Genomic DNA, 72089 nt, shown 5'->3' on the forward strand with positions numbered 1-72089 from the left:
TAATGTTAGCTTGAAACAAACCAATTCCCTCACTTGTGAAAGTGGGAATTTGACCCACCCGTAGCTGTTATGTAGCTATTAAGAGGCAGAGTTTTCTGACTCCAGGTTCATTAAATACTTAAATTTCTGGATAGTATATTGAAGGCATCCTCGTCTCCTGTGTCTCAGTCATCGACCACTAAAAACTGCCTATGTGAATTGATTAATTCTAAAGTGGAAAATACATTGTCATTTCTGACATTTTTGTAGCTTCCCTTAGAGCCCAGCACAGACTGTGTAGGGTACATGCTACTAGCACTATTCAACTCTGTAAATCAAGATGTATCTGAATCACTATTTTCCCCAAATTCATTCTGCTGAATGTTCCAAAGGATATTAACTGATGTGGGTAAAGGGTTTTATGGAACATACTTGGGAGAGGTAATATGCAGTTTCCCAAAATTCTAAACACTGAACATACTTCACTGTGTATCTTTTAGGACTAAAACACACTCGGGGCAACTTCCTGAAGACCTGGGATTGTTCTGAACTTGTCCGAGTACATTTCTTCTACACCAGCCATGGCACACCTTTAGGAAAGCTCCTTCTTCATTAAAGTTCTGTAGAACTTTTTTCAGCCTTTGACAAAACTTTGGATGGGGGTGGGGACGTATTTCATTTCATTTAATCCTCTTTGCTACAGATTTGGTAGATACACTTGGGTATTGAAACTTGCTTCCTCTCAAGCATTTTAAAATACCAAATGTCAACAGTGTCCTGAGACTAGAATGATGAAAATTAAGTCTCTTAAAAACCTAGTACAGGAAAAGAACTCAGTGCACTCCCTTTACAAAAACAGGAACATGGAAACTGGGATGTATGGCTCTTAACCCAGAAAGAAGACTTGCAACCACATCCAGCTGCCTCAACTTCTCCAGTCCCATCTTCAGGAGAGTGTACTGAAACCAAAGCTATAAACAGAATAACTGAACATAATACAGTGTTTTTAAAACATGTGCTGGCCGGTTTTATTAAAGAAAAATTTTGCACAATTAACTCTTCACCAGTCTGTTCTGGCATGCTTCTAATGATATTAGAATCACTTAGAAAATAGAACACAATAATTTCACAATTCAGTAAATGGAAACTGGTAACCCTCAAATTAACAGTTGAGTTATCATCAAAAGTTATTCCACTAGCTCTGCTGTCATTTCTCGAGGTGAATCGAAGATACCAAGAGCCATAGACCCTTCCCACATGGGATGCATCATATAAATCAGACTTGATTTTATCACCAGCACTTTATAAAACCAGACCTAGGGAAAGAATTAGGTCTGGGAACACATGCATGGTCTTAATATGGCAAACGTTGAACTGATTGTTACAAAATCAGAACAGCAAGAATATTTGCAGTATTTTATCAATTAATTAAAAATTCACAAGTTTAAAACATAATATGATGTGTTATTTGTAGATATTTCTGTAAAAGAAGTTCTAAAAGATTAAACTTATTTGAAAAAATTGCATGTTATAAAATGATTTATTTTGCATCATAAATTTTAATTATAAAACATTTCCACAGATGTTTTTTTCCTATGTATTTTTCACAAAAAACATGTGAAGTGAGTGGCTATGGACTGCACTTCACAGATAAGAATTCTGAAGCTCCAAATTGAAAAGGTACATCTAAGATATCAGGACTGGATCTCAGGCCCAGGGTTCCTGACTCCACACCCCAGAGCTCTTTGCCTTGTCTCACAATTTGCTCTTTAATGGTTAATTGACCCACCTTTCCTACCTCCATTTCTTATCTCTCAGATTTCATTCCAGTTCAGGAAATAATAGAATTTTTAAAAACCAAAGAAGTAGTAGTAGGGAATTTCCAGAACAATTCTGCAACCAAGGAGATATACCTAGAGAGAATAGAATCCTGGTAGTTAAGATGCAAGAGGCAGTGACATCCTGAAGCCAGTTCATACAGGCTTGAAAGAGTCCATTGTTAAATTTACAGCAATTTTGCTCTTTGTTAAATAGCCGTTATCAAAAATTAAATTACATAAACTTGTAATTGAACATTTTGTTAAAAACAAAAGTAATAAATATTGGACTTGTCACTTCCTAGTTATTTTACTCATTTACTATTATCTATGCTTTTGATGTTATTTACATCTGTGGTGACTGTGTGGTGGAAATACTATGTCTGTTATCTGCCTTTCACAGTTCTGTGTTGGTAGTTTGAAACCAACCATAATGGAAGTATTTATACCCTGAAAATCACAAATGCTACAATTATTGTTTTGTTCATTATCTGGACTTAAAAAATGGAGAAAATATTAATAATGCAGATTAAACTGAAAATTTTCTTGTGTCTGTAGCTGTTAGATTGTGAATGGCTCATAAAATGGAGAAAATATTGGTCTAGTATATGACACCACTATCTGATTCAGCAAAGAAATTGCTCAGGTCAGTGAAAATTGAATGAAGTCTGACAAACGTCCTTGTTGTTTTACTTTAGACTCACTCTGTAATGCAAAAGAAAATATCAACTGACATTTACATCAGAACTCCAGTTATTTGTCAGTGACATGAGAGACTTCTTTTTGGAGTAGGATCATAATCGAGCATTTATACATAGTCTAACTTTGTGGCACTATTGTTGGGCATAGAATGGAAGGAGAAGCTGACAATAGATTTTATAAGAAACAAAGTCACACCAAAGTCCTTGGTATGGAATTTACAATGATGGTTATTACATATTTTATCATTATTTATAAATTGGGTGCTAATGTTCTTGAAGCAGTACCTTTTATATTAAATTGTTTTTCTCTTGGAGAACTAGTCGTTAAACACTTAGCATACCACAGGATGGAGGGCATGCTTTTTTGGAAGATGAGCACTCTGCAGATGAGAGGAATACCAGAGAAATCTGTGCCTGTCACCTTTGTAATTCTCTTTGAACAAGAGCTCTAATTATGTATAATGATGCCAGTTTTATGTAATAGACCTCTGTGACCTTTTCCTGTATTGTACAGGGAGGGACTCTTTTCTACCTGTGAGGTGTCAGCTTCAAATGCCAGAATGTATTTTCATTGTAAAAAGTTACCAACTTACATAGACAAATGGAGGACAAAAAAAAAACACCCAAAACCTCTCATTAGCTGTAGGTTAGCTTGGTCAGGGTTCCCAATATTCTTTCTTAACATTATCCTTTATTTCACTTTCCTAGTACCCAGTACCATACAATGATGTTATCTTCTGGAACTAAGACCCTCAGCTCTGGTGCATCTTTGGTCCTATAGGGCGTCACTCCATTGATGTGACTTCTCCAGAATTAGTCATAATTTACCTGTCTTTCATTCTATCCCCCTGGGGTTCCATGTTATATTATGCTACTGTAATGATAGTCACCAAGGAGTCACTGCCATCCTCTGTCCAAGTAATATATGTTCACCTTTACACATGTTTGTTTTCTGGTCATGATTTAACCCCTATTGTTACCTCAAGGGTTGGGATTCTAAGCATGTGGCATAATGGCAGTGGTGGAGAGTATTCAATAAATAATGGTGGATTGATTGATAGGATGTCCTTCTAGACTCCTTCAATTATATCACTTCCAACTTCTGTGCTGAGGGCCAAATTAGCCATATTTCTCTCCCCCAATTACTGAATTTTGAATTAAAATTAACTTATATGAAATCCAGAATTGCAGATTGGTCATCTACTAGTTTTCTGGTAAAGCGTTCTAGAGGGGAGGGGGGTGGGGGGATGGGTTAGCCCAAGTGATGGGTATTAAAGAGGGCACATATTGCATGGAGCACTGGGTGTTATATGCAAACAATGAATCATGGAACACTACATCAAAAACTAATGATGTAATGTATGGTGATTAACATAATAAAATTAAAGAAAAAAGCTATCTTGGGCTTTAGAGCTGGCTTGCTTCGTCATTCATACATGCCTCGTTGGTTTTTATTTGGGGTTTAACTCGTACTGTAGTTAATTATATTTAAGTTCCATTTGTAAAGGCCTTGTTGAGGCAGCAGAAATGTCAAAAGAGAAGAAGAAATCATGAGATGCCATGGTCTTTTGATTTCCAGTTGAAGAGTGGAGGTTAGTTATAGGTCAAAGTGAATGAAGGGATGTTTTGATGTCGTAAGAAGCTTGCTAAGGTAAAATAGGGGAATCTTACTGAAGATACCTTTTTCCTTGTAAACCTTCTGTGGCTACTGTATGATTTAAATAGGAATGTTGGGGTGTTATATATATTTAATATGTGAAATAGTTAACTGAATATGAGCATTACGGAGAGAGGTGGGTGAAGGAAAGTACTTTGTAATTAGGCAGGCTGGCCTCCAATCCTAGCTATGCCTACTCAGAAAACTTAATCTCTCTCAACTTCCATTTTATTATTTGTAAAGTTGGAGATTATTTATGATGTACCTACTTCGTTGGGCTGTTTTAAATATTAAATATGATAATAAACATAAAATGCTTAACAAAATTTCCACTCACAGATGTTGATGGAAACATTTTGCAAAGAATATTTCCATGATGCAAAACCTTATTGAGAAGGCAAGTTGGGGAAGTGTTTCCCTTCAGAAAATCTTTTATTTCATGGACTACATGATGACTTTCCCTGTTATTATTCTAAAATGGTGCTACTTCCTAAAAATATTTTAATAAACTACAAATAGACTTAGCTACTTTAAAAGTGATATGTTGAGTTTTTGAGGGATTGCTCAAATATGTGTAGTCTGTGCAATCTGTGAAGGTTAAATTACATTGGGAATTCTCCTTTTTGTTTCAGATCATGAAGGTCTAAGGATAGTGTGTCATATCACAGGGGGAGGTTATGGACAACAGTAGCATGGTCTGCTATCCTGGTGCGTTTAATTCCAAATCCAGCGTAATAGTTTCCATTTTATATATGTGTTCTCTGTGAATTTAAACTTGTTATTCATAGCAGGTTCTAGGTGTATTCTGTGGCGATTCCTGAAAGATTTGTCTATCCCTTTCATTTGAAGTAATTTTTCTGTGTTATCAACAGTTCACACAAACATCAAGCTTTTCCAGAATTTATATTTTAATCTCTGTTACATTAACAGATTGTAAGTGAAGAGTGACTGCAAAGACTAAGACTATCAGGCCTTACTTACCTGGTCAGGTACGCCCTCCCCGACTCCTGCCCCACTGGGACATTATTTCTATAGTTTGCTCCTTGGAGTCTGAAGAGGTCTGTTGTAACAGAGGGTCACTATGAGGTCCAAGTATTTATGAAAAGGTTGCTTTTGGAGATTTGTGAGGCACATCAGCCTATTAAAATCTCTGAGGAGTCCTGCAGTAGAGCAAGTTGTTTGATCCACTGTTTTTCTCTTTTGTTGCATAATACCTATACCTGGTATCTTTGTGTTTGATGAAGCATGTTTTACGAAACTTTGCTCTGGATTACAATCCCTCAGCCGGGGCAAGAAAAAAACCTGAAATTGCGTTTAACAAAGTTCTTAGAGTTGATTTAGAATGAGAAGAATTGGGTTTGAGCTTTTATGCTGCAGTTTTACAGCTAGAAAGCATTGGGCAAGTTATTTCATTTCTCTAAGTCTCAGATTCCTTTTCTGTAATAGCATAAAATACCCAATACGTATCTCCATGTTTTCATAAATATTATATAAACTAGTATCAATGAAATGATATATAATAAGCCAGTGGTTGATATTTATTGATCCAATACTTCCCTCATAGAGTTATTGGGGCTTACTTAACATACACATGTTAATGAGCTTAGGTCTCCAGTGTCTTAGCCCATGATAAATTAGAATTAGAAAAAACAGCTAAAAGGTAGTAAGGCAGTTAGAGAACAGAGACAATAAGAACAGCAACCCCAGAATTGAAAAGCAGACTCATTATATTGATATGTGGCAAGTAGTCATTGGTTATAGTTCATCAAGAAATGGTTAAATGATGATAGGAGGCTCCCATTTAAAAATGGACAGGGTATAATATTTTAGGGAAATACCACAAATGTTCCTTTAGATCAAGATCTCTTTCTTACACATATTTGAACATCTGCATTTTGTACTAAGGTCAGGACATACTGAGATCTCTAAATTTCTGCTTAATATTTTCAGTGTTAGTTAACTGGTGCTTTCTTTATTTAGAGTAATTTTTCTTTAAAAATTCTAGATTAACAGTGTTGTACTCTTTGAAAAAATAATACTGTCAAACAACTTAAAATCTGATTTTTTAAATAAGATTTTATTTATTTGAGAGAGAGAGAGAGAGCAGGAGAGATCATAAGCAGGGGGAGAGGTAGATGGAGAGGGAGAGGCAGACTTCCCCACTGACTAGGGAACCCAATGCGGGTCTCGATCCCAGGACCCTGGGATCATGACCTGAGCTGAAGGCAGACGCTTAACCGACTGAGCCACCCAGGCACCCCTAATGTCTAATTTTTATATAGGTTACAAATAGAATATAATATGTAACATACATATTCATTAACAATGAAAGTATAGGAATTATATTTATTCATAATGAATATATTTGTGATAGCCTATTGAGAGAAAAGAGCAGGTTCTCAAATAATATAAAGACATATTTATTTAAAAATATATACACAAATAAAAAATTGGCCAAAAACTTAGTGTTGATTTTGTCTGGATAGTGAAATTGTGGTTAGTTCTTATCTGATTGCATTTGCTTATCTTTATGTTCCAGTTTTTCTGCCATCCATGTATAATCCAGTGTGGAATACTTCATACTAACATAACTAAAAATAAAATCTTTACCCTGATATTTTTGACTGTCTTAGTCCATCTGGGCTCCTGTAAAAAAGATACTACAGATTGGATAGCTTATTAGCAACAGAAATGTATTTCTCACTTTTCTGAAGACTGAGAAGTCCAGGATCAAGGGGTTGGCAGATTCAGTGTCTGTGAGGGCCCACCCTCTGTTTTATAGATGGCACCTTCTCACTGTGTCCTCACGTGGTGGAATAGGGATGAGTTAGGGATCTGTGTGGGGTCTCTTTTAAAGAACACTAATCCCAGAGGTCCCTGGGTGGCTCAGTCAGTTTTTTGGTTGCTCAAATTCCTTTCAGGCCCTCTGCCTACTTGCCTCCCTGAGTGTCATAGTCTCTGAGGAGAGAGTGGACTGTTTCTCATCCAATCAGTCAAGTTCTTACCCGAACCGGATTTTTTGAAAGATAAAACATATACATCAATGAACATCTGAAACCCATTAATCTTAACACCCCATGGGACTCTTTAAAAAGTTTCTGCCTCATATTTCAAATAGTTAAGCAAAATGAATAAAATGAAAAGAGAGTAAGAAGGACCTTGTAAAAACTGTGAACAGTTTTGTAGATTGTCTTTCAGCTGGGGTCTCTAAGCAAACATGGCTCTAAGCTTTTTAATGATTATTCAGTATTGATGCCATGCCATTAGTGACATAGAAGGGATATAAACTGTTCTCAGCATACCATCTCTTACAGATAAATCTTAGAAGGTACCAAGAAGGACTCATCAAATATTACCTGGGAGACATGGCCTTGAAAGCATAACCTGTGAACATAATCCGTCTGAGACAGCACTTAACTCCAGGTAAGAGATAAATGACATAGCCAATAATGCACAGAGAAATTTTATTATTGAGAAATTTTATTATTCTCCTTTATTCAGACTTTCTTTTGTCAGAGAGAACAAGATCACAGGCTAAAAGTTACTTTCCCATAGCTCCTCCATAGCACTCTACTATTGGTCATTGTGTTTTATTCAATGATGAGGAGGGTGAGGGTGAGGAAGAATCTTGAGTTAACATCACTGTCAGATTATTAATTCCTTTAAAGTCCTTGTGATTTGTTGCCCTTAAAAAATTAATGAAGTATTCATGTTACACTGGTATGGAGCAGTAAGCCTGGTAGGCTAGTTGCTGGTCACATGTGGAAGGATAGACTGTTCACTGAGAGCCATGTATTTCAAAAGTTAGGTAGTTTCCAAATGCAAGCAAATTATATGGTTGAATAATTTTAAAATAGATATTGATGCCTTTTTTTTGATTATCAAAGGGGATAGTCTTAGGCTTCTAGGCAGAGGTTTCTATTTCTCTCATTCTCTTTTACTTGTGTTTTGCTGATTAGCCAGATAAATTGTGGATTTGCAACAGTAACCCTGGCCAGGGATGGTCAAAGGGACTCAGTTCGTACCGATACTCCTCTTGTTCCCTTAGCTCACTTGCTTTGCTTTTCTGGTGCTTTTGTTGTTAGCTCCTTTTTTTTGGTCTGTTTTTATTAATTTTTGTTCTCTGACCTCCCCCCTTTCCTTTTATTTTCTCAAGTGTTTCTCCTATGTCTTCTTACTTTTCCCATTGCTTTTTCCCCATCACGGTTCTCATCTTCCCCCCCCCCCACCTCAGCCTCAAATTCCGCGTTCGCTCACCATCTCCTCCCGGCAGTGCCTGGTAGTTTCCTCCTCTCTCATTGTTTCTTTTTGGTTCATTTTCTCCCTGCCTTCTGACCCTCAAGGAGCCACTTCTGCAGAGTCTTATCTAGGGCAGGGGCTGTGACAGCAAGAGTCTCTTATGGCCTGCTTTGCTGAGATCTGGCGTCTTGACAGAATCAGAAATCAGGGTTTAATGAGAGGTGGATTTCGATTGCAGGGTAAGGGCACTGCGTGCAGCCTACTGTGATGGGCACCAGGGAATGGACACAGCACATCTGTAGGTCCTGGGCTGATTGGTGTGTTTCGGTGCTGAACACTTTCATGCTGATTATAACAGGGCAAAGTTAGAGTCCCTGGCCACTCCATCATTCAGCTTATGTCATACATTCTTCCCAAATGAATTTGCACAATTTGCTGCCTTAATCTCCCCTCTCTTAAAACTCCTTCAGAATTCCAGTTACTGCTTTGTGCAAATCCTTAGCACTTCTTTCTTGCTGCTGGATGAAAGTCCATTCCAACTTTTCTTCTTTTCCTGACTCATACTCTTACCATATATTTATTGATGTTTTCTCCCAAAGTGTCCTCATTTTTTGAGAGACTCCCTCTAGCTTTTCTAGAATGATTTACCTCAATTGAACAGCCCCATCCATAATCCCCAAATTTTCTGTGCCCTTGGTAAAGCTCAGCTTTATTTTATGCTTTCCCTATGTATTAATTTTAATCTCATCTTCCCGTCTCTCTAATAGTATCAGCTCTGTTTGTAAGCTTTACACCCATCTTGCCTATGTCTAGTAAACATTAATTTTTAATGAGGATATAATTTCACACTTTAAAATTTTTATGATTAAAGCAATCTTAGTGATTCTACTGATGTGTATAAATAAAAGTACTACAAGAGGCAGTGTTCATAGAAGAATTTCATAATATTATGTTAAATTTTTAAGGAGTAAGTAGTCTTATCCATGCTCTTTTCCCACAAAAAGTACAAGGACAAAACACATTCTTTGGTAGTTACGGTCTCTATCCCAAGTCTGGAAGTTCAACTTTCCTTTTAAGTCCTTCACGTGAGTGTCTTTAAAAGTGGTCTGTTGGTAGAATATACAATAGTTTCTGTGGTTTGGACCATTCAGCTCTTTCTAGGAGATGTCAGGGGCTCTTTTATATTTTTAAATGCCTTTTGTTTTTGTGCCTATGGTATAATTTCCCAGATTGGTTTTTGGACACTATGTTTAAAGTCAAAATCAACTGGATACTTCAAGTACCCTATTGAATAGTTGCTAGGAGAAACTGATGTTTTGGATCCTTAATAGACATTTAAGCAGACATGTTTCCTATAATACCCATGTCCTTTTCAGAGAGCGTGTTCTAACAGCCACTGCTGAGTGGACAGCCACCCATGTGACACCCACTTCAAACCAGCCACAGCTTGACATCAGTAGTCTGTGTGGCCAATCAGGTTTTTTTCTCCTAGAAATTTGGTGTTGGGACTCTCCCTAGTCAGCATTTAAATTTATAAAGGATGTTAAGCCAGAACAGGGAGTAGCAATCTTTGACTGACATGTAAATGGGTAGATAAATCTGGACAACACAGAGGGAAGATAATAGAGACATGAAGACAGAAGCAGAAAAAAGACTTGGTGGCATGGGAGACAGAGACCAAAAGCAGGCAGTGACAGACATAGAGTGACAGACACACATATACAGAAATAGAGGCAGATACATCTGTCGTTTAGGGGGAGAGACAAGAAAAGAGAGAGGAAAGCAGAGAGAGAGACACATTTACATGGAATAGGTATCCCAGATCCTAACTGTTCTCCAGTTCCTGATTCCACCCTTACCATGAGGACAAAGGTAGAGCTTCTAGTGCTGAAGTGTGTTGAGTTGATTCTATTCCTTGTATCAGAAGATTCCAGCATAAGATAGAGCCTACCTCTAGTCTATGCATGTCTAATTCAGAATACCTCTCATCGTGACAGTTCTGTGTTCCTCCCATGAATTAAGGGTTCATGAGTCTGTCTCTGTATTTAGTAAGTTGCCCAAGCTCATTAGTACTCATTATCATAGTAAATCCACAATGAGGACTTTTTTACTGAATGATATTGAAATATTGCTGCCAATTTTTGTAATTTGGAGTGCTTTGTTTAATTCATTGGTTAATCAAAATAATACATCAGTGTTTAAAAAGAATTGCCTAAAAATAATTAACATTAACCGTGACAAAGATTCAAATGATGGTCTATCATGTTCTAAATGACCCATGTAAAACATGTCTTTTCCATGAAAATAACCTTACCAATTCGTTTTAAGTTAAAAAATATAAACTGAATAAACTAATTATGTGTCATATTGTCACACTAATGTTTTATTTTATTTTTTAAGATTATTTATTTATTTATTTGTTCATTTATTTATTTATTTGAGAGAGCGACAATGAGAGACGAGGGAGAGAGAGCACATGAGAGGGGGGAGGGTCAGAGGGAGAAGCAGACTCCCTGCCGAGCAGGGAGCCCGATGCGGGACTTGATCCCGGGACTCCAGGATCATGACCTGAGCCAAAGGCAGTTGCTTAACTGACTGAGCCACCCAGGCGCCCCTGTCACACCAATGTTTTAAATTACAACTTCAGTGGTTTTGTAGTTTTGCTATCTCTTAACTTAAAAAGTTATTTAGATATTTTAGCTCGGTTAGAGTATAAACATAAGAACCTTATACCTATTTTTATGTAAGTACGTATATAGATAATATTAAGTAAATAATTTAAATAATACTGAATTGTCTAATATTTTTGCCTTCAAAGAAATTCCATGCATGGTTTAAATTTGAGAAACTTTGAATTAGGTAGTAGTTCCTAAAATGCGAGTTTGTTCTAAATTCACTTTACTTTTCCAGTTCTTTGGGTAATGTTCCTAAAGCAATGTTACCAGGTGTACTTAATATTTACTTACCTGCGGTAGGCTTCCTTCAGGGTTAAATACATTTATTTTGGACAGTTCAGGGGGAATTACTCCCTCTCTCTCCTCTACCCCAATTTTCCCATCTCTACATTTTCTTCAGTAGATTCAGTCTTTTCTCTGAAAACCAAGAGGTAGCTGGTCAGTTCTCTTGGTTTGAACACTGTATCAGTGAGGCCAAGCCTGCAGTGTGAAGATAGGAAATTAAGTAATTTCTATTTATGGTTAGTCTGCCTGTGATGGCTAGTCAGTGCTCCTGAAGACATTGCACTATGGTTCATCAGGGTACCCATTGCAAATAACCCGTCTCAGCTACAGGTAAAGCAACTCACTATTAGACCAAAGCATCATTTCTGTATTTGCAGTTCAGCATACCATTGTGACTTCACAGAAAAGGGATGCAAGCAGCATAAGTAATAGGAGAAATCATCACACAGAATTTAGAAACAGTGACAAGCAGTACTCTCCCTTTACATCCTTCTCAAGCCTCCAGACATCTCGGGAACAATACCTACTCTCTCTGAGACAAATATTTTGAGGTGGCCTAAAATTAGGCCCACTTCCCTATGGGTCCTAGGAAAGGTCACCCTCACAGCCTGTCCCTGTGTCGGTGTAGTTTCTCCAGAGACACAGAACAGAACCGACCAGTAATATACATATATTATAAAATATTATATTTTATATTATTTTAATATATATTATAAATGGATACAAAAATATATTTATATTTTATATAATTATAATATATAATATTATATATGATATATAAAATATCATATCATATATACATATGGCAACATGATTCTGGACTGGCAAGTCAGAAATCTGAAAGGTAGGCGGGCAGACTGGAAACTGTCAGGAGGAACTGATACTGAGGCCAAGTTTCTTCTTCAGGGACATCTCAGTTTTGCTCTTAAGGCCTTTCCACTGATTGAGTGAGGTCCACCCACATAATCAAGGATAATCTCCTTTACTTAAAGTCAACTGATTGTAGTTGTTCTTCTGATCTAAAAAGTACCTTCACAGGAACACCTACATTAGTGTTTGTTTGGATACCTGAGTACCGAAGCCTAGCCAAGTTGACAGAAGAAACTAACCATCAGAGTCCCTAAATCTTATCCGTCTTAACGCCTGCTGACTGGCAGGACACTGGTTTCCTCTTCTAAGATGCCCACAGAATCTCTAAGAGGGGAAGATCTGATTCACATTCATTTGAACTGCTATACCCAGCTGTTCTCATCTCTTGGTGGCTCATGGCCTCCATGCCACAGCTGTTTTCAAGTATCTTATGCTTTTATGAAATTCCTTACCCTCTGCTCAGACTGCCCTTCCAGTGGTGCTAAGGCCTTGATCTTTAGGACCTCCTTTCCTTACAACCCCCTGTATTCTCTTACCTTTGCCAGTACTTTGGCTGGTTGGATCCTTTTGCAGTGGGGGTAACTCTAACCTCTATTCTCATAGAATTTGAACCCTTTATAGACTTACCTTTATTGAATTTCTGAAGATTACCATAAAATTTTATAATGGGAGTAATAGGCGAATTACGGGTGAATCTCTTGGACTCCCTCCATATCCCTTCTTGTTCCTATTCAGTAGCAGCAGTACAGTCCCCCTTGGCAATTGGGATAGATTACCCCAACAATATTACAAGTTCCATCTCTGTATGTCAATTCAGTGGCATGAGAGCCCTAAAGTAATAGGAAGAGTTAACTTTCAATATAATAGAATTGTGACTCCATTTCTAGTTGGAAGCATCACTCTCTTAGGAGCTTGTAATTCCAATTTTATGGAACCCAACAGTACGGGAGTAAGAAAAAAAAAATCTTAACACAGAATATTTCAGGTTTCGTATTGAAGGGCTACTTCCACTTCCACCCTTTGGTTCCTAGACATGAGCATGGGGCAGAATGGGGGGACAGTATCATATATTGGTCACTGGTTTACAGGACCATAATCCCACCATCCTCAGTTGATGCCATAGCTGAGCCTTCATTATGCCATCTGCTTCTAGGTGATGGCACATGTGGTAAGGCCAGTGAATTCCATAAACATAAGCCGATTGCTTCTTTTGTTTCTTTATAAAGTAAGTTGCTTGGTTGAGGGTGATGTTTTGCGGAATGTCGGTGAAAAGGGCACAGATGAGCGTATATATAGATTCCTATGGTCACAGTAGCAAAGTGCTACCAACTGGGTGGCTTAACACAACAGAAATTTATTCTTGCACAGTTCTGGAGGCTAGAAGTCTGAAGTCCAAATATCAGTAGGGCCACAGTCTCTCCAGGATCTAGGAAAGAATCAGTTTCATGCTGTTCTATGAAAAGAAGGTATATGCAAAATGATCTCCAAAGGCTGAAGGAACTCTTAAGACTGACAAAAATGACTAAGCAGTATAGCTTGATGAGAAATGGTTTATTAAGGGGACTTATGGACAGAAGCTGTCTTGGGTAGTAGCAAGACCAGTAGATCTCCACAGCCCCACCTCCAAAAGACCTGCTTTTATAGTCCTAGAGGCTGGGTAATACGTACTGGGGACCACCCCTGGGAGGCCATCCTAGGCAGACCACCTGGGAGGAAATGTTTGAGAATCAGTCATATCTCCAGCATAGAGCAAAGGAGTTAGGCCCCAAGGGTGTACTTAAAGGTGTGTTTAAAAAATTTGGAAGTGGAGGGGTGTCTCAGTCAGTTAAGTCCTAATATTTCATGACTATTCCAAGAAATCTATCCACATACCTCTTCCCAAGAACTTCTTGTCACCAGTCCTCTAAGCTTGTTTTTCAAGTCTCTGATGGACTAGGCATCTCATTAGTTTCTCCCAAGAGTCATTAGGGATCCATATCATGGAACATCTCTCCCTCCACAAAAAGTGGAAAACCAAAAAAAAAAAAAAAAAAAAAATACTACCTTAAAATTGCCCCCTGGGAATATTTTCCTTTAGGACTCTCTTTCAGACTGCCACAGATGGGGCAGATGTCCACTTCTGGATGAGGTCAACAGCCATCAAGCAGCAGATAATTTTTCTTCTTTGGCTAGTAGTCATAGATAGCTAACTGCCCATGAGACCACAGGTATGGTTTAAGGGACTCTTGACTCAGCAGTAGGAACAGGTGCTTTGAAGTCTGATTCTGTTCAGCGGGGTTATTTGAGTTTTTTGGATCTCTCCAGGCTTTTTTAGGTATATTCCACTCCCATTTAATTATTCAATGCTGCTGCACACATCTACTTTGAGTATTTGGTTGACCAAATAATACCCAATTTATGACAAGCAGCTCAGGTCATATAGTCCCCTGGTTGTTGCACTCAGGTGTTATTTGGTTGTACCACAGTCAAGTAGCAAACCAGAAATAACTTTACAAATGGAAAATAGTAGTTTGTAGAAGAGAGTTTGGTTTTGCCCCCGAATATTATGGTCTGTGCTATGTTTTTCCTGTTGTGACACACTGGAGCCTCCAAAGGGTATTTCTATTTTTAACAGAGTTCAAGTACCATTTTAGATATTCTAGCTTACCAAGTGTAAGAGTTGGGGAAACTTCCATCACAACTTGGACCTATTGCTAACTCCTTTTTTGCTCTGGGCAACAATTAAAACTGGTATCCTTGTGGATTAGTCAGGAGATGGGTTACAGCATTGCTCCCAAATGTAGTATATGTTTCCTCTAAAATACAAATACTTATGCCAAATTTGTTGCCTCTCTCTTCACAGTAGGAAATTCAAGGTGCAGTTAACTGTTGCTAACTCTAGAAGGGATACCTACACATGTTCTACACCAAAGAATTACTCGAATTTTTGCAATGTGGTAGTATCCCAAAGCTTTTTGAAGTTTGTCTCCTACTCAGTAGCACACATGGTTTTACTTCAATATCTAGGTGCTTGTGACCTGTTCAAGAGGTCCAACTTGCATAATATCTTCAAATGTAACAGAATGATGTTTTCTGGGATTTTAACATGGTAAAGACTCTTCTGGACTATATTATGACAGAGACTAGGAGAATTGACATAGTCCTAAGGTAAGACACTGAAGGTATAATTCTATTTCTACTATCTAGATAAAGATGAACTGTTCCTCATTGTCTTTACAAATTCGGATGGGGGAGAAAACCCCACAACAAATGAAAGCATTTCCTGGATCAATAACTACACTCTAGGAGCCAGCAATTGTGTTGATTTGCTCTGGTAAGCGAACCACATCTGGATCAGCAGCTGTGGCTGGTAGCACCAATAATTCAGGGTCATTTGAAAGCATCCATTTGGTTTTTGTACCAGACAAACTGGAGCATTAAAAAGAAGATTGGGAAGGAATTTCAATCTTTGGTAATAGCACAAATTTCTACAGTTTTTCCAGGGTATTGCTTTCTGTTTCCTTTTTGACAGGGGAGATTCCAGCGGCCTTACTTGGTTCTTCCCATCATAATAACATTTACTCCATGGGTCAGAGAACCAATGTATGGATTGTTCCAGTTCTTAAGTATAATTATTCCACCTGTGCAATCAGGAACAGAGGAAATAACCACTGGAATCCCACTGACCACTGAAGGTGGATATGGGCCAAGATTCCATTTATTTCTTGAGTTTGTGCCCACACTGATTAGTGCTAAATTATGGCCTGTAAGTAATAACTCCTACATGGTATGGTTATTCTTTCTCCCAGTTCACTGTGACCCTTTTAAATGGCTATGGATCTTTTGGGGGAAGGTGTGGAGGAAGATTTACAGTGTATTTTTGTGACCACATTTCAGTGATTCCTTAAAAGAAGATAGCCTTCATCTCAAAAGATTCTGGGTAAAAGGCCATGAATTCCCACTATAGTACTTTGATTTGGTTCTTATTGGTCTGATAATGTAGACTAACTGATATTATAGAAGGTTGACAATCTATTTCATTCCTAAGATTCTCACAAAAAAATTATCTATAACCATATATTCATGTGGATCAAAATATTTGTATCGCCATTCTGCTTTTGTGGTTTATTGTGATACTTGTGCCAACCTCATCCCTGCAATTGAGCACTGCCACCTGGCCTCAGCCACTCCAAGGCCACTGAGATTAGGGAGCCCAATTCTTCTGTAGCGTCTCTGGCCTACGGAAGGCAGCCACAACAGAACTTTTTGGGAATACTGGTGCTCACTACCAAAGTAGTCTTAAAACTTTGGAGAAGGAAGTGTCCTTTTGTCTCTCCTGAAGGTATAGTAAGGTGTGGCTGAATAGGTTACAACTAATTGGTCCATTCCAGCATCCCTACCTTCTTAAGCTTTTGATTTCTTTCCTTTTTATTGCAGAGAAATCCCAGCATCTCAATCTCATTTATGCAAGTCACCACTGAGTCCAGGTTTCAAGCATACTATTAGAGCTAATCCCAGGTGTTTCAGCCAACATAATATACATTTAGAATCTTAGATAAACTTTCCTGTATTGATAAATTCTTTTTGAACCAACCTCATTCTTTTATCTCCTTAATTTAAACCCTTAAGAATCCATTTCTAAACATGTTTCTTCCCACTCCCATTTCCTGACTATAAAAGTTGTCAGGGTCCTATCTCCCTTTTGGTGTAGAATCTAGCTTATCCTTGAAAATACTTTGCACTTCTCCCTCTGGCCATGGAAGTGATGAATGATGGTGGGAGTTAACCTTGAGGAGAATAGGACTGTCCTTGCTAGGCAAGTGCTCCCGATGAAGGCTTTTGCAAATAGTTCTCTCAGATAAGCTGGAGGGACTGCTTTAGCTAGCAGTGAAGATTCAGGGGTCTTTGAAAGTTCAAGTTAAGGACCTCATCTGAAGTTTTAGGATTCTACTTTTTCAACCAGTGACTTACTGAAACAAGTCTCATAGATTATAGTTAGAACCCTAGTTACAAAGGAGTGGGACCCTGACTTAAAAAGGGCTGCTAACCTTAACTTTAATGTGAACTCTCAAAGTGCACTGAATATATGTATTTAATCAGTAGTGCAACTCTGCAACCTATATTCTCAGGTTATGGTTATGATCATTAATTATGTCTGTTCTACATATACATGAGATACATATAAAGCTTATTAGAAACCTCCTGGTTTTCCAGCCTGCCTTGAGTTAAAAGTTCACGGCACAAAGCTTTTATTTTATTTTATTTTTGTAAGTTCTCCAGTAGAGTGAGAAGCAACCTATAATCTTTATCACCATAATAGGGAAATAATACAGACACTTAATCTCCCAAAAGTTTGTCCTCTACTATTACCCATGTTCTCCCCCGACCTGAGTAGGGAAGTCATCTTTATGTTATGAAATAGTATATATGGAATCAGTACTTGAATTTCAACCTCAGGGTCTGTTTCTTGAGTCCACTCCTGAACCCAACTACTGTTATCAGCCAGGGGCCCAGCAAGAGACAGAAGGCACATTGATGGAATTCAGATAATTTAATGAAAGTACTTGTTGGAGATGTGTGGGATTCAGTAACATAACGAACAAGAGAAGTTGAGGCACCTCCAAGTAGCAATATTGGAAGGTGCTACCATCTCTAAACCTGAGGGGAGGAACAGCTCACCAAAGCCCTGTGACAGCCAAAATTGTGGAGGAAAGGCCACTTGGCAGAAACTGTGGTCAGAGGGAGTCACAGCCACTGTTAGAATCCTAGCATTGAAGCAAAGCATGAATGAACCAAGAACAACATTCATCTCTTTCTCTTTTCCCTTTTTCTGATTTCCTACTGGATTTCCCATAGCCCAGGCAATGCAGTTTGCAGGAGCCAGCCTTTCTGGCATACAACGAATACAATGGAGAGTGGATCCAGGTCAGGGGAGAATGGAGAATGGCAAATGAAGACTAATTACTGTGGTTGGGGGGGGCACAGCAGGTGGTGGTGATGGCACTGGTAGGAGTAGTCTATGCAGTAGGGGTAAATTCAAGGAGAGCCTCCTACTGTATTCAGAAATACTTTTCCCTTTTAGTATTGCTTCTGGTAGAGAATATGTATTTTTTAGGCTCATTGTGTCACTTTAACAATCCCTTTCCACATCACATGATACCCCAGTATGTCAAAAATTCTTTCCTATGGGCCTCCATGGTCCCCAGGCAAATCAAGAACTATGGCTAGAAACTTTAAATGTCCTGAAGAATTTTCAGACAGCTAAGGTGATTGTATATGGTTGTAGCATATGAGAGCCTCCAGAGAGATCATTGCCTAGTACATCTGAGTTTCAGCCAAGATAACCTGTTAAGAGTAGTGAAGTAAAAGAAAATTAAGGTGAGCATTACTTGGAAGCAAAATTAATTTATAATGTGATGTGGCAGCAGAAAAGCTGAATGCTTTCTGAAGAACTATATGAAGAATAATCACAGTCCTGAGTATTACTTCCCACACAATTCAGTTACAATGCTTCAGACATCACATCTGACTTTGAATGTCTGAGTTACAATGAGTTGCAAACGTTTGGAGGAAGAAACGGTAGTAGAAGGAAAAAATGTGCAATTAAATCAAAGTAAAAAGCCTTACTAGCCAAAAATATCTACCACCTTGCCACCCCCCTACCCCTGCCCCCCACCACCGTCCAGCTAAGAACCAAAATGAAATAGGTCAATTGGCTTGTCTCCATGACTGGAAAAGAAATTTTTAGTACCCAAATAATCATTAAGAGTATAATGTGTTTAAGACACATATTAAATGATGCAGTAGAAGCTATAGGGAAAATGCACCTTGGGCTTGAAAAAAATGACTCTTGTATCAGTAACATAATCTTTTTCTGAGAAAGAAAATCAGTAATACATAGATGTGTGGAGGGGATGTTGATTGTCTTTTCAAGAATAACTTGTTTATTCATAGCTGTGCATCCCTTTCAATGAGGCGTCCCTTAACTCTGAAGGTGAAAATTCAAACTGGGGATAGATCTGAAAATGAGGAAACAGGAATCTTTACTCTCCTTCCATTCCCATAAGTAGAACAAATTTAGCTGTATTTTGCTACAGGCAAGTTTGCTGAACTTGAATAACCTTTACATTGATTGCTATAGACATTCAGGTAAGATTGCGAAGCTTTTTCTGTGGTGTTGCAGTTTTACATGGTGTAGGTTTTTGGTAATTGTGTCAATCTACATTGCTTGCCTCAGACTATCTCTATTTGAGTTGCTCCTTTAAATAAGACAGTGGCTTTTACTTGGGTTACTCCGTTTTTCATTGCTCTGCTGTGGGGGAGGGCATACCAACTTTGAAGCCAGTTGACCCGGGGCTTCTTCTGCTTACTAGCTGTGTGACCTTGGCCACAAGTTTAGCTCCTATGAGCCTTAGTTTTCTTTTTTGTAATATGGGATTATGAACGCTTATAGTAATGTTCTGAAGATTAGGGGAGATAATATATATAAGACATCAGACATGGTTGGCATATAGTGGGGATTCAATCCATGAAAGCTTCTGCAATTCTTCATCATTTTCTTATTTCTCAATTAAGGAATCAATATGCCTTTCTTGAGAAGTAGAATGGTCGTACTTCCAGGAGAGAGAATGTTGGCAGGGCAGGAACTTGTCTCTGTTGCCAGAGTTAGACACCATTTGACTAAAGTAGCTTCTCCATTTCTACTTCTCAGAATAGACTGATTCAGCACCCCCTGGAGACCTTAACTTCTTCCCTAATAAATGAAAAGTTTGAATCTGAAGTCAGGTAACATTTGCCTTAAAGCATTGTCTTAAATAGATTTTTCTTTCCTGCTTAAAAGGAAGTCAGGAAAGATTTATTATAAACGCTCTCAAGAGACCTCTTCCAAATTACTTCCCCTTAAAGAGGTAGTCACAAAAATAAGCACTGAATGCTGCCTTAGAGATTGGTAAAGTGACAGCAAAGCCACTTTCCACATGTTTATTGGTGAATTTGAGCTGAGTCTGAGTATGCTAAAAATTAGCCTCAAATTTCACATTTGATTAAATTAATATCAACATGTGAAGATAAAGATAATAATTCATTTTTTTAAAAAGGTACCAGTTACTAAAAAAGAGAAGTGATAAGCTGGTAAGGAAGCCAGATTATACTAGGTGGCTTTATAGTTCTATCTTTAAGGCCAGTACCTCTTTAAGAGATGATTTCACCAATATTTAGTTAACTTATATTTATATTACATTTGATTCAAATAGCAATTCTGAATTTAATTAAAATAACAAAAATATGCTTTTGTTTTACTCTGACACTTTATAAATCTTTGCAAATATTCTTTTAATTTGGGGAAGTGGGGATAAAAGTAAAAACATGAATTTCTTTTCAGATGCCTCTTTCTACCTGAAGGTTTTGAGTGATTGTTGAATTTTCAAAGGAAGACAAAAGCTTGCATTTTGCAAGCTCGCTTCATCTACACCCTAAACTCTATCAACAGCTTAACATTCACTGAGAAGGTGTGTTAATCTATCTAGCGATTTTTCCTAAATTGACCTCTTTGAAACATAATAATAGCCTCATAAATGAGCAAATAAATGTCAGGAAATGTTAGTTCCCCTTACAGGGTATGATCAAGTGTTTCTTTTCTAGTTTAATAATCCCTTATACGCAGTACAAAATGGCAAATTGGAAAGTATACTGAACATGACATAGAAACTTCTAGGTTCTATTCCTGGTGATTCAATTATTTAACATTGAAGCCTGTAAAAGTCACTGAAATTTTCTGAATTTCAGTTTCCTTATCTGTGAAATGGACATACCAACTCTTGCCTGTGATAGCTATCTATGATCAGTATGTTCTCAGCATTCATTTCTTGTGGACTTCTTGTCCAGCAGAAGCTAGAAAGCTGAAAATCCATATTTCTCAGGCTCCTTGCTGCTAAGGTTTGAAAACAAGCTAGATCCTATCATTCAGAAGTATTTATTCAAGATCTATAAGATGGGAATGATAGGGGCACCTGGGTGGCTCAGTTGGTTGAGTGCCCAGCTCTTGGTTTCAGCTCAGGTCATGATTTCAGGATCATGAGGTCGAGCTCTGCGTTGGGCTCTGTGCTCAGCAGGGTGTCTGCTTGAGATTCTCTCTCTCCCTCTGCCCTTATCCCCACTTTCCCTCTCTCTCTCTAAAATAAATAAATACTATCTTAAAAAAAAAAAAAAGATGGAAGTGATACGGAAGCCATCTTCCTGCAGCTTCGGCTTTTTCTTTCAGAAAACAGGTTACAGATATGTGGGGTTTTTCTCCAGCAGTGTTCCAGTGTCCAGCTCTACTAGTAGCTAAGGTGACAATAGCAGATACCTTCTCATTTCCAGATCACAGCTATAGCAGAATGTCCTTACTTAGTTCCAGTGGTGGCCTCTTGATTCTTACCTTCATATTTTGGCAGAGTCAGCAGCCCTGCTGGTATTCCAGTTGTGTAGAATTCAATGTCATTCCTGGATGCCCAGCCTAGAGACTGCTCCTTCCAAATTTCTAGTTATTTTGTAAACAAAATTTCTTGTTTTAAGTTCATTTCTCTTAACACACCTAAAGTGGTTCTATTTATTTTCTTGAACCCTGACACTTGGCCTAAAGTCTTGTGAGGATCGTAGGGAATTTATCACATATTTTAAGATGCATTGTTAAAATGTTATAGGAGTATAGGAATTATTGTGATTAACACACACAAGATTTTCCATGTTATTTGTCTGGTGGAATTTAACCAAAACACACTCTGTAATATATCTCCTGAGGCTGTAAGAAATTAGATTGAAGTGGGTAACTCTTCACAGAGGGAAAGGAATTACTGTGTAAGTCACATTCAGCTTTCTGCTTATGGTGTGGCTGTGTGGCAGAGTAGAGTGGCCTGGGTGTGCAGGAAGGTGGCCTTTTGCTTTTGGAGTAACTTGGGGTCTGGCTGTGTGGGAGCATTTGGTCCTGAGTGATTTCCTTCCTTCCACACTCTATCCCTGATCTTAGCTCTCTTTGACTAGAATTTTCTGCAATGCTTGTGAATTAGAAGTTTCTAAAAGTCAAAGTACTGGGCTATTTCTTGCTTTCCCCTTTTTCTTATAAGTGATGTCCCTCAGGAAACTTAAGGTTAGAGGTTTTGCAATTGTAAAGGATTGAGCCAATTCCTAACATCGTTAGTTATTCCAAGATGCAATCCCGGTATATTTCCTGTAAGAGATCAAATTACTCAGTTAGAAAATATGATGATTCTTAAAACATAACAGGAAAGTTATATGTGCTAAATCAGCACTCTGGGTCTCAATATTTCTGAGTTATGATTAGCTTGTCTCAGTGTTACCATTCAGTTCATATAGCTGCCTTTAATATTTGTGGCTTTGGATTTGTGGTTAGTATGGTGAGTCAATTATAATTTTTTTCCTCATCCTTGGAGAAAATCAGATTTATAAACAGTGGACTGCTCTGATCAAACACAATCAATTTTAAAGGAAAGTTGTTCCTGGTACTATTCTGAATTGATAAGCATTTACTAAAAAACAAATGTTAGTTTTACGTTGAGCAAGTATGCATATTTTATGCTGCCGTATATCACAGGGATGCTGAAGAGGTTTTTGATTGCAGCACATGGTGGAAATTAGAAAGATAACACCTGGTAACCCTATTTAACTGTCCAGTGGCTGTAATATCTGGAGGAGTAAAGCAGGATTTTACTTTATGGATTCTTTCTACTTTGCCTAATGAAACACATAATTGTACAAATTCTGATGTAGTCTGTGTTTCTCCTAGCAAGAGTTTTTCAAATCTAAGCTGAAGCCACATCTATGGATGAGGTGGACCTACATGGTTCAGTGGTTTTTCTCAACACTTTTGAAATATAACTTGTTACCCAGGTGAATTAAAAGATAACTTCGACAGCTGAAAATTTAGAAAATCACATTTTAAAAATGGTTTAGAATTTATCTATGAATGTAGTAAATGTTGGACAAGGGTGAAACCCTTCTCAACCTCTGTTAGTATTTAGATATATATCATCTGCAGGCCAGTTTCTGTCCAGCTACATCTCTCTTACCACACCTATGTCTGTACGGTGATATTTGCAAACATGTGTATATATACAGATACATGTGTACGGTGATATTTGCAAACATGTGTATATATACAGATACATGTGTAGAAGGATGAAATTTGAAATAATAATGATGTACCATAATAACTTGTGATATCAAACAACATTTCCTTCTCTCTTCTGTTCCTCAAGGCCATTTCCAATTTAGATCATGAGTTTTTAGGGAGCAGGGAGGAGCTACTGGGGCAAATGCATCTGTTAAGGTGAAGAGCTGAGGAGCCCCTTTATACTGCCCTTTTCATGCATACAGGGCTTTGAACCATGTTGGATGTAGAGAGAGAAGAATCAAGTTTTAGATGAGAAAGAGAGAGGGAAAGCCAGCCTGGCATTGTTTTGCTCCCCTGATCGTCTGTGCTGAATGCTAAATGGGAAAAAAGGATGGGCATATAAGAAGCCCCTAGGGAGTGTGTGTGGATACCTGAGAAAAGGAGGTGGGTGTTCTGTCTTCTGGCTGCATTTTAAAAGTGGCAGCTGGGCCGATGTGCCCCACACCATCCTGCACTGGTAATTCAAGGGAGATAGCCACATGGTTCATTCAGATGTGAGAGGGGCCTCCAGCCCTCCCAGTCTCGAAGGTGTCACCTGGTCCAAGAGTGACATGTCAGGGAGTTGCTCCTAACAATGGACTAAAACATGAACTTCATGACTTACCTGTGAGAAGCGGTGAATGTGCAAGGCCCGGCAAAAGGAGGAGACAGTAGCAGAGCAGCTGCATCTCTGAGATATCACCCTTCCAGGTAGCTGCCTGCAGCCAGCTGTGGCCCCTGCCACAGCCCCTTCTGATGTGGCCGAGAGACCACAGACCACAATGACGTGGCTGTGAAATACAGTGTAGAAAGTAGGCTGCCCCTCCTCTTCACGACCTCCCCCCACTGTAAGTAGACAGCCAGCTACCGTCAGTGGAAGGCAGGGGCTTGATACCCTGGGACAGTGAAAGCCAGAAGATGAGGTGGGAAAAAGCATCTAGGATGCACTGTTGCACCAAACTATAACTGATGTACACAATCTAAGTTGTCTGTTAACTCACTGGATGGGGTAGAATTGTAGTGCAAGAACTAAATTAAATTGCCTGAGATGAGTCTGGCTGTTTGGAGATCCAGCATTAGAAAATAAAATTAGTTCAAGGAAAAAAGCATTATATTTTTAAACACCCAACTTTATAATTGTATAATACAGTCATGTTATTTGAATAACATATATTTATTTTTTTTTTCTGAAAATGAGATTATGGTGTAAATGCATGTAATCTTTGTTTGCATATATATCAACACTGTCATTTTTAACAGGTGTCTAATTCACATGTTTAAATTCATGTGAGGTCAAAGATATTTTTCTTCTATGATTATTGCTTTTTATGCCATTTTTATATTTTGCATTTATGATATAATATATAAAATTCTGTAATATCCTAAATACCTAAATATCTCTCTATCCTTATAACACTCTTTTGGTTTTACCTTTTTTATTATTATTTATTTTTTGAAATATAGTTGACACATAATGTTACATTAGTTTCAGATTACAATATAGTGATTCAGCAAGTCTATATGTTATTCTGTGCTTACCCCAAGTGTAGCTACCATCTGTCACCATACAATGGTATTAGAATACCATTGACTATATTCTCTATTTTGTACCTCTGACTTACTTATTCCATCACTAGAAGCCTGTACCTCCCACTTCCCTTCACCCATTTGATCCCTCTACCCCACCTCTCCATCTCTGGCAATCATTAGTTTGTTCTCTGTATTTATGGGTATATTTCTGCTTTTTGTTTCTTTGTTTTGTTTTTTAGATTTCACATGTAAGTGAAATCATATGGTATTTGTCTTTCTCTGACTTATGTTACTTAACATCATACTCTCTAGGTCCATCCATCTCATTCTTTTTTTATGGCTGAGTAATATTCCATTGTGTGCATGTATATTATATACCTATTACATCTTCTTTATCCATGTATCTATCAGTGGATGCTTGGGTTGCTTCCATATCTTGGCTGTTGTAAATAATGTGCAGTAAGCCTAGGGGCACATGCATATATCTTTTCAAATTAGTGTTTTCATTTTCTTTGGGTAAATACCAAGTAGTAGAATTACTGGATCATATGGTATTTCTGTGGTTTTACTTTTATATTTAATCTTTAATTTATTTCCAACTTAGTTTAGGGTAAGGATGAAAAGGAATCTACCTGATTTCTTTCTACATTTCTCACTCAGTGTTCCAACTCCATTTATTAAATTATTCATCTTTTCTGTATCAACTTCAAAATCAGTCTTTATTTTTACCTACCATTTTTTATATATTTGTGTTATTCTGTATTTCAAAAGTACCATACTTTTTAAATTATGATAAATTTAGACTACATTTTAGAATCTGGAAGGACAAGTCTTCCCTCATTATTCTTTTTCATATTTTTTTTGGATTTCCAGAGACCTTTAGGATAATTTTTATCAATTCACTGAGAAAATACTGGTATTCTGACTAAAACAGAAACAAATCTATAGCTTAATTTGGGGGAGAATTTTGTTTTTATAGAGATGTTCCTTTCTATCTCATAATCTGCATGTTTTCCACATACTCATTTTGCTTATATGCTCCTGAGTAAAATTTTACAGTTTTTCTTCAAATAAAAGGTCTAATATCCTGTGAACTTAATTCCCTTTGTAATTCTTTTATATTTTGTGTTACTATTCTAAGTCAAATGTTTTTGCTCTACAGTTTCTAATTTTGAAAATGTATTAATTTTTGGTTTAATTGTCCAATTTACTGAATTTATTTTCTATTTTTAATAGCTTCTTCATTGGTTTATTAATTTTTTTTCCTAGGTGGATAAATATTTAAATGTTTTCCTATATTTCAGTACCTTTCACTTGAATTTCATTTTCTTATATAATTGCATTGGCTGTCTGATTCAGACTAATCATGTGTGCCTTATTTGTGGATAAAATGATTATTATCTTTGGCAAATGAATACCGGCATTAATGGACAGACATACAATGTTTTTTTTTTTTTTAAGGATTTTATTTATTTATTTGAGAGATAGAGAGCACTAGAGAGAGAGAGCAAGCATGAATGGGGGGCAGAAGGAGAGGGAGAAGCAAGCTCCCCAGTGAACAGGGAGCCTGATGTAGAACTGAACCCATCTCAGGACCCTGGGATCATGACCTGAGCCTAAGGCAGATGCTTAACCAACTGAGCCACCCTAGCGCCCTGACATACATACAGTGTTTAAGTGTGAGGCTGGCTGGAAGAATTATGATTGATTTTTAACATACTACATCTTTCTACTCATGCTTTGAAGAGATTTTCCTTTAGGAGTAGATGTTAAATTTTATCAAATACTCTTTTTTAATGTCCTGAAAATCATTTGAGTTTTTCTTCTTATTTGATTTATTAACAACATGAATTTTATTAATACATTTGTATATGTAACCTATATATTCTTGAAATAAATACAAAGGATATTAACTTTAATATATAGCTGGATTTGATTAGTTAATTTTAATTTAGGATTTTGATTGATTATATTCATTATTCACATTAAGGTAGGCCCCAGTTCTGCCATGGGATCAGAGTTGGATATGGTAAGGAAGATATTGGGAGAACTTCATTGCGTACCTTGGTGTTTTGGAAGGCAGTGATGCAGGTGCCAGACTTTACTGTGGAAAAGTCTATAGACTGGTTAGAATTGCAGGCATGTCAGAGTGAGCAAGAAGTCTGTACTTCTAGAGTTTGTGGGGCTCAAATAGAGCTGCTGTTGGCCCATTGTGTGAATTAGGAAAAAACATCTCTTGCTCCAGGCACATATAGTCCCATTCCAGGGTGTGCAGTTAGATGTCAAGAATGAGGGCTTCTCATTTGTAGAGAAGTGAATGCAGTGCACAATGTTTTGTGGTAGCTTTGGGCAAACAGGCCAAGTATTTATCAGGGCTAAGGAGACATTTCAGAAGAAAGCCCCATGAGAAATATTTATAAAGACCTCATTAAGTAAGACTGTCTGCAAAGGGTGAGACAGTCATCACGGAAGAGGAATGCTGGTTTGATAGAAAAAGAATGAAAACAAAAAGATTGTTATTCTTAGTGATACAAACAAAGTTTGTCCATAACCTATGGGCATGACTATACAAGTTACGTATGAAGTTACCAGCCAGTAGTTATGGAAAAAGAAACTAATTCTCTACTTGAAGTAAAATGAAGACAAATGTATGCCAATGTGGGACAGGACATGGCATAAAATTGGCAGATCTTATTGAATGGCCAAGGAGAAGGAAGGAAGGAAGGAAAGAAAGAAAGAAAGAGAGAGAGAGAGAGAGAGAAAGAAAGGAAGAAAGAGAAAGAGAGAAAGAAAGAAAGAAAGAAAGAAAGAAAGAAAGAAAGAAAGAAAGAGAAAGAAAAAGAAAGAAAGGAAGGAGAGAGAGAGAGAAAGAAAGAAAGAAAGAAAGGAGAGAGAGAGAAAGAAAGAAAGAAAGAAAGGAAAAGAAAAGAAGGAAGGAGAAAGAAGAAAGGAAGAAAGAAAAGAAAGAAAGCAAGTGGGCGAGCCAAGGAGTGAATATGCCTTTGCCTATGTTTGAAAGACTCCCCACTCCCTGCCAATGGTAGTGTTTTCTTGAATTAGCCATTAACCTAGTTTTTGTTCCAGGGAGAAAAAAAAAAAAATGATCTCTTGGTTTTAGGTTAGTGTGTGATTTACAACTGCCCTCTGTGTGTTTAAAGAAAAAAAAATGGCACAGTATATTACATGGAAACTCTGGAAGTCAACACTCCAAATTTGTTCCAGAGTATCTGATTTATGATAAAAGCCTGGGGCACATTGATGCTGCCCGACCCCATGTGAAGTTGCATTTGGTATTTGGACTGTGAGTAGAATTTCCTTCATTTTCAATAACATGAAACTCAGCAGTAAATTTTCACAAGATTATTGTAACTTGGACCAATTGGAAACTATCCTTAGGGTTTACTGAGCAGTGTAATGGCAAAAATTTCAAATCTTAGGTGATAAACAGTAAAAGAAAACTCCCCCTATTTCCTTCCTGAAAAATTCTATACAAATGGAATGATGCTTCTTGCCTCAGTGTCTAGTCTTTGGATCTTTATAAAACCACAAAGAAATAATGCCTTATTAAATGTCTAGGGTCTTGAATTTAAGTGGCTAGAATATCACTAAAAATAGATTAGTGTACGTTGCCTAGGTGCAAAACTTTATATCAGAGATAAAAGGGAGGCAGAAATCCCCAAATTGTTGTAACTTGAAAAATGAAACAAATTTAACCTACTGCAAATGGGCCATGTGGATGTAAGAAAGGACATATTAATCAAACCTTACCAATTAAGGAGCTGGTACTTCACTATTAAACTCTGAGATGAATTTCGAAAGCATGGCTTGATGGAATGGATATTTACGTTATTAAGATATCATAGCAACCAATCTTTATTTGTTCCGAATGCTACATAGAGGTCGTGTTGAAAGTTCTCAGCTGATTACCATCGTGACAATTAAAGATGATTTAGCTTGTCCTAACTTCTCTGAAAGCATCAGTATCTAGAGGTAGGAGATTCTTTCTAATGCTAAACAGTAATGTCTTCTGCTAAATACATGAGAGATAAATGAATTAAACTATTGCTAATGATTCAACAAATAACTTCAAACCAATTTTAATTAATCTTAGAATTTGTGAAATTTGAAGCGAAGGTCCTACTGTTGTCTGCAATGATTTTCAATTATACTTTCTGAAGATGATTTATCTCAGGGTGTTATTTTCTTCCAGTTTTTGCTCTGATTACAATTGCTGCTTTCTAAAATGCTGCAGATTTGGAATTTGAGGCTATGTACTTATTATCACTTCTATAAACAGCTTATAATGCTATTAATTTGTACTTTTCTGTTTTTCAATTACCAAATTAGCATTTATGGAGCATCTGCTCCTGGAACCCTATTTTAGGCTTCTCCCCTAGTCTTCCACATATCAAAGCCCTATCACTCTTCAGATCAGTCACCTAGAAGTCATCCTTGATTCTTCTCATTTTCTCACAACTCAGATGCAAAACTCAGATGCAGACCATTAGCAAGTACCATCTTCTGGCTCTACTGTCAAAGTACATTCAAAATCTGACCTCTTCTCATTTCTTCAGTCCAAAGCATTAACACCTCTTGCCCAGTCCCTTCCCTTGTAATATCTCCTGACTGGTCCCCCAGCTCCCATTTTTGCAACATGCTAGTCCATTTGCCACATAGCAGCTACACTAGTCTTCTTAAAAGACAAATAAGATTATGTCACTCCCTTACTCAAAACCTTCCATAAGCTTCTCATCACACGAATATAAAATCTAAACTGCTTACCACAGCCCAGATTGACCCTACATAATCTGCTCTTTCTAACCCCATTTTATACTCCTCTGCCCCTTACTCACTCAGGTTCAGCCACACCATCTTTCTGATGTTCTTGGAACTCACAGGGCTCATTACCACCTCAGGGCCTTTGCGTTTTTTGTTCTCTCTGCCTAAGACATTCTTCTACCCAGATCTTTCAAAGTTTTCCTTAATATATTCAGGTGTTTGCTTAAATGTTCTTTGACCATTTCATCTTAAATAACCCTATCTTTATCAGTTTCTAATCTCTTAATGTAATCCCTTATACATAAGTGTTTTTATAGCACTTTTTCCAGCTCAAGTTTTCATATTTGTTTGTTTACTTGTTTCATCTTGGCTCTGCCCCACCTATCACATCCATATTCAGTATAGCTGCATGGGAGCAAAGACTTTATCTTATTTTCTACTGTATATCCCATGTCTAGCAGAGTAACTGACACAGCAGACGCTCAAAAAATATCTGATGAATGAAGGTATGAATTGATAGAGTAAAAAGGAAGGACAATTAGTGATGGAAATGAGTTAACTAAAAGTCAAGGTATTTGTTGCCAGGGAACTTTAGGTCTAATCACAGGAGAAAACCCACACCAATGCAAAAGAATATAAAGCATTACGGATTGAATGCATAATGTTCAAGTAAGGCAGAGCAAAGCAGGACAGTTTATTATGTATATTACATGGAGCCATCTGTCTTCCTCCTGTTTCTTTTGCATTTCTCCATACTGCCTCATATGGTCTCTGCACATAAATGTTGACTATGACTAATTGATTATTTTTAAAAATATGCAAGTATGAGTAGAAAGGAATATTGAAAGTAAAACTAAAGTCAAGGCTTGAATTACTCTGAATTACCTGTGATTTTATTTTTCCATGCTTGTTGACAAACATGTATGAATATGTATTGGCTTTTGTTTAGCTGCTGGACATATATCAGAGCAAATTTTTATGGCATAGTACAATATTTTCAAGATACTACTAGTTAAAAAATGTACTTAAAAATCTCAATTCCCATTGCTTTATTCTACTCTGCTGTATCTGTGATCCTTATAAATTTTGGGGAATTAAGTTATACACTTTCCTTGAGAATCAAGTTTGTTGTAACTTGCCGCTGTTTGTAGAGTATAAATGAATAACACACAATTTACTGAATTGATCGTTGATTCAGAAAATTGTTGCTCACAGACTTGGGCATAAAAACTTGAATAAGATAGAGTTCCAGCTCTCAAGAAGCTACCATGCATTCTTTTGTTCACCTAATGTTTTCAAACAGTTGAGAACTACAGATTCCAGGCACTGTCCCAGGCATTGGGTATGCAACTGTGAACAAGGCTGTCAACGTCCCTATAGTTAGAGAACTTAAGGTTCTGGGAAATAGAAATTGCATAGATGCTGACAGATGTGATTTTATATAAAGGAAGAGAATAGGACAGAATGGGAGCATATAATGAGGAAACCGACTTAGAGCCTTCAGGGAAGGCTGAGGAGCGGCATTGCGATTAGTCCCCAGTAGAAACTTAAGGGCAAAGGTGAGGGCAGGGGAGAAGGGCATGCAAACAAATCATCATAGTGCAGTGTAACCAGAGCTTTAGTAGAAGAAAGGAAGTGAGTACAGAATCTGCTGGTTGCACTGAAAAAGGAAAGATAAACAGTGTCGTTTGGCATCGGCACAGCCTTGCCCTAGAGGATTTGCTTGGGCCTCAGGAGTGTGGATTTGCCAGATGGATAAGGGGGTAGGATTCAGTGTGTGCAAGATCTGAAGGTTGTAACACTGTAGGAGAAAGTAAACAAGTGACATGACCCATCCTCATGAAAAGTGGACCAGTGGAGTGAACTGGTCTAGGGAGCCTGGCTGGAATTCTGTTTTTGTCCACGTGTTAGGCACCATGACATTCAGAAAGGTGATTAATACTTGGGAAGAGTGCAGGGCGGTGCCCTGGGCTGATCTGGCCCAAGAGCTGCCTGCAGCTAATTTGTGGCATGACAAAGTGCCGTGTGCCATGACCTGAGCCAGGACCAGCTATTCACCCTTGCCTGGTGGCCATGCTGGCTGAATAATGGGTACAATTATATAACAGAGGATGGGCTTCTGTTCTAGACAACACTGTACTTGGCCCTGGACTTGGAAACAGAAATAGAGCTAAAAGCTTTTCAAAATGTTTGAGAAATACCTAAACGAACAAATTGTGTTGTATAAATGTGGATGATGTTGGTGTTATGTAAGTGTAGTTTAGGTTTTTTTTTTTTTAAACATAAGAAATAAACAGGAACCATTACGTTTCCCTTCAAGAAAGATAGCTTAAAAAATTGGTTAATAATCTGCTCAGTACTAATAAAGTAGACAATCCTCAAGAGATGTGTTTTTCACAAATAACAAAATGCGTATCTAGTACTGACATCCATTTTTGTGAACAAATACCGAGTAGATTGGGAGGAGAGAAATTCATGAAAGCAACTGCAATTCTCTAAAACAGTTTTTTGTTGTTGTTGTTTTTTTTTGTAAGGATTTTATCTGCTTTAGAGAGAGTTGTTATTTTAAAGGACTGTGATTTTCTCCGTGGTGCCCTGTTTTGAGAACATGGATTTACTTGGCTGTTACATGCAGTTGCTTGCCTTCAGCAGCTCTCTAAGTAACAGCATTTTTCATACATGCAAAAAGGAGGCAAATGGGTTTGTGAAACGGTGTCGTGTTGTTTGATTAGCTGTATGAAAGCTGCCTTGTCATGAGAAGTCTTAATTGTAATAATTCTTTAGCAGAACTTAGCCATGTCTTTTAGGCAATGCTACTATTTAAGGCTTTGCTTATGCCCTAGCCAAACAGATGTGTTTATTTACACGTCTGATCTATACAGGGAGACAAAAGGGCTCTGCCCACAGCCTTGTACTTCCTCTAATACAGATAAAAGGGGAGGAGAGAGGCGAGCAGTTGGGGATCATGGAAATGAGAGTGGGAATGAAGAAAAGCCCTGTAGGTGTGAGTCAAACTGAGGCAGCCATGCTTTCCCTCAGGGCTGAAACAGCTGCGTGGGGGCTGTAAAGAACCAGAGGGAGAGCTAGCTGGTGGCATTGGTTTAGGGCGGGTGGTCTCCTCTCTCTTCCCTGAGAGGGAATAGATGTATAATTGTCCGCCTATGCAAAGATGCTACTGCTGGGGCACTTTGAATCCATGTCAGCTCAGGTGCAGCGAAACACAGATGTGTCACTGTTAAAGCTGTGGCTGCATGCAAAGGGATGCCAAGAGGCTGCTTCTCTTTAAATGTGGATGAAATGCTCTGAAGAGTTGGAAAAGCTTTGCAGGTAGAGGACCTGCAAATCTAGAGTAGATAGAATGGAAGAAGTCAGAGACTTTTAGGGAATAAGCTGAGAGTGTAGGACAGGAATCAGGGAAAGTTCCTTATCCCAGGTAGGAGCAGGCTGGGGACATGGGGATTGAACCACGTGTGGCAGCAGGAGAATGAAGGGTTCTATTTTTCCTTCACTAAAACACATTTCTCTCTTTCTCTCTCTTTCTTTCTTCCTTCCTTCCTTCCTTCCTTCCTTCCTTCCTTCCTTCCTTCCTTCCTTCCTTCCTTCCTTCCTTCCTTCCTTTCTTTCTTTCTTTCTTTCTTTCTTTCTTTCTTTCTTTCTTTCTTCTTTCTTTCTTTCTTTCTCTTTTCTTTCCTTCTTTCTTTCTCTTTCTTTCTTTCTTTCTTTCTTCTTTCAAGATTTTATTTATTTATTTGAGAAGGAGAGCATGAGCAGAGAGGAGAGGCAGAGGGAGAGAGAGAAGCAGGCCCCTTGCTGAGCAGGGAGGCAGACGCAGGGCTCAATCCCAGGGTCCTGGGATCATGACCTGAGCCAAAGGCAGATGCTTTAACGGACTGAGCCACCCAGGTGCCTTAAAACACTTATTTATTTATTTATTTATTAAAGATTTTATTTATTTATTTGACAGAGAGAGAGCACAAGCAGGGGGGAGTGGCAGGCAGAGGAAGAGGGAGAAGCAGGCTTCCTACAGAGCAGGGGGAGCCTGATGTGGGACTCGATCCCAGGACCCTGGGATCATGACCTGAGCCGAAGGCAGTCGCTTAACCAACTGAGCCACCCAGGTGCCCTAAAACACATTTTTTAAAAGTGTCCTGTGGGGTGTCTGGGTGGCTCTTGGTTGGTTGAGCTTCTGACTCTTGATCTTGACTTAAGTTTTGATCTCACAGTTGTGAGTTTGAGCCCCACATTGGGCTCCACACTGGGCGTGGAGCCTACTTCAAAAAAAGAAAAAAAAGTGTCCTGGATTGAGAGTTTCATCTTCTTTCACTTCTTAATCTCTTCCCTTTATGCTTAATAACATTATACAATAACAAAAACCTTAAGCAGAAAGCAAAATCCGACCAATCATAGTACCATAGATGGCTTTGGAATTTGTCCCCTGAATTGTAGAATTAGAATCAGCTGAGGTTTTGTTTTGTTTTGTTTTTAATTGGTTTGTTTACTTTCTAACATTAGGGCCAGGGTTTTCCTGCTTAATTCTAAATGTTTATGACTTATTACAGACAATAAGAAAGGAGGAGTACTCTGTACATTGGTGATGAGGCAGCGTCAAAAGCTGAAAGGTAAATATAACTTATGCTTTTCGTAACACACCTTGACAGGCCAAATACGTGTTTGCACATAGATTTGAATTGAATTGAATGTGTGCTCTGGAATTCTGAGGTTCCCTGAAAATTGTGTGTACATTTTCGATATACGTGTTAGTGCGTATGTGTTTTATTTGTGCCAGTGTTGAAAACTGAAACAGAGACTGATTTTACTTAATAAGAGGATCCTAAATACAGATTTTTGGGGGTTGGAGTGAAACTGCATATTCATAAAACTCTATTTCCATCAGTAACGAAAAAATATTGTCCTTATTTCCACTCTTCCTTACTTGGTCTTTGGAAAGGAAAGAGCTCCTGAATGAGTAGCAAGAGGTGACAGGGTTAGGCTCTGTTAGCCTTTATATTTTTCTGATGGCGAGGGGCCATGGTGCCTACTATTACAGTTCTCCCAAGTGTTTGCAGTAATATGAATCTGTTTACATGTTTAGTGGGAATAGTGTTTTCTTCGGAGGAAGTGTAGTTAAAATATGTATTGCCTTCAGTTCCACCATGTTTGTTTTTAGTGTAAAGGTCGTTCAAATATAGGAGGTGCTTTCTTGGTAAGCAAAGCGTACTAACACGTGAACCGTCTTGATCTTTAGCTCGCTGTTGTGTTTACTAGCTGTGGGTGCCAGAAGCTGCCACTGCTCTCTAGTGATGGTAGCACCAGCACCCTAATCCTGTCTCTTTCATGGTTATTTTTACAGCACCATCTTGTCCTTTAAGAAGTTATACCCACTGGTTCTAGGCATATGGAGAAGTTACCAGTCAATGCTCTAAATTGAAAAAGGGAAGGGATGGAAACAGTAGAAGAAAGAAGGTAATTTTCCTGTTTTGGGGACCTCTTGTACACTGCCCTGTGGTTATTTCAAATGTTTGCATTTGTGCAGAGAGTAAACTTGCCTTTCTCTACCGGAATGTAAAAACATGGTTAAGTAGAAGAGTAAACAGTGGGTTACACTAGGGTCTATTTTTATTTCTGAATTAAAACTGAATTGGTTTTACTGCATGTAAGAGCTCTTTTCATTTTATTTTTTAAATCAAGTATTTTGACTCTTCTAAGCACAAACTGGAGAGCTTGTAAAAGAGTAATGACCTGCTATACTTGCTCTAAACAAAATAGACTCTAGGAATAGTCATATATGAAGATGACACTGCCTGCCTCCATGTCTCTCCCCTCACCTTAGATGATCTGTTCAGTGGGAGTTCATTAGAAAGGTTTAGAGTTAGAATTTCCGAGGCTGTCTATGAACTTGTTGATTTGATGTACTGGAAATGATAATTTAGCTCTTCATCTCAGTTCTGAACTTTTCCTATTTAGCTCAGAAAGCTGGTTCCATTTCGTTTTCTTCCCCTACACAACTGAGAAAATAGATTTGGAAATTGCCTGAGTACTCTGGGCTATTTCAAAGATCAAGAAAGAGAATTTTATTTCCATTTCTCATGAGTGATAGATAACATTGGAAAGCAGGAAAATGATAATTGAATATGGACATAACTAAAATATTATATTCAGGACTGAGATTGGAATGTAGCTAAGGAGAAAAATCCTACAGATGCTTAAAATCTGTGAGACTTCTAAATTAGCTGAATCCCCAGTGAATCTTCATTATTGACTAGAGGAAATTATATGGTATTCTCTTTCTTTGCAAGGCTTGAAAATTTATTGAATTGATACTAAAAGCTTGCAGAAGGTTGGGAACCTTCTCAAAGGGAATTATGCTGCATGTTGCTCCTGAAATCTAAGTTTTTCCCAGGTGTGACAGAGTTTTAAATGAAACTAAGGAAAACAAAATGTTAACGTAGATCATCATAGTCTTGTTTAGAATTAGTGCATACTCACAGGGTTTAAGAATGGTGGTTGAATATAGAGGTCTCAGAATATGGCTTATCTGCCAAATGACAGATGGTCCAAAGTCAGAAGAGAAAGGCTCAAGAAGATGTAGTCGAGGGTAAGGCTGGTTCTGGAAAGAGCTGAGCAGCTGTTTAGTGGTTGTATTAACACTGATCATTAGTACAGCCTCTTTTTCATTCTGCTACATTCATTTGTTATTGTTTCTACTTTTGTGATGATTCAATGAGGCTCTTTATTAGAAAGGATGATATCTACATAAAGGTTCACTGAGTGAAAATATTCTGAAAGATTTAGGCTGAATTAAATAGTATTTTTAGATAGAGGGACACTAATGCTTTGTATCACACATTAGTTAAAAAAGTTTGAAAATTGATTTTTTTGTTCTTCAAAATACTGTTGAGACATGTCATTTTGTTTTGCTATTAGAATTCAATTAAAAGGGGCTCCATATCATTTTCAGATATATGTATTATGTGAATATTTTCTCCCAGTTAACTTGATTTATTTCGTGTGTTTTTTAAAGAGCAGAAATTTTAAATTTTGACAATATTTATCATTTTTTCCTTTTATGGTTCATATTTTTGTATTGAGATACTGACCTTAGTTAATTCTTCTACCATACATACTCAGTGATCCAAAACAGAAACTTGATCATCCTTGATGCATCTCTTCTCTTCATAATCGCTGTTGATTTTACCTTTTAAATATCTCCAGACCTTATCCACTTTCTCAATCCTCAGTTCTGTTCACCTAGTCTAGACAATCATCCTCTCTTGCCTGGATTGCTATAATATTGTTCTTAGGTGATCTTTCAAAATATTACCCTGACCACAATATTTGCTGCTTAAAACCCACCAGTGGTTCTCCAGTGTTTTTAGAATAAAGTATAAACTTTTAAATATGGGTCCTAATGATCTTGATCTAACTTATATTTCCAATTTCCTCCTTTCCCACTTTCTTTCTTCATCCCATCCCTACCTGCAATGTTCAACTCTTCAGCCATGATGAACTATTATCATTTCCTCAACAACTCTAAGATTTTTCTCAGTTGCATATCTATTTCCTACTAACTTTACATGAGTCTAAGTAGGCATTCTTTTTGTTGGAGCCATTTCCTCATGGCCAGGCTAGATTAAATAGCTCTGTCTGTGTTCTCCATTTAGTGGGGGCTGTAAATAGACAAGTGATGTATTTCAAGAAAGTGGGATTAGTCCTATGAAAAGGACCTCACAAAAAGGACACTTTCAGGTGGGAAGTATATTTCATGCTTCAAAATCATCCTTTATGATGTAGAACTTTGTAATTTACTCCTGGATACACGCCGTACACTGCACTCCATACACTAAAGTCGGAACAAGGATTATTAATGGTTTCAAACAGACCCAATCAAGGCCGGTGGGTAAAGTGAGCAGAGGCCCTTAGGGGGCAGCAGAGGACCACATACCAAGAAAGCTGTGGGGGGGGGGGAGCAAGTGTGTAAGAAAAGGGACCTCCTTGTGTCACTAGCCGTGAGGTTAAACTATTTGTCTTTCTATTCCTCAATAGTAAATAAGGATAAAAGCTAAAGGAGTTGAAGTGTAAAAACTCACAAATTCAAATGCCTACAAGGCTGTGACAGAAACGTACTTCTGGGAATGAGACCAGTGTAAGACAAAGCCTGATGAAAGGTCTCCTACCAACTTGAGGATACATACTTCACCTGGAAGCATGTAAATGCCTGCGAATGGATGAAACGAGTTTTGTTAACCAATCAGCTCGCAGCACATGTGCTGCAAATCTGTGACCCTAGAATGGCAGACTACACTGAGCCACATAGGGAACTCCATTTGAAGATGGGAAAAGAAGCAGGTTTCAGTAGGGAGAGCTAGAATCAGTACCTCTCCTGACTACAGCAGGGTTAGAATAAAGAGGAGATGGGGACTGAGCTGAGGTCATTGTATAGAGTAAGTTAGGATTGTGTTTGATGGTGTTATGAGGGAATGATTATTTGTTAGGCATCTACTATATGTATTTAGAAATGTGTACACAATATTGGAGTAGTAACAGTGTTGTTTATTGGGAACTTACATTGCATCAGGCACTTCTCTGGGTGTTTTACACATTTTACGCAGTTTAATTCTCAGAACAACATGATGTTTTAAGTATTACGTTTTTTTCCCATTCAACCAACAAGGAAATGGAGGTTTGGAAAGGTTAAGTCATTTGTTTGAAGTCAGGGCTGCCTGAGTCAGGGAGAAAAAGAAAGAGAGAGAGAATGGGTAGAGGGGCAAACGTACTTTTGCTGGGCCCTGTCTATCTAAACAATTTGAGACATCTCAAGTCACTTGGAAGCAATCCACTAGACAGGCTGCTCTACAACCAGGCTTTTCATGTGGCCCCTGAAGGAAATGTAGGAGTGGGAAAATTTTCCCTTCTTTCCTTCTAGGTTCTTTAGCCAGTCAGATTGACATAAGATAGATTAACAGGAGAAAAATTTTGTATGTATGGGAGTCCCATTAAAAATATGAGATTCCCGGGGCGCCGGGTGGCTCAGTCGTTAAGCATCTGCCTTCCGCTTGGGTTATGATCTCAGGGTCCTGGGATCGAACCCCACATTGGGCTCCCTGCTCAGCGGGGAGTCTGCTTCTCCCTCTCTCGCTCCCCCTGCTTGTGTTCCCTCTCTCGCTGTGTCTCTCTCTGTCAAATAAATAAAATCTTAAAAAAAAAAGAAATTCCCCAGAAGTCAGGTAAATGAGGCTTATACACCATCTTGAGCTAAGGAGACGAGGATAGGGTTCTGGGCTTCAAAGGTGAGGAAGACAATTCATAGGAAGAGGAGAAGAGCAAATGTTTGGTAAACAAGGTTTGCTGTGCCACACAGATAAGTTTTTCTGATATTAAAAAGTTATTTCTGGTACTAGCTCTCTTCTGGTTCAGGCCTCCTATCCAAATTCTTTTAGGCGGTTAAGGGGGGCAGTTACTATCTCTTCCTGAGTCTGTTGGACTCTGATTGCCTTCAGCTCAAAATAATCCACTTGCCAAAGTGGCACATTTTGGGGTGGCATATTCTGCTCCCCCCCCCTTAGAAATAATAGGCAGGAGTCCTGGAGCTCTTTGTGGCATTTGGCCAGTCCCACATGTGAGAGATGGGATGAAGGTGTAGGTGGATGATTGGAAATCTCCCTGAAGGGGAGAAACAGGCTGGAGGTGGGTGGTCTGGTGGTTGGAGCTTCCGGTAAATAGAACCCATGTGGAGGGTCTGGATATAGGGTACCCTTCCTGGAAGGCTCTAGTTCCAGCCACGCTATGAGAGCTTGGGCATTTTAAAGAACAGACCCTTGAAAAACACAAGTTTGAATTTCACAGGCCTTCTTAACATGCCGCTTTTTTTTTCAATAAATATAGTACAGCGCTGTAAATTATTTTCTCTTCCTTATGATTTTCTTAATATTTTCTTTCCTCTAGCTTACTTTATAGTAAGAATACAGTGTTTAGTACATATAACATATAAAATATTGACTGCTTTTGTTATCAGTATGACTTCCTGTCAACAGTAGACTATTAGTAATTAAGTTTTGGAGGATTCAAAAGTTATACATGGATTTTTGACTGCCCCTAACCCCTGCATTGTTCAGGATCAACTATACTCTGAAGAGTAGGGTCTCCTATGTGTGGCCCAGGGGAGGGGCCCTGCTTGCTGGGTTTAAGGGCAGCATTGCCCAAAATTACATAGCTAGTAAAGATGATAATCCACGTCTTTACCCAGAAGAACATCATTCACAAGCCAATGTTAGATTTGACTTTAAAGACAGTATAAAATCATCTCTACTATGCCTCTGTTTTGTCTTCTATCTTGGCCAGGACATTAGTAGGACCTAGATAGTCTAACCACATTTTCTTTTTCTTCTTCTTCTTCTCCTTCTCCTCCTTCTTCTTCCTCTTCTCCTTCTTCCTTGTCATCGTCATCATCATCATCATCATTATCACCATATTTTAAATTTACATTATGTTAAGGATGGACACCTTTATAAAATACAATAAAAATGTCCCAGCAATATCAAATTTCTATAAAAGGTTTTAACCATTACCTCTCGGTTTCTAGACTTTCTTTACGGGACCACACTGGTCCACCCTCCTGCTTAAAGTTGCCTTGGTCTAACCCCATGTCAGGAACTTCTCCCATTCACTTAAGACTCCTACTTGTCATGTTCCCATAATTTGCTATTGAAATAAATAATATATACATGTGCCTGGCAAAGAATTCAAAGTGACAACTCATTAGTGCTACATCCAGTTGGTGAGAGTTAGAGAAGCCATGACTTTGGCTGGAACTGTCTACATTTTCTTCATCTCTTCACCATTTAACTGAGACATTTTGGTGATTTTGGCATTTGTGGTAGAGATGATTTAGATCTATAGAGGATTGGAGGTTGATAGGTTCCTGTGATTTATATGTTTTAAAGTTTGACTTCTTATCCTCCCACAAATCTCCAGATGTGGGTGGTTAACTTCATCAACTACATATAAGAATATTTTTGTAATTTTCATTTGAGTAACTCTCCTGACTACATCTGGTTGGAGGGGTATGAAATACCGTTTATGGAAAAAGAAATTAATATTGTGATGGCTGTGTCTGCCAGATTTTACATCTCTCCATTCATGTAATCATTTATATGAAACTTCCTTTAGTGGGCAACAACTCACAGTTGAGGGAATTTGTCTATAATAAACCACTTGGCTTATATTACATCAAATTAGATCAGATCAATTTCTTCATTCTTAATTCTTTCCACATCATATCAGAATTCTCCTTAAATGAGATGCCTGTAAACAGATCTGGCTCCTTAAGGGTGATAAAAAGATATGAACATAAATGTCAAACTGTTTTTTTGGGAAAGGAGATTTTCCTTTCGTGAATGATCAGTTGAGAAATGGCAGAATGTAGAGCTACTTTTAAGGGAATATTTGAAGAGCATAAAATAATATCCAAGATATAATATTTATATTTTTTGCTAAATTAATTTATATATTTTTGAGTCTAAAATCTTGCTTGGTTCTTATCTTAGCCTTTAAGGAAAAGATGCTGCTACTTCATAGAAAGTATAGAAAACCATGTTTTATTTAGAAAAGAAACAAGAGTCTAAGTGAGCATTACAATATTGGAAGGCCTCCTGTGGGCATACCACTTTATAACACTGATTTCCTGCAAGCATATATCAGCTCACATTAATGTGCATATAGATAGGTGTGCCATCTGTTATAGTTTCAGATGCCAGAAAACATTTCTGTGGGTTTTATTGAATCATACTAACTCAGAGACTGTCTGTGATTCTCCATAAACTTGCTGACGAAATAAGTTAAGAGATTGAGTTTACCTCCTGACATATCATTTTTTTCCCTTTCAGACATTATCTGAAATCTTGAAATTTCTTATAGGATTTATTGCCTTAATTCTCATTTGGAATTTTCATTATATTTCCATTCATCTTAATGATCTTCCTTGTGTATGTGTGTTCTTTCTCTGTATAATTATCAAACAATAAAAACTAGGTGATAACTCTGGGGGTTAAATGGCTCAATCTATTTTTCTCTGGTCAGAGAAATGAATGTAATCACCTGGGTAATAATGTAAAGGCTGAGAAAGAACAGATTATTTAAATTGATTTCCACCAAGGTAAAATTGCGTGGTGAAATATGCACAGAGTACCAAGTGACTGATTAATAATTATGATTTGTGATGTCAGATGTTGACATGCACTTGATATGTATGGTAAAAGGAGAAAGACAATGAAAGACTTGTAGCTCAGTAATGCATGAAATCCTTAGACTAGCAGACTTGTCAAGACATATTAAATATTAAATAGCTCTCAAATAATTTTTTTTTCCAGACAACTCAGTGATCAACTCAGGAAAAGCAGCAAACATGAAAATTCTGTGGTTTAAGTTATATTACCCATCCTTGGAGGACCATTCGTATGTTTTGTATCATAGCTACCAGTCACAGGAAAATCAACAAGAAAAGAAAACCTGTAGTATGTGTGAACCAAGTGAAATTTTAAGCACAGATATTTTTCTTTTTTTAAAAACGAGGTGAATATGTTAATGTTGATATTCATGCACAGAAATGAGTCAGCTGATATTTTTTTAAATCCTTTTTTGCTTTGTTTTGCTCTGTTCATAAAGTCACTGACCAGGCACTCAAGAGGAAAAGTACTAAGACCCTAAATATCTATAAAGGCAGTCTTTATTTATTCCATGTAGAAGGCCCTGAGTCTGATAGAATATGTAGCATATGGTAGGCATTCAGTTAATATATGGTAAGAATGATGGATTTAGGGCCAAATATATTTTGAGAGCTGGAGCTTTATTAAGTACTTATTTCAGGCAAGTTGCTAAACATTCCACATAGATTTTTAAAAGTTCAGTGTTAGACTAGCCTTATGAGATAAGTATTATTATCCTTCTTTGAGACATTTTTTTTGTGGAAAAAACACAAAAAAAGAAACTGAGAGGGCGCCTGGGTGGCTCAGTTGGTTAAGCGATTGCCTTCGGCTCAGGTCATGATCCTGGAGTCCCAGGATCGAGTCCCACATCGGGCTCCCTGCTCAGCACGGAGTCTGCTTCTCCCTCTGACCCTCTTCCCTCTTGTGCTCTCTATCTCTCATTCTCTCTCTCTCTCAAATAAATAAATACAATCTTTAAAAAAAAAAGAAACTAAGAGTTAGTGGTATTGGACACCATTGCAGGTCTCAAGTGGAATCCATGAGCCCTGGTTTGAACCAAGGCACTCTTACACTAGAGCTCACTCTCTTTAGCGACCCTTCAATTATTATTCCTTGCTACCTAATGTTCCAGAGAAATGGTAATAGCATTAAGAGGTAATTTAAAGGAAGGACTGACTTCAAGAAAGAGGACTACCAAAGAAAACACACATTTGTGGAACATTTTTCTATGGCAGCAGAAAGGTTTAATTTCACAGAAGATGGCTTGTTAGATGCCAGTTTAATTAGCCAACCTTCTCTTGGGTCTCGATGTAATTGTTAACTTTCTCTACCATGGGAATGACCCTGAAAATTGTATTTGTCTCATGCAGCTGTCGATATACCCTAACAAAATACGTGTAGCTGGTAAATTGCTTCCTAAAAGTTTTATGCCATTTTCAGAGCACAGAGATGAATCGAGTATGTAAGAAGGGATGTGTAAGAAGGCAGGCAGATGGTTCCATTTAGCCATAACCCAAGTGAGATGTACAATATCAAAATGTATTAAGTGGATGTGCTAAGACCAATTCTCTCTCACAGTCTTTCTCTTCTCTTTATGAAACTGAGTGTGACTAGTTCTTAGCTGCCTACAAGAGAACAAGGAAATTCTAGTCTAGAGCCATGATTTCTCATGGTGCTCATTTCAAGATGCAGCAGAGGTTCACTTGTTGTCTGCCTGGAGCAGGGAGTAGATTCTCCATATGTGTAACTGGCCTTCCTTGCTGTTCCCCACACAGTCTTCAGCAGAAGTGTTATATGACTCCCAGAAGTTAAGGACCATGTTTGTCAGACAGCAGGTGTATACCTTACATTATTTCTTATAGTAAAAATTATTTCTTGTAGGTTAAAATATTTAGAGCCACTATACAAATGACTATAGAATAATGCTGCATGTTTCCGGGAAAAGTTTGGAAAAGGAAATATCAGAATTCTTAAATTTTAGTTCATTTCTAGCCATTGTCAAGCAGAAATCCAGCTCTTTATTTTAGAATACCTCAATAAATATCCCTAAATTTTTATGACGTTTCTGTTTTTATAGTCTAGGAATAATCTAGCATATATGACATTCACTACAATTCTTTTGATTTTTTTTCCACCCAATTTATATATTTTGTTATATTTTACTCTGAACCATTAATGCTCTCTAAATTGTAGGAATACTGTCTTTATCTTGCCCTCACCCTGTTATTTTTATTATTGCAGTTCACAAATTAGTTGTATAATGTGTTGACAGTTTAATTATTATTATTGTGCCTTAAACGTTGGATTAAACCCAAAAGATCAGAATATTCTTTTTTAAAAAATATCATTCTGAGGTTCTTGTTATCTTGTTTGCTCTGGCACAGTGTGCAGAGATGCAGAACCATGCTAACTAGAATAGGATCAAAATCAGCCATGTCTGCAGAACAATTTTAACTTTTGTGATATTTATGTTTTATTTATTAATTTTATGCTGTAATAACATCTGAAATTTTCTTTAGGAAACAGAAAAAAAAACCCTTATCTCTTTATCTTAAGCAGTAACTGCCTTCCAAACCTATTTTTTTGATCAAATTTGTAGCATAGGTGTCAAACTTAATTTTTACTTCAACACTCCAGTGTTTCGTATGTTAGAGGTAACCTCCACGCACTAGAAGCTATTTACTTCGGTGACTTCTTCTCTTTCTGACGAGCATCTATCTCTTTACCACTTAGTGCCCACTGGTGAATTTTGCTTGGTTTTGGAAGAACTGAGAAAACTAATTATCTCAGCCTTGCACATTTCCCCAATCAAGGATCAGTAATGTGCTTTAATCGTGGTGTCATGTAAGGCCCATGCTGCTTCTTGCTTTGAGCTGAATTGCTGCAACTGTCTATCTTACTTTGACTATTCTTGAAAATGTATCCACATCTGTCTGTTTTTATTGCCTACTTCATGGACGTAAACTGCACATTGGTGACAGGGTAGTATGATGAAGGAAACATTAAAATTTTGTGTCAGAAAAAAAAATTGGTGTCAGAACGTCTGACTTCAGTGTTGACTCTATCGGTTATTAGATGCCCATTTGAGGTTGGGCACATTGCTGATCCTCTCTGAGCTCCATCAACTTCAATGATAAAATGTGGTTTATTAAAGTAATAATTTTAAGGATGTTTATATCATATATTTTATGTTGTGTAATACATTATATAGTTACATATGATTATATGTAAATATAATTTTAATTATGTATCATGAATTAAGTATTGCATATTACACATTATATGTTTTATATATTTTATGTGTGATATATATTTTATTATATAGATCTTGTTTATCCTTTAGTTTCATTCAGAGTTGAGGTGCTTGATCCTACGTGAGTCAGGGTATTCACTCCTTTGTTTTTTTGTTTTATAGTCTCTGAAATCATTCCTCTTTTGTTATTAAAGCAAGGATAAGGGGCCTCAAAAATCCCTTGTTTGATTAGTCACTGACCCTGACCTACCAGTTGATCTTAGAGAAAATATCCATATCCCCAAAACTAGTAGTTTCCCCAGACCACCTAGGAGATTTTCACTTTAGATTCAAAATATCCCAAGAACAGGCTCTGTACATTGTGTTCAATATTCCTGGTGATATAGGTCTGAATGTCATATTGATACCCTGGTAGCCCCAGAAAGGCAAAATTAATTATATCTGGCTCATCAGCAAAGGCTCCATATTATACTTAGCTCTGTTAGGTATGTAGGATTATGTCAGTCATAGCTGGGGTGAAAGTAGGAAATGGTGAAAAGTCCATTGCAATAAGACATAAAATTCTGTGTTGAGCAAAAAATAAATTATCTGGGGAGGCATCTGATTCTTTTGATTTTGAAAGCTCAATATTATGATGATATTTTAAGTTTTATTATGTCACCCAAAAAAGATAATATTTTTATAAATGAATATAAATATTAGCAAAGATTATACTGAAATACTAAAAATGGGAAGGTACTCACTATACAATTGAACATAAAATTTCTTGAAAATATAGTTATAAAATACTTTGAGTTGGTTAGTAGTAAGGGAAATTTTAGACATATCACCAGCCTAATAAACTATCTTATATTTAGTTCCTCTGTGCTTCCTACAATGCTTAAGATGAATATTTTTTATCTAGATGTAACCATTTTGACCTCTGTTCCCCTCCCCCACAACAAACACGCTGCCTTTGATGTTAAAATAGCATATGTACTCACTTGCACTCAACAACTGGGCCACTGAGTTTCATTGGTTGAGAAGTCTGACATGAAACAAGTGGGTTTTAAATTTTACTGACATCATGTAAAGGGAAATCATCTTTATCCATTTCATGATTAGCAAAAATTCAAGGAAACTGTGAATTGCTTGGAAGGAAGCAAGGAGTATTGATTGAAGAAAAGAGACTTGAGTTAAGAGGACAAGTTAGATGTTCATTGAAATAATTCAAGTAAAGGCTGTTGAAGGACTGAACTAGGGTAATGAGGACCAAAGAGGCATTTTCGATGCAGAATGTATAGGATTTGAGAACAGATTTTTAGGGATTGAAGAGTTAGAGAAGTTCAGGAAAACTCTGAAGTGTCTGGCTTGGGTGACTGGCTAATGGTAATGCTGTTAACTTAGGTAGGGAAAAAAGAATAAGCTGAAACCATCTGTTGAAAAATGAAGTGTATAATGGTGAATTTAGGGACTGAGGAAAGTGGCAAAGATTTGGAATAGCCTCTCTGGTAAAATAAATGGTAGTAAAAAAGGTGTATAAAAATCATATTTAGCCTCAATGAGGTCACAGCTAAGGCTGGAATACACAGATTGATATTGACATTCAAGTTTTCAAATGCCTCCCTGTTGGCTATAACAGCAATTTTCAATATTTTCCCATCCTGAAACCCAAGAGGGGCAATATTCAAATCCTAAATATAATCTAATGAAGCTTTGGCATAGACAAAACTGGCTTTATAAATGTAAAATTGCCCATTAACTAGATATAATTCCACCACTTTGTTTCTAAGTGTCTAAGTGAATGAGTGTGATATTTTAACAGTGATAACTTTATATGAGCTCTATTTTATTTTTTAGTAATTTTACTTCAGTTTTGATAGTTATAACCATTATTTGAGTAAATTACTTGTAATATGCCTCTCAACTAATCTTAACACTGAAATTTAGAACTAGTCTATATAAGATAATTGGCAAATTTTTTGGTTTAGCAAATGAGGTTCTCCACAGTTAGACCTTATCTCAGATTTTATTTTCCAGGGTGGCTGTGAATACCTCTCACCCATATGTATTTCTAGAACTTTTTCACTGGAACTAGAGTTTCTTTCTTTTCCCCTAGAATCTGAACATATTTATGATTTGCTGGCAACCAATGGAATGTAGTAGAAACAACAAAGCATGGCTTCTGAGGCTACATCAAAAAAAAAAAGTGGGGGCGCCTGGGTGGCTCAGTCGTTAAGCGTCTGCCTTCGGCTCAGGTCATGATCCCAGGGTCCTGGGATTGAGCCCCGCATCGGGCTCCCTGCTGGGCGGGAAGCCTGCTTCTCCCTCTCCCACTCCCCCTGCTTGTGTTCCATCTCTCGCTGTCTCTCCCTCTCTCTCTCTCTATCTCTCTCTGTCAAAATAAATAAATAAAACCTTTAAAAAAAAAAGTGCAGCTTCCACATTGTTCATCAGAACACTCATTTTGGAACTCCAAGCCACCATATAAATAATCTCAACTGCCCTCAAGTTGTCATGCTGTAAAGAAGTCCAAACTAATTTATAAGTAGAGAACATGGAGAAGCCCTAAGACCATATAAAGAGAAAGATGTTTGGCTAGTCTCCAGCTGCAACAGCTGCCAGTATTCTAACTCTGGAGGATCTGATTGTGATTGCATGAGAGAACTCAGATCATAACTATCCAGCTGAGCCTTTTCCAAATTCCTAACCTACAGAAACTATGGCAGACAATAAAATATTTTTTGCTGTTTTAAAATTTTGAGGCATTTGGTATGCAACAATATGTTCAATGTGCAATTTTCAATGCACAGAATTTTGGATATGGAAGTGGGGTTCTATCAAAACAAAACACCAAAACTTGTGCCTTTAGTTTTGGAACAAGTTATCAGTAGACATTAGAAGAAATTGTCTACATCAGGAGACATTGAGGAGACTGTGAAGAAAGCCTGAAGGGTCTTGAGCAGGGTGTTAGTGAAGCCAGAGGAACTCAGGAAGGCTGTCAGAGGAGGGCTAAAGGAGTGAGGCAGATGTTACTGAGTGCTGGGGAGAAGGAGACCCTAGTTATATAATGAGAGAAAGTTAACAAGATTGTTGCCTGCATTAGCCTATAAAAGAAAAAAATACACCGAATGGACTTTATGATACAGCTAAGGATATTTCCAGGCATGGTCCTAAAGGTGCCACCAACCACCTCTTGTAGCTACTAATAATGAAATGAGAGAGGAGAGAAATATGTTAACACATTATTCCATTTTAAAATGGAATTTAGAAGACATGTAGAGTCTAGATTTTTTTTTTTTTTTGACAGCAAAGCGTTCTTTACGTAAGAAAGGATCTCAACACAAAGATCAAATCCAGGATAGAAACAAGAACCTTTGTTAAAACCTTAGAATGATTTAAGATAGAGCAACATTAGACATTTTTGGATGAACATGATGACTTCTATATATCTGAAGGGCATGCTTCATAGATCCTTGTAATTAAACAGTAGGGCTTTCAGTACTCTTCAGGGTGTTATCCCGCAGTTACAGGAAGGCCACAGTGGATCAGGGATTGTCTTGAAGAGATTATTGATACTACTTGACCAACAGTAGCTCTCTTTTCAGACTGACTTCTTTATCCCCTTTAACAATCTCTGTTACTCTGAGCGTGTACTTGCTTTGACAACATCATATCTCAGGCTCATTTTGAATGGTCCTGCCTACATGGATTGAATCAATTGTTCTCCAAGAAGACTTGGCTTCTTCTAGTGGAGAGTAGACAAAGAATTGAGTCTGGAAGCTGATTGAATACTGTATGCATTGCCTTACATGCACATTTGAGATAGGGTAGGATGACACAGAAGGTACAAGTTTCCTTTTTGTCTTGTCAGAAACCAGAATCTTTTCTTAAAAAAAAATCATAAGTTTGCATTGATATTTCTAATTGGACTCTTTCTTTTATTCTTATACTGCTGAAATGGCTTTCATTTTTTCAATGCTACATTGCATTGTCATACCAACTGTACGTATATAAACTAATCTTTATTCATCTATCAATAGATTCTTAGGTTGTTCTCATATCTTGGCTATTATAAATAATGCTGTGATAAACATAGGGATGCATGTATCTTTTTGAATTAATTATTTTGTTTTCTTCGGGTAAATACCAAGTAGTGGAGCTCCTGGATTGTGTGGTATTTCTGTTTTTAACTTTTTGGACAAAACTTCATACTGGTTTCCACAGTGTTGCACCAATTTACATTACCACCAAAGTGATGGGGGTTTCTTTTTCTCCACATCCTCACCAACACTTGCTATTTCCTGTCTTTTTGATGATAGCTATTCTGCCAGGTGTAAGGTGATAACTCACTGTGGTTTTGACTTATATTTGCCCGATGATTAGTGATGGTGAGCATGTTTTCATGTATCTGTTGGCTATCTGTTTGTCTTTGGAAAAATGTCTCTTTTTAGGGCCCATTTCTAAATTAGATTGTTTGTTTTAACGTTGAGTTGTATAGTTTTTTTTTTTTATGTATTTTGGATATTAACCCCTTGTTGGATATGTCATTTGCAATATCTTCTCCCATGCAGTAGGTTGCCTTTTCACTTTGTTGTTGGTTTCCTTTGTTGTGCAAAAGCTTGTTATTTTGCTGTAGTCCAAATAGTTTTTTTGCTTTTGTTTCCCTTGCCTGAGGAAACATATCCATAAATACATTGCTAAGGCCAATGTTCAAGAAATTACTGCCTATGTTTTCTTTTAGGAGTTTTATGGTTTCAGGTCTCACATTTAAGTCTTTAATCCATTTTGAGTTTATTTTTTGTGTATGGTGTAAGAAAGTGGTCTAATTTCATTCTTTTGCATGTAGCTGTCCAGTTTTCCCAGCACCATTTGTTGGAAAGACTGTCATTTCCCCATTGTGTATTCTTGCCTCCTTTGTCATAGATAATTAACCATATAGGTATGAGTTGATTTCTTTCTTTTTTCTTTTCTTCTCTCTCTCTCTCTTTTTTTTTTTGAGAGGGAGAGAGCGAGAGTGTGTGTGCATGGCAGGGAAGGACAGAGGGAGAGGGGAAGAGAGAGTCTTAAGCAGGCTCCATGCCCAGTGCAGAGCCTGATCTGTGACTTGATCTCATGACCCTGAGATCATGATTTGAGCTGAAATCGAGTCAGATGCTTAACTGACTGGCCACCCAGGCACCCCAGTGTGTTTATTTCTGAGCTCTCAATCCTGTTGCATTAATCTACATGTCTATTTTTGTGCCAGTAACATACTATTTTGATTATTATAGTTTTGTAGTATATATTGGGTGCTGGTATTCTGACACCTCCAGCTTTGCTTTTCTTTTTCAAGATTGCTTTGGCTTTTTGGGGTCTTTTGTGGTTCCTTACAAATTTTAAGAGTATTTGTTTTAGTTCTGTGAAAAATAGTATTGGTATTTTGATAGGGATTGCATTGAATCTGTACATTGCTCTGGGTTTTAATTCTCAGAGTTGTCCACAATGAGCTTCCAGCAATTCAGTTACAATTCAGGTTTTTCTACCTTACCACTGGTTCCCACAACAGTATCCACTCATGTGTTTCTGTTCCCAATAAGCAGTGACTCCCTGCACTCACCTGTCTTTCTCTCCAAACTTTGGGTCAGTGGCTTGCCCTGTGTCCTCTCCTCTCTTAGGGATCCAAGAAGGGTTTGTTGATTTTTTCAGTCTGTTCAGTTTTTTATTCATTAGGATAGAGTAATGAGTTCTAAGCTCCTTACATGTGGAACCAGAAACTGGAAAGTTTGTTTTTTTTTTAAATTAGTCTTACCATTGGATCAAAAGTTTAGGATTTATTGAATATTGCATTTGATTAAATGCAGCACCAAGTTTCAGGTACTGTTTTTAAATACTGAATCCTTCATAAATTGCTATTGTCTCATTTTCTTTAATCTTCTAATTTGTCTTTCTTTCCTTATTGTATTGACTTTGTGACAATATCTATACTGGTCAAAAAACACATCCCTGACCTGAGGGAAAATATTTGCCCCTTCTCTCTATCAAGCAAAGGACTATTATTTGTGTTGTAGGAAAGCTGCTTGAGTGTGCTATGGATTTGTAAGAGCAAATTGAATGATTAGCATTTGAAAGGAGTATCTGTAAATTTTTAAACTAATCTAGACAGTTGGGGATGGTTAATTTACCTCAGTGCTACCTAGAAGAACACAGGTGCATGCAGTAAGACCATACTTAATGCATTTCAAATATATTATATATATATGTATATATATTTTAGAAAAGTAAATTAACTTTCATTTCTAAAGATCCCACTGGACTTGCATTCTTTCATATAGAAATATTTTAATGTGTTACATGGACAAACATTGACCAGATTTCCAACTGACATCAATCACGTGTAATCCAGGGTACATGTATATTCATTGAGATCTCCCTTAAATAGTACTATAAGGATGCTAATATAAAAATAAATGCAGAGAGAGACCATTCTTATGAGAAAAAGGTTTTTGAAAAGAAGTATAATTACACTTTAAAGACCCTCTATCCATGATAAAATATAGGGACAAAATTCCTACTTTGTTTTAATTTGTAATTTTAAATATTTTGTGTGTTGGGTGTGTGAAGGGTGAAGTGAGGGAATGAAAGTTATCAAGTTATGAGTCCTCTTATTTCAAGGAGAATCACTTCAACTAGAGTGAAATTTCTGAAGACAGAGTGTTTTTGGAAACTGTGTGTGGGAGTAGGGTGGGAGGCATATAGTAGGCCCTTGTCATTTTTTTCCAATACATTGTAATTTATCAGACTGTTAATTTACCCAAAACTATTTTGTATTTCCCAGAAAGAAAAGATGGATGATAGGTGTTGTTTACAGGCTAGGCATTATAAAGTGAAAGAATGTTTATAAAGCGCTCTTTAGTCGTTTAACTCTTTAGTGCTAGCAAAGAAGAAAAAACAGCCACCAAAATGAGTAGCTCTGCTAGGTGAGCAAGCATACCATGACTGTATGTATGGCTACTTTCAGTGCCTTTCCTGCGTATCCTCCTTGATAAAGTGATTCTTTGTCTCTCTAAGTTGATGAGGAAGGGATGGAAAAAAACATGCCCACTGATTCTGTTAAAAGTCAGTGATGAGTTTTTAAAAATTCAAAGGTAACACTTGAGTTAACTTAATTTCATTGAGTCTGACTACCTTTTCTCTCCCCATTCTTAAGAAAAGGTTTTCTGCTGTCCTTTTCCTGATGCTTGAAGGCGAGGTTTGCTAACGCCAGAGGACTGCTCTCCCCTCAGCATTGGTTAGACATGGCTCTCATTGGTCTGCACCCTGGAGTTTCCCTGACACTCCATGTCCTTATGCACTTGTTTCCCTTTTGAGTCTCTGGCTGTGTGGAGTGGGTAGCACCTGTCAGAGATCTGGCTGGGCTGCCTAGGTGCTGTCACGTTTCCTGGCAGCTCTGTTTAGGGAGGCAGATTCAGGAGGAACAGAATACACTGGAACTTTTATGTATTGTGAGGGTGGTTGACAAACATGAATCATCAAAGGAGATTTAGTGCCTCGGGCACTAAAATAAACAGAAAATAAGTAACTCTTTTATCCTTTCAGCTAAGAAGCATATGCATGAATGGATGAATTAGTAATTTGAAAATAATTTCTTTAGTACCTGATATTATACCCAAGATACAATTCCAGGTCTAGTGAAAGATATGAAAAAAGTAAGAAACAGAACCTCTGCTCAAGAAATGTATAAGCTTAACTGACCACAATCATTTATTCCACTATTAAGGCATATAATAATAAAAGATTAACAATCTAAAAAAAAGAAATGTATAAGCTCATAGTGGAAATAAGAATTATGTGATTGACCATATTCTAAGGTATAAATTGTCACACAAGGAGTCTGTGGTATCAGAGAGAAAGGTATTAAGAACATCAAGAATGTCTTTATGACTTTATGATTTTCTTGAGGTTTTCTCTCTTTTAGGTTGTTTAATTATAGTAATAGGAGAGCTAACTCAGATTACTTAGAGAAGAAGATAATTTTTTGGTTCAAGTGACTGAGAAGTCCAGGGATGGATGACATGGCTTGTAAGCCTGGCTTCATGAGGACTCTACACTTCTGTGATTCTTTCACATTCTTATGAAGAATACATAAGAGATAAATAAAACCACTGCACACATAGAGTAAGTAGCTAATAAATGGTAAAAAAAAAAAAAGCTATGTAATGTATGGTGATTAACATAACAATAAAAAATTTAAAAAAGCTATTATCAGCATTTTGATAAGTAAAATCATATTTAGTGCAAAATTGTTAATATTCATGACTATCCAATTTTCCAGCTCTAGTGATCATTAACATGTATTTTAAATTGTTGGAACCATGTAGTATTGAAGAAGTTTTGAAATCATAGAAGTTTTGTATTAAAAAGAAAACAAGAACCTTTATTGAGTCAAATTCTATTAATAATATCCATATTAAGAAAGCATGCACATATTTGCTTTTTAGAGAAAGGTTATATAAATATTCTTAATAACACTTTTATTAATAATTAAATAATGTTAAAGAATCATCTTAATAATAAGGTAAGTAAATACCCTGGTAGTAAGATTGGAGGTGGAATGTATAGGAATTTTTTTTAGTGTTTTAAATGATTTATGCCATTGTAAAAAAACATATAGTTTCTTTTTGTAAGTGGCAATACTTCTACTACTTCTTATTAGCACTTTGGAAACATTGTATTCAAGGATAATTTGGAGAGGGGTGCCTGGGTGGCTCAGTCTGATGGGCCTCTGCCTTCAGCTCAGGTCATGATCTTGGGGTCCTGGGATCTATCGAGCCCCATGTTGTGTCAGGCTCCCCGCTCAGCAGGGAGTCTGCTTCTTCCTTTCCCTCTGCTCTGCCCCCTGCTTGTGCTTGTGTGTGCTCTCCCTCTTGCTCTCTCTCTCAAATAAATTTAAAAGATCTGTAAAAAAAGGAATAATTTGGAGAGATAATAAGAAAGGGAAACTGGATTGTGAGGTATTGTCTTCAAACAAACCTAGAATGAAAATAAGTAATATGACAATATCACCTAAAGCCCAATCTACTTATAAAATTTCCATGAGCTTCAAACTTAAAAGTTATTCAGGATCAAATGTGTGATTGGCCACAGCTGTGTGTCTCTGGACAAGCCATTTTTCCGTCTCTATTCCCAGGTTACAGTTTGTGCACCTCAGGTCGGGTTAGGTCACTAACATGAACAGTCTTTGATTCTGTGACCTACCATTCCCAATATGTCATTCCCTATATATTTTTCCCAGGAAGCAATGCCAGTATCAGAGTCTCATAAATTGCTGGCAAAAGCTCCAGAACTCTACCTTAAGAAATGTTTCCATCTTGGTCTCTTTCTGTTCACTTTAACCACCATCTATTCAATAGGATTTCATCTTCAGTTTCAAAAGTAATTGATCTTTATTTTTAAGATTATTTATTTATTTATTTGAGAGAGAGAGAATGAGAGATAGAGAGCATGAGAGGGAAGAGGGTCAGAGGGAGAAGCAGACTCCCTGCCGAGCAGGGAGCCCAATGCAGGACTCGATCCTGGGACTCCAGGATCATGACCTGAGCCGAAGGCAGTCGCTTAACCAACTGAGCCACCCAGGCGCCCTCAAAAGTAATTGATCTCGATTGGCTCTTGGTTCTACCTCTTTATTTTGTCCTATTTGGCTTAAACCATCTAACTTTTGGCTATATGCTTGATGCTGATTCTTATAATTACCCCTCAGACCGTGTGACAGCTGGGGGTGCTGGTTCTAGTGTTGACCTAGTAGGGTGTCCAGGACCGCACCAGAATGGAGGATATAAGGTCCATTGAGCTATGGCATCATTAAGGCTTTGTTTTTTCATTTGATAAATAATATTGATAATAATTATTACTGTAATAGCAACAATGTTTTCTATTTCTAGACTTTTATAATTTACAAAGCATTTTCACAAATTTTCTTAGAAAAACACTGTGATTATATTAAAAAACATATTTTCCTTATCTTACAGAATTTGAACGGTAATTATAAAAACAAAATTTGATAAGTAGATATCCTGCTCAAGATCATATAAGTTAATAAATGGTGAATTTAGGAATCCAGTCAGATTTTAAAGATAGATAGTGTTTCTAATTTATAACTATCTAGTTATACACATGTACAAACATCTGATAATGTTACTTTTCCTAAGACTTGCTTTCTGTGTGTGTGTGTGTGCATGTGTGTGTGTGTGTGTGATATTTGGTATGTTGAATTTAGCAAGGAAAAACAATGAAATTCATCCAAGTCATATACTGGAGTTAGGAGAGTTACATGGGTTTTGTTGCATAAATTAAAGTCCCAATATAAATAATTTTGTACTTCAGCATATAAAACAAATGCTTAAAGCAAACTACAGAGAAAAGAGAGAGCACGATGCTTGTTTGCAACATGTATTTAATATCTTTTACTTTCAGGAATGAAGCACACAAAAGAATACCTTCAGGAACAAAAATAGGGGTAAATTGGCCCATTTACCAATTATAATTATTGTCTAGTTGAAGCACAATATCAAAGGAGAAAGACAGGCATGAGCTCCAAGCTCCAAGTCTAGGGGAAGGACTTTCTTTTTCATTTGTGCAGCTGCCACAATTTACAAAGACTTTCTTCATATTTAATTATATATATTTCTAATTGTAATCTGTGTAGTAGAATTTGTAATCTCCATTTTTACAGAAGTAGCAGTTGAACAGTTGATAAATTTAGTGATTTGACCACGGTCACAGTTAATGGGAAAGATTGATGCAGAGGAAAAGGTCATGTTATACATTAAATCATCTAATCCTAAATCACATCCTCAGTCCTTGACCTATGAAATTTTCCAAGTTCAGATTTCTTCTGCTTTCTTTGAGGATTGAGTGGCCATTCCATAACTATGTAGAAAGATTTTAGAGGAGTCAGGAAAATGTCTCTTTCCACACAGTTGGATACATGTGAAATTTTAGCCTGAAGATGATCAACTATTATATGTCACAGTTTTTAAGAAACATTTAATGAAAAGTTGATATTATAAGTTAATTTTTTTCACTTGTACTCAGGAAAACAAAATTAAATTAATGTAGGATAGATGGGAATTAGGAGCATATAGGATGTCATTATGTAAAAGCTGTATGCTGCTGTGCTGATAATTAGAAACTTCCAACTTTATGTGGCCCAGTGGAACAAAGTGGGCCTGCTGGCATTTAGCGTTGTAACACATTTGCTTTAGAAGAAAGGCACATTGAAGGTAAGTTTGGGGTTATATCTTTTGACACGTGGGTCTTGTGTATTGTGTTAATTGTGTAGAGGCTAGCCACTCCAACTTGGAAATTACAGGGACAACTCTAGGAATCAAATAGTATAAAACAGTGTAACACCTGATTTTTAAAAAATGAGCTATCTATACATAAAGCATTATATCTATCAAATACCTTATAAAACGTTTAAGGTAGTTCTTGCCTTTAAAGAGATCATATTTGTTATGTTTGTTAGTAAGGAAAACAGTCTTACAGATGGCTATATTATAAGGCAGACTATGGTAAGTATCAAAAAAGAGATATAAGCAAAATGTCATAGAAGTTCTTAGAAAAGCAATAAATCAGGAAAAGCTTCATGCCGGAGGTGTTATTTAAGATGGGCATTGAGAAGCTGTGATCTGAGAATGAAACTTACCATTCTAGGCTGGTAATAATAAAAAACGTGGGTGTAGAAAATTGCAGAGTGACGTAGATTTCTTAACTCTTGTCTACGACCAATGTAGACTCTCTGGAGATGCAACAAAATAGTCTCTTTCTCTCTTTCCTTAACTCCTCAGGTTTGGAATCCATCTGAGCATAGGTTATGTTTAGGAGAATATCATCAGGAGATAAGATTGGAATTTAGGTAGGTGGGAGACATATTGTGGAGGTTTTTTTTTTTTTTTTTTTTCTAATAAACTATTATTAAGTAACCACTGAAAGTTTCTGACCTGGATTGTAGTATGTTGTATACTGTAATATATTTGCACATTTGGGAATGCAAAGATGATTAAGATAAGAGTCTCTTCACTCTGAAGACTCATAGTCTCATAAGGGAAATAAACACATAAATAATAATTAAATGCAGAGTGTGATATGTGGGAGTATCAGAGAGAAAGTTTTCTATGTTTCAAGTGTGGATCAAACATTTTCTTTTTTCAAATAAAGATATTTATTTATTTATTTGAGAAAGGAGAGAGAGAAAGAGCTGGGGGAAGACAAGCAGACTCTGTCTGCACTTAGTGTGGAGCCCAACGTGGACTTAATCTCCATGACCCTGAGATCATGACCTGAGCCGAAATCAAGAGTTGGGTGCTTAACCAACTGAGCTACCTAGGCACCCCTTCAGGTATGAATCCAACATTTTCCTGCTTTCTCTCATTTGAACCTGCTCAACCCCTTCATAACTGAATGATAATACAGTACAGTTGAATGAATGGATGTACTTTGAAAAATGACAAGCACTATAAGAATTTATCCAGAATTCATTTGAAAATAACAGAAACTATAGGACTCAGACCAATTAAAAGGTTAGTTATTACAGAAATGTAAGTGAAATGCTTAAATTTTGTTTCAAGTAGTAGGTATCAATGAATAATTCCAACAAAGAACCAGGAAAGTTATTGTTACAGTGTAAATGGTATGGTATTGAAATATTATTATTGATGGCTTAATAAAATTTTTGAAGAAGAGCTGAATTATGCAATCTGAGCTTCATGGATCTCAAATAAATACTTGCTGAACTTGCACAGGAAAAGGAAAAAGAGCAACCTTCTCAGTATGGGTCTGGGCTTCTGAATTCAACAGATTGATTACATAGTAGCAACCAAAGAAATGAGGTTTCAGCTTTAATCTCTTTACATGTCTTTTATTTTTGATTGGTTCCATTCTTAAACACTGATTCCCAAGCACAAGCAACTGTCTTTAACGTGAGTTGCAGCAGTAATAAGAGAACATGAAAGAATCAGCGCATACCCATTTGCACTCTGGGAAAAAGAATTCCAAATCCGTGGACCGGTTGTATTATATTACTTTCCAGAGGACGGCCCAATGAATGGTACTCTTGGTATAAAAATTCCATCTTCATTTCATGTTGAGACACAAGACCCAGATTATGAGTATGAATTTTTACTGTGCTTATCTATTTGGAAAATATTTCCCTTTCTGTTCTTTGGTTCATGGACCAAGGGGCTGGGCAGACTCGGATGAGGGCACTTAAGTATTTGTTTCATACCTAAAGTATAGCAGGAATTTCTTTGATGCTCCTATATGTCACACTTTGCCTTGTATTATGATTATTTATGTGTTTATTTCTCTCAGGATGAGTTGAGTGAAGAGATCTTATTTTTTTCTCTTTGCACCCCCTGAAATATCTAGCACAGTATTTTTCAGTGTTGATTTTTAATGTTTGCTGATATAAACAGCATTATATTTACAAATTATTTAGTCTGGTGAAAATTGGTAAAGATGTCCAGAGTCTCGTTCTCCATAGAGAAGTTAAAATGACCAGTATGTTCTAGGAACTTTTAATGTTGTATCATTTAATACTCACAATGATTCTATAACACAGGCATTATCATTTTTTTAAAGATTTTACCCATTTATTCATTTATTTTATTTTTTTATTGTTATGTTAATCACCATATATTACATCATTAGTTTTTGATGTAGTGTTCCATGATTCATTGTTTGTTCATAACACCCAGTGCTCCACGCAGAATGTGCCCTCTTTAATACCCATCACCAGGCTAACCCATCCCCCTACCCTCCTCCCCTCTAGAACCCTCAGTTTGTTTTTCAGAGTCCATCAGCTGTCATGGTTCGTCTCCCCCTCTGACTTACTCCCCTTCAGTCTTCCTCACCTGTTATCTTCTTCTTTTTCTTTTTTCTTAAAATATGTTGCGTTATTTGTTTCAGAAGTACAGATCTGTGATTCAACAGTCTTGCACAATTCACAGCGCTCATCGTAGCACATACCCTCCCCCCAGCCACCCCATCCCTCCCACCCCCAACCACTCCAGTAACACTCAGTTTGTTTCCTGAGATTAAGAATTCCTCATATCAGTGAGGTCATATGATACATGTCTTTCTCTGATTGACTTATTCATGAAAGACAGAGAGAGAGAGAGAGAGAGAGAGAGAGAGGCAGAGGGAGAAGCAGGGTCCCAAGGAGCAGGGAGCCCGATGCGGGACTCGATCCCAGGACCCTGGGATCATCACCTGAGCCGAAGGCAGACGCTCAACCATCTGAGCCACCCAGGCGCCCACAGGCATTATCATTATTACCATTATACCAATATGGAAACTGAGGTATAAAGAGATTAAGCAGCTCTTCTAAGATTATGTATGTAGAAAACAACATAGCCATACTTCTATGATTCCAGGGGCTAGGCTTTAACCACTCCGCTGTTGCTCATGTTGGTTCTATCTGCATGCCTTTTATAATTGTAAAAAAAACCCTTATATTTGTAAGGTGCTTTTTACGACATGGAGGCTCTATATGTTATCTAACTGCCACTGTGGAACAATAGAGTGAGCAACTCTGGAAGTTTAATAGGGCAAGTATCATCTTTATACTACAGGTGAAGAAAACTAAAGCTCAGGGAGATTGTGATTCTAGGTCAACCTAGTTTCCTCATTTGTATTTTGGAGATAATAATACCTACATTGCTATATTGTATGAGTAATCAAAGTAAAATACCTTACCATAAAATACGCATCCAATAAATGTTTTCTTCCCAACTGTGTGTGTGTGTGTGTGTGTATACATATATATATACATATCATGCTACCTTTATATTACATGATGACTAATATTGATAGCATTTCTCAAAAACAAAAGCTCCTTCAAAAAAGAGAGTTAAATCTTTGTGTACTAATATGGAAAAAGTAGCTACTACACACTTAAGTAGAAAAAGTACATTTAACAACACTATGTATAGTATTTTCCAATTTGTTCAAAGTTAGACATCAAAAATGTGTGGAGAACACATAGACATTTCTGTAGAGGAGAATCTGTGGCCTGTGAAGGAAGTTTACTCCTGTGATTTTAATTTTTTACCATGTGCAGGTATTACTTTTTCAATTAAAAATAAAATGAAAAAGGAATAAAATACTAACAAGCTCATAAAAAAACAAAAACCACAATAAAAACATTGTTTGCCTCATTGATTAATCTCTCTTATTTAACTGATGATTTTAGAAACAATAGATCCCATAGAAAGTGGTTTCTGGAAGCTATCCAGTCTAATTCCCAATTTTGCAACCACTGAAATAGAGGTTGAATGACTAGTTTAAGGTTATTCAGGTTAAAGACTGTGTAAGGATAAAGAGTTCAGTCCAGTGCTATTTGCTGGTTAGGTGGAATTTCCATTTCATGGTATATGCTGTCTTATGCTGTGTCTTTTCCTTCTTTCATCTTCAGTTTTGTTTTTTTTCTAATGCCTATAAGGAGATACCATGTCCAGCCATATGTTTCAATAGACCTCTTTTTGTAAATAAAGAAGAAATGCAAATCCAGAAGATATTCCTGTAGTTGAGCAAAGGATTAAGATCTGAGGAGTTTGGAGAGATTGGGAGAAAGGAGAGGTCACAGGGGGAGTTGCATGGGCATCCAGGAAATTTTGAAGGTACAGTGACAGTGGGTATGTGATATGAAAGAAAAATTTACATATGAAAATGAAGGTTGGCATTGAGATATTTAGGACCTGAGTAACTGCACCAGAAGATAATAATTGATTGAAGTTCATCAGTAGAAATTGAGAGGTAGGGTTAGCTTCTGATTCTTCTGTAGAACATCATCATAACTATTGCTTGAATTCAGTATCTTTCTTTTCAAATTTTGTAAACTTTGTATGGGCATAAGAGTCCTATATTTAGGCATATTTGCATTGGTGTGTTAAAAACACACCAATGCAAAATATGTAAAAGATCTATATGAGAAAAAATTCAAAACTCTAATGAATGAAATCAAAGAACTAAATACATGGAGAGATATTCCATATTCATTTATAAGAAGACTCAATATTTGCAAAACGTCAGTTCTTCCCAACTTAATCTATTGATGCAGTGCAGTCTCAATAAAAATCCCAGCAAATTGTCTTGTGGATCTCTACACACTGATTCTACAGTTTACATGGAGAGCCACAAGACTCAGAATAGTCAGAGAAGTATTGGAGAACAAAGTTGGAAGACTGACACTACCCAACTTCAAGATCGACAGTAAAGCTACAGTAATCAGGAGTGTGCTATTGACAAAAGAATAGACATATAGATAAATGGGACAGAATGGAGAGTCAAGGAAGAGATCCATATAAATATAGTCAATTGAACTTTGACAAAGGAGTAAGGGCGATACAATGGAGCAAATATTGTGTTTTCAGCAACGGTGATGAAACAACTGGACATCCACATGCAAAAAATAAAAAAGAATCTAGACACAGATCTTACGTCCTTCACAAAAATTAACTCAAAATGGATCACAGAACTTAAGATAAAATGCAAAACTGTAAAATCCCTAGAAGATAACTTAGGAGAAATCCTAGATTATCTTGGGTATGGTAATGGCTTTTTAGATATAACACCAAAGGCACAGTCCATGAAAGAAATAATTGGTAAGCTGGACTTCATCAAAATTATAAACTCCGGCTCTATGAAAGACAATGTCAAGAGAATGAGAAGACAAACCACAGACTAGGAGGAAATATTTGCAAGATACATCTGCTAAAGGACTGTTATCCAAAATATACAAAGAACTATTAAAATTCAACAATAAGAAAACAAACAACCTGGTTAAAAAATGGGCAAAAGGCCTTAACAGACTGCTCACTGAATAAGATATACAGGTGACAAAGATATGAAAAGATGTTCCACATCATATGTCATCAGGGAAATGCAAAGTCAAGCAACAAAGAGATACAATTATATACCTATTAGAATGGCCAAAGTCTTGAACATTGACAACACCAAATGCTGACAAATATGTGAAACAATAGGAACCCTCATTCATTGCTGATAGGAATGCAAAATGGTACAGACACTTTGGAAAACTGTTTGTGGAGGTTTCTTACAAAACTAAATACACTATTAACCATATAATTCAGCGGTTGTGTTCTTTGGTATTTACCCAAAGGAGCTGAACACATATGTTCACACAAAATTCTGAACATGGTTTTTTATAGCAGCTTTATTCAGAAATGCCAAAACTTAGATGAAACCAATGTGTCCTTCAGTAGGTGAATGGATAAATCATGATACATCCAGATAATGGACTGTTATTCAGCACTAAAAAGAGCTATCAAGCCATGAAATGACATGGAATCACCTTGAATGCATATTAATAAGTGGAAGGGAGTCCATGTGAAAAAAACTACATATTGTATGATTCCAAATATGTGATGTTCTGCAAAAAGCAAAACTATGGAGACAATGAAAAGATCAGTGGTGGCCAGGGGTTGGAGTTGGTGGGAGTGATGACTAGGTAGGATACAGAAGATTTTTAGAGAAGTGAAAATACTTTGTATGATACTAAAATAATAGATAAATGTCATTATACATTTGTCCAAACCCATCAAATGTACATCAAGAATGAACCCTAACATGAATTATGGACTTTAGATGATTATGATGTGTCAATGTAGTTCATCAGTTTTAACAAATGTACCACTCTGGTGGGTGTATGTTGATAATAAGAGAGACTATGAATGTGTCAGGGTGGAGGTCAATGGGAAATCTTTGTACCTTCCCAACAATTTTTAAAAATTTTTTTCTTTCTTTTTTTTCTTTTTGTTATTATTATGTTAATCACCATACATTACATCATTAGTTTTTGATGTAGTGATCCATGATTCATTGTTTGCGTATAACACCCAGTGCTCCATGCAGAACGTGCCCTCTTTAATACCCATCACCAGGCTAACCCATCCCCCCACCCCCCTCCCCTCTAGTACCCTCAGTTGGTTTTTCAGAGTCCATCGTCTCTCATGGTTCGTCTCCCCCTCCAATTTCTCCCCCTTCATTCTTCCCCTCCTGCTATCTTCTTCTTCTTCTTCTTTTTTTAACATATAATGTATTATTTGTTTCAGAGGTACAAAACTGAGAGCTTTCCCCCTAAAGTCAGGAACATGGCAGGGAGTCCACTATCACCATTGCTATTCAACATAGTATTAGAAGTCCTAGCCACAGCAATCAGACAACAAAAAGAAATAAAAGGCACCCGAATTAGCAAAGAAGAAGTCAAACTCTCACTCTTTGCAGATGATATGATACTTTATGTGGAAAACCCAAAAGACTCCACCCCAAAACTGCTAGAACTCACAGGAATTCAGGAAAGTGGCAGGATATAAAATCAATGCACAAAAATCAGTGGCATTCCTATACACCAACAACAAGACAGAAGAAAGAGAAATCAAGGAGTCGATCCCATTTACAATTGCACCCAAAACCATAAGATACCTAGGAATAAATCTAACCAAAGAGGCAAAGAATCTGTACTCAGAAAACTATAAAATACTCATGAAAGAAATTGAGGAAGACACAAAGAAATGGAAAACGTTCCATGCTCATGGATTGGAAGAACAAATATTATGAAGATGTCAATGCTACCTAGAACAATCTACATATTCAATGCAATCCCCATCAAAATACCATCCACTTTTTTCAAAGAAATGGAACAAATAATCCTAAAATTTGTATGGAACCAGAAAAGACCCCGAATAGCCAGAGGAATGTTGAAAAAGAAAAGCAAAGCTGGTGGCCTTCCCATCAATTTTGCTGTGAACCTTAAACTACTTTAGAAAATAAAGCCTTAATAAACAAAAGAACAAAAACCCCACATCGATGATACATCTTTCAGTATCTTCTGTTCTACCAAGTAACAGAGATAAGATTCATTCCTAATGTATCTGGCCATTCTTATAAAAAGGGAAGCTTCCAGAAATAAATAAAATAGCTCCAAAACATAAAATGCTGTCTCTACATTTAGATCCCAGATGCTTCTCATCTTCATGATGCCAGTAACAGGTTGACCAATGTTTTAATTCTGATATGGTTTATTTTGGTACTGTGAAAATTACACAAACACATGCATGTGACTATAGATACCTCCTCGGCCCCTGCACACACACACACATACACACATTGCACTATATTAAGAGACCATTGAGATTAAAAATACTCTCTGATTTGGGTTGAAACATATGAGATGGACATATAGCAAGTCCACTTAAAGGATTTCTCATGAATCACCAGTGTTGAATGATATTTTTCTTAAATTTTAGTATTAAGTTTTTACAGGCATACAAACCTAATAAGCTCCATATACATAAAATTTAATATAAATATAAAAAAATTTTGAAAATGAAATTCAAACAATGTTAATACCAGTATCAGTAAAAACTAACAATATCATTTTAATGTGACTGAAGCCTGAATTTAATAGTATTGTTGAAACCATTGTTTTGGTTGTAGAAATGACTGTCATGTGTAGATTTTATTAAATTCAGTGTAACTAAGTTCTCCCCTTTTGTGCTGTGATATCACAAATGCCTGGAGCAAATGCTTCTTTTTTTTTTTTTTTCCCATTAAGTCCACCCTTTGTTCATGGTCTTCAACCCAAGTAGTGCTTTTTACTGCCATATGAATTGTTAATATAGACATTAATGAGGGCACCTGTGTTACCTGGCAGCAGAATCCAGATGACTTAAATGTGCTTATTTTAAATAGTTTAGGTTATCATAGAAATGAGAGCCCTAAATTAGAAACAAAAATTTCAGAATATCCCAAGATTTTGAAAATAAAACTTTTGATTTTTCTGCAGAGAAATGGTACAATGATTAATAGAATATTATTACATTTTTCTTATGTCTCCATACATCATTCATTATTATTATTTCATTTCAATATAAATTCCTTTAATTACCTTTAGAAAGCTGTTAAGGTGATGCAAACAGAAGCTTTGATTTCTTTTCATAACTTCTAGGAAAAGATGTTAAAAGTTGTATAATGATATATGAATTCATCATAAATTTATTCCTCCATCAATGTATCTACAGTATATAAAATGTAATCTAGTCAGTAAAAATGTGACAGAAGTAGTTATTAAATATTTTGAGGTCTAATTTGTTTATGGATTTAAATTTAAATGAAATTTGGTATATTATATAGTGTCCTTTTTTTTACTATTTTATATATTTGCAGTTTAGTATGATAACGACATGAGCTAAATTTGATTATTTCTAACCTTCCCTATTATTCTGAATATTATTTTTGTATTATGAACAAAAAGCCATTTGAATCATTGATTATTAAAATTTTTTTTTAAGATTTTATTTATTTATTTGAGAGAAAGAATGAGAGAGAGAGAGCACATGAGAGGGGGGAGGGTCAGAGGGAGAAGCAGACTCACTGCCGAGCAGGGAACCCGATGTGGGACTCGATCCCGGGACTCCAGGATCATGACCTGAGCCGAAGGCTGTCACTTAACCAACTGAGCCACCCAGGCGCCCTATTATTAAAATGTTTAATTCCATTTTTACTTTTGCTCATATCACCACAGTAACCTCTTAGTGGCAGCCTATTAATCTTTTTGTATTGTCTTACCATTTGAACATCTGAGTCGTAAGAAATATACAGATACCCAGCAATTGCACTCCTGGGTATTTACCCCAAAGACACAGATGTAGTGAAAAGAAGGGCCATATGCACCCCAATGTTCATAGCAGCAATGTCCGCAATAGCCAAACTGTGGAAAGAGCCGAGATGCCCTTCAACAGATGAATGGATAAAGAAAATGTGGTCCATGTACACAATGGAATATTACTCAGCCATCAGAAAGGATGAATACCCAATTTTTACATCAGCATGGATGGGACTGGAGGAGATTATGCTAAGTGAAATACGTCAAGCAGAGAAAGTCAATTATCATATGGTTTCACTTATTTGTGGAACATAAGGGATAGCATTAGGAGAAGGAAGGGAAAAATGAAGGGGGGGATGTCAGAGGGAGAGATGAACCATGAGAGACTATGGACTCTGAGAAACAAACAGGGTTTTAGAGGGAGGGGGGAGGGGGGATTGGTTAGCCCAGTGATGGGTATTAAGGAGGGCACATACTGCATGGAGCACTGGGTGTTATACGAAAACAATGAATCATGGATCACTACATCAAAAACTAATGATATATGGTGACTAACATAACAATAAAATAAAATTAAAAAAAAATATACAGATACCCCTGATTATTTATGTTAAAGACAGTATGTGTCTTCTATGGTTTTGTGCTGAAAATTGGGAATTATTTCCTACTTTTGCTCTTATTATTTTGATAAATGGTAACCTGCTTTTTAATTCACACTAAGCAGTTTTACAACTACACAGCTGTAGTCTATGATATAATACATTTGCCTTTATTTCTGTAGCAAGGAAGTTGGCAAATGCAAATAAAATAAATATTGTGAGTCTAATAAGGGCATAGTTTTTTCCTCAAGTCTTGGCCAGGTCCAGTTTTATAGGTCTTCCAGGACATCTGACAGGGATCAAACTGATTTATTACCCCTGGAAAACAAACTGATCCCTTATGGTAGGCTCATTCCATATAGATAAAGAGCAGATACTACATATGGATATTTTTTTTATTGAAGATCACTTACAGATATTCAAGCCTGCAAATTTGTACATTTATAAAGGGACATGGACAATATTTTTTCCCTTTAGTGCGGTCTTCTGTGCTGGTAATAAACATATGATCACTATTGAAATGAGAATCTTGTTTGTAACAGTACAAGTTCCTGATGGAGGCCAAAATACTATTATTTTCCTACTTTTCATAGCAATTGCTATATTTAGAAATACATATATTTTTCTTTTTTCCCTTGCTATTATTTTCCTACCTGGATTCTGTTTGGAGGCTCTTACCAGCTTTTTTCAAGTGAAATGTTTCACATGTAACAAGAAACAGCAACCAAATAAGAACATAATGTCCTTGTGGTTACCTTATATATATAGCATTTCAGGTCAACTGAGGAGGTATTTCTGGTAACCTTACATTTTAAGAATGAACAATAGGATGAATTTGAGATAAATTTTTATGTTTTACTATTTATATTTTTGTTTTTCACTTTTTTTAAGATTTTATTTATTAGAGAGAGAGAGAGAGCACATGAGAGGGGGAAGATCCAGAGGGAGAAGTAGACTCCCCACTGAGCAGGGAGCCCGATGCGGGACTCGATCCTGGGACTCCAGGATCATGACCTGAGCCAAAGGCAGTCGCTTAACCAACTGAGCCACCCAGGCGCCCCATATATTTTTGTTTTTCACTTTTGCCTACTGTTTTTGTTATGATGCTTCTCAAGGCTTCCTCCTATGTTCTACAAGACAGCTTTTGCTCTTTGTAAGGTAGCCCATGTGTGTGTGTTTGTGTGTGTGTGTGTCTGCATTTGTATGTCTGCATTTTTACAGTGAGTGAATTTTTGCCTGTCAAAGGGACCTGGTGTTAACAGCTTCTTCCTGAGCCAAAGGGAAGTTAGAGTTGGATTTAAGACCTCATAATCAGAGGAAAGAGTCTATGAGCTCCTCCAGCTGACTTGGGTTCCATTGTCTTGAACTTTATAAAAGTTCCTGGAGAAAATGATGAGATACTGCACTGCCTTTCACTCTCAAAGAATTGAAAGACCCTGATGGCAATAAGGAGCTGGGGAGATATAAGGCATTCATTCCCTGGGCATCTAAGTGCACAATTTTCTTGACATCACAATATATCACTCTGTACATTACACTGCCGAACTCCGCATTTCTTGGTCTCTCTTCAGAGTCTTTTTGATTAGTCATCAATAAGCAAAGGGAATGAGAAGGAATTTCTTAAATTTCCATAGCTACACCCAACCTTCTTTTTAGTTCTGACATTGTCTTTGAAAACAAAATGATGAATTCAAGCATTACAATGTCCTGAATCCCAAACATTCCTGTAAATTTCCTTTCTTGCTCTGTTCAAAGTGCCCATATTTTGTGTCTATTGTTGTGCTACATTAAGGAGTCCTAATGCATTTTCTTTCTCTATTTCCTTGTCTGTGCTAGCTCTTGTATTTCATCTTCTTTTGTTAAGCTTTGTTTTATTTTTGAGATTGAATTCTCAACCTTATAAAGAGGGATGGCCTTACACTTACTCTCCTTTATTCTCTTCAGGAGTAGTCACAGCATGCATTTTAGCTGTGTTATACTTGGCCACCAAGTTCTGAATGGCAGATGGAGTTGTTGCTTTCTAATTGCATCATATTGTATAGCTATTTAGTTTTGTCTTCAATTAGAGACCTCAAAAACTATGCTTTTGCAAGTAAATGCAGGTCTATTTATTTTGAGTTAGATTACGCTTTGCTGCAATATCTCTTGGAAACTGGTATTTTACTGAAATGTAAATTAAGTTCACTTAGCATATTTTACTGTATCTTTAATTATATACATCTAATATTAAAGAAATGAAACTATGGCCCAAATCTTTGCCTAAACAAGATCTTGCAGGATTGTTGGGCAAAAAATATATATAAGAAATTTGGGAAAAAAACTAATAATACCAATGCTCATTTTATAATACCAATAATAACATGACTCTATTTTAAAAGAGTCATGATAGGAGAGAGACCTCACATGTAGCAAATATAGTGTGTAAGAGTAGCTCTGCCTCTATAACCATGTGATAAGCAAGATTATACTTAAGATATTTTGAGCTTATAAAACTATAATCATTATGGGGCGCCTGGGTGACTCAGTCATTAAGTGTCTGCCTTCAGCTCAGGTCATGATTCCAGGTCCTGGGATTGAGCCCCACATTGGGCTCCCTGCTTGGCGGGAGGCCTGCTTCTCCCTCTCCCACTCCCCCTGCTTGTGTTCCCTCTCTCACTGTCTCTCTCTGTCAAATAAATAAATAAAATCTTTAAAAAAACTATAATAATTATAAATTCCAGTTGGCTTGTGGGAGGAGAAAGGGAGATAACTACAAATTCAGAGTCAGAAGAAGTTTGGGACCAGAATTGACCGCAGAGAAAGGAATGGCTCCAGAACTGAAGAGCACCAGAAGAGACACACAAGTGAACATAGAGAGGGCAGTTTGAGGGTGGAAATTCTACAAGAGACAACTAGATAGTCTATCCTGGGGGAGGGGGTGCTTCTAAACCTGGTAGTAGGTCCAAAGCAAATTCTTCTCATGTTCAAGGCCAGCTTGCTCAGTTTATTATAAGTGCTACAGGGGAAACAGAATGTGCTTTGGCATAAGAGACCTAAGTTTGTAACATGGCTCCAGCCACTTCTCAGTGATGTGACCATGACCTGTTTTTTCTCAACTGTGAAACAAGGGTGATAACCATGCAGTAACGTCATAAGGATCAGGGCCCCTGATAGGATTCCAGGTACAAGAAGATGCTCACTAAATGGTGACTATCGTTCTTGTTGTAGCTCAGGTAAAGAAACCCGGTGATGGGTATTAAAGAGGGCATGTTCTGCATAGAGCACTGGGTGTTATACACAAACAATGAATCATGGAACACTACATCAAAAACTAATGATGTATGGTGACTAACATAATATAATAAAATAAAATAAACAAACTGGGTTTTGTGTGTTCTGGAGCCTGTCATTGCAAGCCAATCTTTAATTAAACTATTTGTGTTTTAAATATTTTGCATTTTGGTATTTTTTCTTTTTAATATTTTGTCTTTTTTTTCATGTTCCCATTGCTAATTTCCTAATAAGGTTACATTTCCTAATAACGTTACAATAAAAAAATACAAGAATCATTTCTCAGCTGAAACTAAGGAGAAAAATTATTTACTGTCAGAACCAGAGAGTTAAGTGATTTTAGAGGACATATGTGGGTGGGGGGGCATTTGCTATCTGGCTGGAAAGTGGGAAATGAAGGGAATAAAAGATAACAGGGGCACAGAGAGGGATCAAATCAGGTGCAGTGGGATTTCCAATCCATGTCCACTTGAACCATTTGTTTCCTTACTTTTTTTTTCTTTTTTCTCTGATTCTCTTTGCTGTTTGGGAAAATCAAAATGGGGCAAGTTGGTTTTGCTCTTGGGGGTGCTAGAAGTTACATTTGCCCAATGCATTGAATGATAGATAGACTCAAGAGAACCGTTAAGAATTGCAAGGGCAGAATGGGGCAGATTTGGAGGCAAATCGTGTGAGGGCATGATAGGAGAGGGAAGAAAAGCCAGAAAAAGTGAGTCTAAAGCAGGGGCTCCTAACCCTGGGTGTATATTAGCATCACTTATGGTCCTTTGAAAAAATATTGAGGCTTGAGCCCCGCATTGAGAGATTTTGATATAATAGGTCTTGGTGGGACCTGGGCATTAGTATTTCTCAGATATTTCCTAAGTAGTTCCAAAGCACAGCCAGGACTAAGAACTTTGGTGTAAACTAAGGGTGGAAGTCTAGGGCAGATGCTTTTCATACATGATGCAAAATGTTGTCAAGTCCTGTAGTAACAGAAAATATTCAGATACTTATGAAATGATTATAGCACTTCCACCACTGGTTATTTTGATCATTCACCATTCATTCATTCATTCTTTCATTTATTCATTCACTTATTTTGAGTGCTTATTATGTGGGAGCCATACAGACATTGGCTTATCCTTCTCTAGGCATTGGAACCTCCCTTCCTTTTGTTTTCCCAAGAGAGGCAATATATTGATTTTGATACTCGGATTACTTACTATTTTGTTTTACAACCATTATCTATTAATTTTTAACATTCAAATTATACACATGCAAGCCTATGTGTCACGTGATACATTTGTAAAGAACCCCCCCCCCGCCGCCGCCACCGCCATCCCTAAGTCTTTATGTGAATCTGGGAATATGATGTACCTTCTATGAGCTGTGATAATCTGAGTTTTATTTTGATCGTTCGTGACCTTGGACATTTAGCATTTCTCCTGACACCTCTTCCCTGCTCACCCTCATCCCATAACCCCAGTATCTCCAGTGTTTTAATTCTGGTCTGGATTATGCGTTGTGTTTTACCTTTCCCTTCAAGAAAATGTTCTGGTTTTTCTTAAGCTTGACCTCATCTCCTATTGGCCCCAGTTTCATGTCATATGATTAGTTAATACGCTGTGTGTCTGACTGAAACAGTAACAATCCTTTATAATAAGGATTATAAAGCTACTGATAGTAAATCTTCACAGATGTTCAAGTGAGTCCTTGAAAAATATCAGTACAATTCATGACACTAAAGAAATTAGTATTGCCTGTGTGTGTTTCAGTGCCATACGATAAAATGTACTTCAGCAATAATACTACATGTTTTTATTTTCTTAAGTCTTACCAGAAAGATGATAACTCAGAACTCACAATATTTATCTCAGGAGAAGTCGCTTTTCTATAATCTGGGATACTTTGATAGCATAATGGGAAATAGTAATAATAATAATAAAACACATTTTTATAGAGAACATTTATTGAGGGCTTACCATGTGTCAGGACTGGTTCTAAGTGCCTAACACACTTTATCTGATTTAATTCTCATGACATATAAAGTATATAATGGTTAAATTACTTGTGGTTTTACAGTTAGTAATAAGAACTATGATGCACTGCTTAAACATACATTTAATATCTTATAAATAAAAAGGAAAATCCTTGATTTTCTGAGTGCCATCCGCATTAAATTAAAATCTCTTTTGTTGAGAGATTCCTGGGTGGCTTAGTTGGTTAAGCGTCTGCCTTTGGCTCAGGTCAGGATCCCAGGGTCCTAGGATCGAGTCCTGCATCAGGCTCCTTGCTCAGCGGGGAACCTGCTTCTCTCTCTGCCTGCCACTCCCCCTGCTTGTGCTCCCTGTGTCTCTGATAAATAAATAAAGTCTTTAAAAAAAATCTCTTTGGTTTGATACCTCCAAATTTTCTCCATTTTTTAATCTAAACTTAAAATAGCTCTTAATTTTAAAACATTAATAGTTCAGTATTATCTGT

The 72089-nt window shown here is 37.1% G+C and overlaps 2 long non-coding RNA genes and 1 other non-coding gene across 3 annotated transcripts; 1 reads left to right on the forward strand and 2 right to left on the reverse strand.

The window, feature by feature from the left end:
- Positions 1-1265: 1265 nt before the first annotated feature.
- On the reverse strand, positions 1266-1392 carry LOC112819458 (small nucleolar RNA SNORA72). Its single transcript, XR_003206854.1, has one exon. It is a non-coding gene; the product is annotated as a small nucleolar RNA SNORA72 (small nucleolar RNA).
- Positions 1393-4796: 3404 nt separating this feature from the next.
- LOC112815598 (uncharacterized) lies at positions 4797-42577 on the forward strand. The gene is made up of 5 exons (XR_003206026.2): positions 4797-4862; positions 7469-7577; positions 15230-15370; positions 35011-35123; positions 42026-42577. It is a non-coding gene; the product is annotated as an uncharacterized lncRNA (long non-coding RNA).
- Positions 9417-11525, reverse strand: LOC141372908 (uncharacterized). Its single transcript, XR_012378427.1, has 3 exons — positions 11360-11525; positions 10198-10307; positions 9417-9499 (listed from the first exon to the last, which is right to left on the reverse strand). It is a non-coding gene; the product is annotated as an uncharacterized lncRNA (long non-coding RNA).
- Positions 42578-72089: the final 29512 nt, after the last annotated feature.

The sequence above is a fragment of the Callorhinus ursinus genome, unplaced genomic scaffold, assembly GCF_003265705.2.
Source record: "Callorhinus ursinus isolate GAN/ISIS: 27379988/994484 unplaced genomic scaffold, GSC_fseal_2.0 scaffold6, whole genome shotgun sequence".
NCBI lineage: Eukaryota > Metazoa > Chordata > Mammalia > Carnivora > Otariidae > Callorhinus > Callorhinus ursinus.